This window comes from Ailuropoda melanoleuca, chromosome 16 (genome assembly GCF_002007445.2).
Source record: "Ailuropoda melanoleuca isolate Jingjing chromosome 16, ASM200744v2, whole genome shotgun sequence".
Classification (NCBI taxonomy): domain Eukaryota; kingdom Metazoa; phylum Chordata; class Mammalia; order Carnivora; family Ursidae; genus Ailuropoda; species Ailuropoda melanoleuca.
Window position 1 is genome coordinate 33,645,394 of NC_048233.1, and position 72,089 is coordinate 33,717,482.

A 72,089-nucleotide genomic window follows, 5' to 3' on the forward strand; every position below is an offset into this window, starting at 1 on the left:
TTGATTCAAAAGAATCAAAATCCCATTGGTGTGTTTACTTTCTGGTATTTGACTGTTGATAATTCAGAGGCGTTAGTGGTTAATTGTGAACGTTCACAAAACCCTGAGACCAAACCTGATAATTTGCCAAGTGCTAAGATGGTTTACATTTAGCACCTCCCAAAACACAGTGTTCTTTTCTTTATCTGGCTTTAAAAAGATGTTGGAGAAAGTCTTTTTTGACTTGGGTGATCATATTTAGAACTAAACGAAACAGCAAAAACCTTGACACCACTACTATTAACTTTGCTAGAGTTATTTTTAGATGCCAGATCATTGGGGTCTGTTGTCAATAGCTGGCTGTCTCCTCTGAAGTCCATTGCTAGTTTGTCCCTTTAGTTAATGAGGTCTTATCTTGCAGCTGTAACAGAAAAATGCATTCAAATTAATGTGAGTGGGAACTATGGTGCAGTGGAACAAATCAGCCTCCCCCTTTTTTGGACTAAATTTGCATTAATTCCCTATACCAACATATGCATTTCTCAAATTCTGTTCTGAGGAGCCTTATCAGGGAAACAGTCCAGGTCAATGTTTTTCAATGTGCAGGTCATCGCATCTGAACCACCTGGAGTGTCTGTTAAAATAGACTCCAGAACTGCTGTGGACGCCTGTTCTTTGGGAGTGGCGCTCAGCAACTCGGATTTTTAAGTTCCTTGGTGATTCATACAACCTTTGGGAATAAAGGGTCTAGTAAATTTTCTAACCACTTTCTTGAAGGTTTATAAGCCAAATTAGCACATTACAGGCTCTGAGAAGTCCTGTAGTGGGGAAGACTTTTTAAACTTTTTAACTTTTTAAACCCAGGATTTCCTCAATTTATTTTACAAAATTCTTTTTTGGGGGTGAACATATTATTTGACCAAATATTACTGGGAAAGTTTACCTTAACCAATAGCATAAGAACTTCAGATTGTTGCAGATGCTTGTTAATTTGATACTAAGGAGTTAATGTAGTGTCTTGGTATGAGCAATAGACAGGAAGATCTGAGTGGGAATCCTGGGTTTTGTCCTGTGGGCTCAGTTTGCCTAGCAGTAATGCTTGCTTAGTCCCATGGTGATGGGATGAAAGAATGAGTGAATACCAACCCAGAACCATTGCCAGAAAAATAATCTAAACAGAAAGTCCCCTTGACGTTGTCATCTTTTATGAAGAGCAACACATTGATACTTTTGGCAATGCTCTCTGCCCAGACATTCTACCTCCTCACTCTAACCCCCAGGGAGGAGCTCTGGTTACTATTTTACGAGGGAAGATAGGAGAAAGGACCAAGGAGCTATTTCAGAAATGCCATCAAGTTGAACAATGGGAAAAACAGTAAATACATTTGAACAGGAAATTGGGTGGAAGTGAAACAATTCTTCACCCTGTAGCAGAAGGGGTAAAGGCAACCCCAGTCTTCCGTCCCACCCTTCCTCCTATTAGGCACAAACAACACAGAAACCGGGGAGGTGGAATGAGTAAAGAAATGATAAGTAACAATGGACTTGGGAGCCTTCAGCGGGTCCTTCTCTGAGGTGGGGCTGCCTTTTGCTTGGCTCTACAAATAGAGGGCACAAAGATGGGTCCAGAGTAAAGGAAGTAGGACTAGATTAGCTGTAGGGAGAGATATAAAGAGACCTTGAGGTTTCCTTTCAGATCTCCGGGGTTGCTTCCCTAGGGTAGAGAGGGAGGCAAGGTCCTGGGCTCATTCTGTCCCCTGATCGCACAAGGCATTTCCTACTCCCATGCCTTTGCACATGCTGCCTTTGCTTCAAATGCCCTTGCCTGGTTTTTTCCAACTACGTGCCCACAGAGCTTTGCTGATTCGGCTAGTTTAATCCTGTAATGTTATATTAATGGTATGCTGTTGGATAGGGAACTCTTTGAGGGCAGGCACATTTTCTTCATTATCTTTAATATCTTGCCCTGGGCTCAGCTCCTAGCATAAAACAGCTTTCCAATAAAGGTTTCTTTGTGGTTGCCAAGGAGGTCACATACCTAAGCAGGGTGCCCCTAAATAATTGTCAGATTACTCAACTAGAGTTCCAGGGGTGTAGAATTTTAGAACCGGAGCCCATCTGGTAGACACTCCTCATTTTACAAATACGAAAGTGATAGTCTATATAGGAAGCAAGTGATGGCCTAGGACTCCAGCCCCTAGGTCCCGGTCCAATGCACTTTTGACTACCCTAGGGTTGTTTGTGTAATTAAGGAAAAAAAAAGTCCTGCCATTACCCACTGCTATCATGCTGCTTTCTGAATGATGGTATAAGCCAGCATTTAAATTAATATCTGCATCAGTAAAAAGTGCAGAGTCATTGAGCTAGGAAGTGATTTAAGGAGAATGTTTTACTTCCAAATAAAATTCGTTCCATCTCTTCTTGCACTCCTCGAATTTCTGTATCCCATTGTGCTTCTTTCTGATTCGTGCCTTAGCTTGGAAGCTACAGTTAAAAACTGCTGGGTGAGAAGCTATTCTCCAGGTACTCTCGACTTTATTGGAAAGAGAAGGTCTCATAAATCACATAAGGGAACTGGGGCCTCTGGGATTGCTTAGTTGCCAAGCGAATTCTGATTGATTGCTTCGGAAAATATGTACATTTTCCAGGAGCTTATCTGAAATAAAATAAAGATTCATACTTTCTCAGACTGAGCTCCCTCTCCACCAAATTTCATAGTCTGGTCATTTTAAAAGCAGTTAAAAGAATAGCATGTGCGTATCAGGCGTTTAGTTAAAAACTTGGAGGGCAGAGCACAAATGTTATTCCAAATAGAGAGAAGTCTGGAACAACAAAGTGTCCCTTACTAAACATAAAATCAGAACCAGTTTTTGGGTTCTAGGGCTCACGCTGACTTCATCAAACCTACTCCTAAACAAGGATGAGCGCCATAGAGGGATCGCTGCGAAAACCACGGTACCGGATGCAGTCATCGCTTCCGCGTCAGGACGTGGTGTAAACTCGAGTTTTGGGGGAACTGAAGTTGTGTATGTCTAAAGAAGAGTGAAATTAAATGGCAGGAAAACATTTGGATCTTAATCCTTTTAGGTCCTAGAATCTGTTGAAACTCTCTGCAAGCTGTGAACCTTCTCCCCAGAAAAATGCACATACACACAAAAGCCTTCAGGCTACGTAGGGGCCTTCACAGCCCCCCACACCTGTGGGCGTGTGGGACCCCAGGTTAAGTGCCCCTTATTTAGCTACTCCCCGCAAAATTCCTGGTTTCCTGATGGCAGTGCTGCCTGATTGGCAACTGCAGCTTCCGACCAGGTCGCACACACACTGCCGGGCCAGGTCGAGCCAAAGGAAAGGGTAGAATGAGTGTCGTGAGGCTGATTCAGTTTTACTGAACACAAGTGGCCTTAATCCCCCACAGATTTCCTTACCTTTGTCATGTGGTGAGACTGTCTGGGAGAGATTTAAAACTCTCGGCATTAATTTATACTTTCATTGGTAGTATGTCTGAAAGGAGAATGCAAACTGGTAATTGGCCTAACTTGCTGATTTGGTCTGGTGGTAATCTGGGTTCAGAACCATCTCCTTCCCTGTAGTAAGGAGAACTACCAGATGATTCCAGTTTAATGGGAGCAGGATCTGCCTGGTCCTGAGATGTACCACTCAAGAGGTTTTGCTAGTCTTTGTTCATTACCATCTCGTCTGAATTCATCACTGGTGAACTAAGGAAGACTTCACTTTGCCTTAGTAGCCTAGCAAACTTGATGATGCATTCTTGAAGAGACATGGGAAAGAAGGTGGATAATGACAGTCTACAGCACTTTTTGTTTATCCAGAAATCAATCATCCCCAGGAGGTTGATGTATAATCCCATGCTTAATCTGTCATCCATACTTTATGTAATAATAATAATAATGATAATGATAATCATTTACACTTATATAGGCACTTTCATCTAGGGAATCTCAAAGCTTTACAAACACTAATTAATTCACCTAGTGTCCCTGTGAACTAGGTGAGGCCCATTTTACAGGTGAGGCAATTGAGGCACAGAAAGGACAGGTGGCTTTCTCAAGGCTATTGGGTGGCTGATGAGAGAGCTCAGAAGCATGGAGAGTTCTGTCCGTCCTTCCAGTTTTCAAGAGGCAGCTGCATCTCGTGGGTGAGGGAGTGGGAGGGACCACACGGGAAGGAAGCCCTCACTCTTCCAGGTTTTAGTTACCTAAACCCGAGCAGTGCCCAGAAACGCAGGGTGTTTCCAAAGCAAACACTTTTCCTGCCATACCACACACCAGGCCCAGCCTGTGAAGGGCTGCTTGCTTTTAAGATCTAAGCACTAGAGATGGGGTTAAAATTGGCTGTCGTATGTGTTGGATAGGAAGACGAGGAATGAACTTGGGTAGAGAGTTGTCTTTTTGGTTGATGCTGGTGAGAAGCACTGGCCCACTCTCTGCCGAACTGGAGCACTAACAGCCCGGACTTGTTTCATTCTGTCCCACCGTATGATTTGCCTGGTATGCACATAACAAGGGCATGGTGTTTAAAGAGGGCAATTGCCAGGGACCAAATGGAAAGTAGCTTCTCTCTATAGGCTTTTCAGGTGTACAGAATGCTTGAAATCCACCCCCCTCCCCCCGATTAGTGGTACTAAGTTCTAGGTAGGGCTTCTCAAACTTTGAGATGAATGCCAGTCATCTAGGGATCTTTTTTTTTTAATTTTAGGATTTTATTTATTTATTTATTTATTTGAGAGAGAGAGAGAGAGCGTGCTGGGGGGGGCAGAGGGAGAAGCAGACTCCCCACTGAGCAGGGAGCCCCATGTGGGACTCTACTGAGCCAAAGGCAGATGCTTTACAGACTGAGCCCCCAGGCGCCCTAGGGATCTGTTAAAATGCAGATTCTGGTTAAGGCATTCTGGAGCAGGGGCCCCAGATTATGCTTTCAGGTGATGCCAGTGATAATGGTCCCTATGTTAGTCCTCTGAGCAGCAAGACTCTGTCCTGCACCACACTACATGAGGCTTGGGGTTACAAAAGTGGGTTTGAAAAGTGATTCTGTTACTGATTGAGAGATGGGGCCACCCCAACTTCCTGAGCCTGTTTCTGTACCCTTAAATGGTTATCATTACTCCCTCCATCACAGGGCTGCAGATGAATAAAATAGCCCAATAGAAAGAGTCTGTCACATGCTAGAACTCCACAAATGGTTATTCATTCCCCAAGGCTCCCCAGTTCATCCTGTCTGGCTCTATTCCCAAACAAATACTTCCTAGTTTTCCCTCTGTGTCTGCCATGGTCACCAACTGTATTTGATCTAGCCTGCCCTCTTCATACAACTTGACCTCTATATTCTTTCTCTTCCACATGTAAAAGCTGGCATTAAATGTTACTTTCTTCCCTTCATTCTCAAAAGGCTTTTCTTGAGCTAATTTCTTGTCTCATTAACATTTATAAACGGGTCTCTGCCTTCCCACGTTCTAATTTGATCCAGGCCATCCAATGGAAGTGAGACTACAGGGTATTCATTTAGTAAACATTTATTAAGTACCGACTATGCTAGGTCCTGGTCCTGTCATTGAGAATATAATACAGGACCTAGCACTGAGAATATAATAGACACTTTGTTTTTTCTCTACCGTTTCCGTTGCCTCTTTCACTCTCTGGGCAGCAGCGAAGTCTTCCTTGAATTTCTTCGTCATTCACTGATGGCTTTAGACTTCCTCTCATCTCCTTCGTGTTTCGTTTTCCTCTCTTCCTATTGCCCATACTCATCTCTTGGTTCTTTTCCCTCTGAATCCATCAAGCTGACTAAAATCTCTCCTAAAAAATCTTTATGAAACTCATTTTGTGTGGATGTCTGTGTGTGAAACGGTTTTGAATTTTTGTTTTAAAGCAACATTGAAAGTCATGTATAGTATATAAATAGGAAAAAAAAAGTCTGGAATAACACACACCTCCCTGTTCACACTGGAATTGGTAAGAGGAAACTTTCACTTTTTTCTTCATGTGCTTTTGGCATTTTGGGCAAGAAAAAATTTCTTCCTTGCTGGTAATAGAATCAGCCAGTTCTATTCTGTGACACAGGAAGAAAAATGAGGGGAAAAAAAAAACCAACAACTACACCTATGGATTAATGGATAACCAAAGGAAAGATGAAGAGAAAGGAAAATGAAACTTATAATCTTCAGATCTGCCCACATTCTCACCTGCAGTTTTATGTCTCAATTTCTGGGTCTGTCTTATTCAGGTTTCAAGTCACTGGTGTGGAACTCCATCTTCCTGGGATTACACAGTGTCAGGAATGCTGTTGGCATGAACGCAATACTAATAGTAAAGCAACAGGAGGCATTTTTACAAGAGAGAGCACTACCCAGATGGATTTTGATAAGGTTGGTATGTACCCCGAGAGGTCATAATTAACCACATCAAAGAAGGAGTGGCTTCTTAAGCAAATGGACTCTATCTTGCCATCTGCCAAAAGCATACCAAATGCTCTTACTTTGTTGAGAAACATCTGCACTGCTGGAACCAAGTCTTCATAGCTTTAAACTGATGAACACGATTGGAGAAGTACGTTTATTACTTACAGGTTTGACCTCCCAGACTTCATTTGGCACCTTGCTTCTCTCAAGTCCTCCTAGTGTGGACACATCATCTACAGTTTGCATCAATGAGAACATATTAGTTCATGGCTGAACTGGGAACAGAGAGAAGTTATCTGATAGAAGCAAAGCAGGAAGAATTTAATTTTCTTAGCTCATGGTTAATTTTCATCCTACCACCTGGTATGCTGGGCTGAACAGCTGTTAGAGATCAAGATGATAGGTTAAAGCTCTATCAGAATTTAGCTAGGACTCAACCTGGCTCCTCATTGGAGGCCCCTGGAGAGATTTTTTTTCCCCCAGAGAGCTTGATGTAACCACCCAAACTTTGGGATTAATAAAAACAACAACAAAACAACAGGTATAAACCCCCATGACTCTCGTGGGACTAAAACAGCCTTGTAAGAGATTTTTGGACTGCACAGCTTTTTTTTTTTTTTTAAGATTTTATTTATTTATTTGACAGAGACAGCCAGTGGGAGAGGAAACACAAGCAGGGGGAGTGGGAGAGGAAGAAGCAGGCTCCTAGCGGAGGAGCCTGATGTGGGGCTCGATCCCAGGACCCTGGGATCACACCCCGAGCAGAAGGCAGACGCTCAACGACTGTGCCACCCAGGCACCCCTGCACAGCTTTTAATTAGAGGCCGCACGGCTCTGTAAAGGAAGACCAGACCCTGTGCACCTTTGCTCTGTCCTGTGACTTCTGGTTTCATGTATATGCAGAAAATAATCAGGTATAGAGTCAAATAAATTAGAATAATCCAAGAATGTGTTGAACATTTATAATTGTGTTTCAGGCAGGTACTTTTACTTTATATACATGAAACTGTATGATTGCATTTCTCTGCCAATAAGCCTTCTTTCTTAAATGTTAATGAAGAATTTCACCTTGTATTTCTGCAGTAATTGTTAAATTGTCAAACTTTTACAAAATGCAGAATAAAAATGTCCTTATCCTAGCACTGGAATTTCTGGCATGGGGGGTGGGGTGTGTGTGTCATCTTTGGGTTCTTTGTCTGCCTCTGCTTTTTGGAGGTGCCAGACTTGTTCGTTGCACTTCCATTGTTTTTCTTGGATTTGAGAAAGGTGTTTGAGACTAATCTTGCTGCTTTGTGGGTTTCATTCTATTTCTTTGCTTCCAGTATTACTTGGGGGTATATTTAGCCATGCCGTTCCCTATCTACTACCTTCCAGGGAGTCCTGAGTCTAACATTTTAGAAGTGCAGAGATAAATGAGAAACATGCCCCCATGGAGGATAACTGGATGTCAAAAGATCTGAAAACCATGCCAAGTGATGAACATTTGAAGGAAATGGAGGCAAACATTCTAGAAAAATTATGGTTTGAAATTATATGGCAATAGCTTCCTTAGTACATTTTCTTCCTTAACAAAAATTTTTTCTTAAGGAAAATTCAAATCCTCTAAGGTTGTAATCCTTGCTCTTTGATAAGTAACTTCCTTTAGGGTAAGGATGGTATTCACCATTCATCTATGTTGCTACTCCCTCTCTCATTTTCATGATCTATAGTAGTAATTGATCAAAGCATTCTTTTCTGCTGAATCTGGAGGTGGCCTCAGAATTTTTCTCAACAGTGTTCCAGGGAGTGAATACTAATTGATTAGCGTTGGCATTAATGATGACCCTTATTTGCAATCCCTATCTTATTTTTTTTTTAAGGTTTTAATTATTTATTTGAGAGAGAGAGGGAGGGAGGGGGAGCATGAGCAGGGGGCGGGACAGAGGGAAAAGCAGAATCCCCACTGAGCAGGGAACCCCCCCCCTCGCGATGCAGGGCTCAATCCCAGGCCCTCTGGATCATGACCTGGGCAGAAGGCAGACGCTTAACCGAGCTACCCAGACGCCCCGCAATGCCTACCTTAAAGTTCTCTTGCTAATTACTGCTACTAGGAAGGTAATTCTGTCCTTCAACCACCAAAAGGGCTTCATGATCTTTATTTGAATACACAGGTGCTAATGGTTGAGACAGGATTGGTGTATTTTACTAGGACTGCAGCCAAAGCTAGGTGAATGAGAGGTGGAAACAGCACCATAAAATCAGTCTTGCCCATTCTTCTCAAACCCACCTTTAGCCTCTCGGATACTTCCTTGCATGGCTCCTGGTCTAACTCCAAGATGAAGAAAATAATTTTAATTCCTACTTTCTTGGAATGTTTTTAAGTATCTCTAGGACTCAGAAATTTAGATCCAAGAAAATCAAACTCCAAGAGAGAGTTATAAGTGAATTGCTTGACAGCTCTCTTACTTAACTATGTTCATTCATGATCTCAACAACCTGACATTCCTTTATGAGATTCAGGCATTTCAAGGTTATGAGTGCTGTCTTCAATTATTTGAAGAGGAGAAAGAAAACTCCTTTTATGGAGAAGAGGGATAGGGTTATTGTGTATTTTTTTTTCCTAAGTAAGCTCCATGCCTATTGTGGGGCCCAAAGCAAGGCTTGAACTCATGACTGAGATCAAGCCCTGAGACAAGACTGAGAATCGGATACTTAACTGACTGAGCCACCCAGTCACTCTTATTGTGTATTCTTTCCCAGGGCCAACTGGACCAGTGGGTAGAAATTAGAGGAGGGCAGAATTGGGTTTAGTAGGTTTTATCTTCTATTCATAAAAGTTGCCATGACATGTATAAGCTCTCTGATGTTATAGAGTCCTCCCAATCACTGGGAATATTTAAGTAAAAGCTGGATTGCCCTCTGAGAGAGAGTTCAGTGGATTCATGGATTTCTATTTTGCTGGAAAATGGAACCAAATCTCCCAGAGGGAGCCTTGTTGATAAGTTAGATAGAGCTGTGTGGCCGTGTGTGTGTGTGTTTGTGGTGTGTATTATATTATGTGTTCTTGCATTGAGGTAGTCTATAAATCTTTTGACCTTTTCTATCCTGACACCTGCTGGCCAATGCATGACTGACCACAGGTCATGATGATACACCTGCAACTTCTAAATGGAAAGGTCTTGAGTGGTAACTAAGAGACAAGGAGATGGAAAGTACAGATATAGGTTTATAAGTGAATATAACAAAGCTGCATTAGAATATATAAATGTATACATATATACTCGATAATTATAAGTTTATACATAAATGCAGTCAGTTTTCAAATAATTTTTTAAGAAAGATTTTAAGGTAATCTCCACACCCAACATGGGGCTGGAACTCACGACCCTGAGATCAAGAGTTGCATGCTCTTCTGACTGAGCCAGCCAGGCACCCCATTTTAAAAGAATTTTAAACAGAATTGTGACCTTATAAGTTGGAATGTTATGCAGCCAAAATATGTAGCCAATATTTCTACTATAGAAAATATGTTTCCCCAAATTTCCAAAGTTCCTCAAACACACATTACTTTAGTGATGAATTAGTTTTATATTGCTGTCCTAACAAACCATGACAAATTTAATGGCTTAAAAGACACTACTATTTGCCAGCTCTGTGGGTTAGGAGTCAAACATGAGTTTCACTGGGCTAACACCAAGGTGTTGATAGCGCTGCTTTCCTTCTTGGGCATTCTGGGGGAAGCCCATTTCCTCACCTTTTGCAGCTTGCAGGGGCCCCCCTCCTTCATCCTTAAAGGCAGCAATGTTCTATCTCTGACCATTCTTCCATAGTCCTATCTCCCACTGATTAGCTCTAACTGGAAAAGGTTCTCTGCTTTTAAGGATTCTTATGGTTAAATTGGGTTTACTTGACTAATCGAGGGTAATCTCTCCATCTCAAGATCCTTAACTTTGATCCCATCTGCAAAGTCCCCTTTGCCAGGTAGCATATTCACAGGTTCGAAGGATAGGGCATGGAGATCTTTTTTTGGGGGGGGAGGGGGTTATTATTCTGACTGCCACATGTGGTCAGGATAACAATGCATTGAATTCCCATTGAATTCATACTGTACTTTCCAATAGAAACAATGCCACATGTGAGGTCATGTTCCCAGGCTAGCCATCAGAGTTTCTGTGACCCATAACAGAAGGGGCTTTGCTCTTCCAGATACTACCATTTAAAAGCACCAATGTGACCACTTGATGCAAAACCCATGAATGACAATATCTTGTTAGGCAAATGTTTTGAGTTCCTAATAGGGTATTAGGAACAAACCCCTTCCCCTGTCTTCTCAACCTCTTCTTTTCCCCTTATCCTTATTCTCACCTCTCTCTTCTCCTCATATGTTTGGGAATTGTGAATGAGGACTGCTTCTAAGCCATAGGTGATGACTCCTGTGGTCTGTGGCGAGGGTTCCAGCAGGATGGGGACAGGGAGGTGAGTGACAGTGGAGGAACTAGAGGAGTGTGAGAGAAGGTAGTTGTGGAACCTCCTTCTGGTGAAAATCTCTGGGGGATATGCTGGGAAGATTATGGATGTCTCTTTTAGTTTTCCCAGGAGCCCAAATGAGTGGCTCAACAACTTCTTTTTGGCTGCCATCACTAGTCTCAACAAAGGCTTCTACCCTTACTTGCTCACCGTGGAACAAAATATGCTGTTCACAGAAGCTAAAACCGCCAAAACTCTCTCTCCTGCTCTCTTCTATTTATTGTTACTGTTATGTAGGGATCACACACAGGTGCTAATGGAGGAGGATTGTGCAGAAAGGACAGCCCTGGAAGGTGGGGGATGGAGAAAGGGGTGGCAAAATCTGCAGTGGGGGCTGGCAGTGGCAGGTCTGGGGGAGCAGGAGGTATGTTTTTTCCTCCTCCAGCCCAGGCCTCCACAGTCCCAGATGAGTGGGTCCACACCAACAGAACAAGTCTGTCTCCTCACAACATTCAAAAGATGGTGTGTGTATTTTTTTTTTTTTTCTTCTTCTGAGGCTGCTGTGTGGTTAGGTGAGGAAATGTCTGGAACAGGCTCTTTTTGGAGAAGTTTCCTTCTTTTGGGGTAGTTAAGAGGAACATTGCTCCTGACTAGTCAGGATCTAGGACTTGCTTCTAAATAATGATGATGATGATGATAATTATATAATTAGCTGTCATTTTGGAGTACTTACTATTTTTTAGACATTGCTAAAGGTCTACACGCATCTAGTTAAAGCCTCATCACACTACGATGTAAGCAATACTTTATCATTATGTACCAATGATTTCTTTTTATAAAAACGTTATTTATTTATATGAGAGAGAGTGAGCACAAGTGGGAGGGACAGAGGGAGAGGGAGAGAATCTCAAGCAGACTCCATGCTGAGGGCAGAGCCGACCTGGGGCTCGATCTCATGACCCTGAGATCATAACCTGAGCCAAAACCAATGGTGTTTAATTTAGGTAATATTATTCCTGCCTCATGGAAACGGAAGCACTCAACTATGTGACAGGTCACTTCCCCACTTATTAGTGTCCTAGGATTTTTCAACTTCTGAAACAGTCAAGAAAACAGGAAAATTTATTTTTGTTTTTGTTGTTGTTGTTAAAAAGAAGCTGAAAGGCAAGGAACAAAATATCAACTATAGAAATGAAAGCACAGGGGTGCCTGGGTGGCACAGCGGTTAAGCGTCTGCCTTCGGCTCAGGGTGTGATCCCAGCGTTCTGGGATTGAGCCCCACATCAGGCTCCTCCACTGGGAGCCTGCTTCTTCCTCTCCCACTCCCCCTGCTTGTGTTCCCTCTCTCGCTGGCTGTCTCTATCTCTGTCAGATAAATAAATAAAAATCTTTAAAAAAAAACAATTAAAAAAAAAAAAAGAAATGAAAGCACAAAAGGACAACCCAGGCCAAACTCAAAACACATCAGGGGCACCAGTTTGTTAATTACAGCTTTCCCGGGATTATTACTGCTTTAAAACTATGGAATGAACCATGAGCTGCTCCTCAAGATGACTCACAGCTCCAGGCTGACAGCTGTCATTTTCCCTTAGCAGACAGAGGCACTTCCTTTTTTTGGTTCTCAGATGCTGAGGCTGTTTAGTGAGCTACAGAGAACCAGGTCAACGCGAACACACAGACTGATGAACGACTTACACTATAATGGCACAAAATCAAACCCCAGTTTTGGACTTTGGTCTAATGGCAAAATTTAACATCGAGGTACTGATTGAAGTAAAACCTCCCCGTTTCAAGAGGTTTATTCATTTCTTTAAAAAAAGCCTATTAGTAACTGAATGAGTTTACAGTTCTGAAGAACTGTATGTATGGTCTATAGTAAACAACCTGAACAGCCGTTCTAAATGAGTTCTTTCTATTCAGCTTCTAGAAACTTGTAATTATATTTGAAGCAAGACATGTGATACCAGCAGATATAAAACCATTCAGCCCCAACTGCCACCTGAATTCAGTGAGGGCAGTCCAGCAAGATCCATGGAACACACAAGAAAATCACTGCAATTAATCATCTCTTAACGCTGAGCTGAAGAAAGCTTTTCCTTAAAAACAAATAGCTTTAACTTTTTTCATTAGTCCTGGGCTTTTGAAATAAATTGTGATAGGGTTGCATTTTCAGCAGCAATTGATCTCCTCAGTCTTACATTTTCTATCTTGCTTGGTCATGTTAGGAAATTATACACATAAATACCGTCATAGCATTTCAGTTTGAAAACTGGAGGCCTGAGGAGAAAGTTAAAAAAAAAAAAAAAAAGCATACTAGGATATTCAACAACTCTGAAATCAAATGTGGCGCTACTCCAAGAATTTCTCCCTATCTTGTGCTGTGGAAGCAAGAGGCATATTTGTCCGAGGAAACGGTTAGATATTGGAATAGGAACAATCTGTGAAACAAACTATGGCAAATTTGAAAAAAATACCATTTCCAGATAGATTGGTAAAATTATTAGTAAACTGTCAGATTTTAGTCAATCTGAAAACTACTATCCATTTTCTCATTCTTCCCATCATTTATTATTTCAGAAACTACTGGGTCTCAGTTGGTTCTACGGCTCATGGCAGTGAGCATTAGGGCCCTGAAGTATTTATTCATATTTATAACTGTACATTCATCTTCTAATCCTTTAGCTCAGCATTAGGTCCAACCTAATTTCTCTGGGTCAATTACAATTGAAATTGACCCTCCCCTATAATCCTGGGACACTGGCCTGAGCTGGGGAGCCACGCAGAGGGAAGAAAGCACATGGGTGCGGAGGCAGCACATGGGCGCGGAGGCACTCAAACCCCCAGCATGTGCTGTCCAACTGGGTCATGGCCACACAAATGGACTATTCACTGTTCAAACATGTACCTCATTTGCTTGTTTCCAAAGTTCGCGTATGCCTTCTCCTCTCTTTTCTCCAATTTCAGCCTTTTGAACTTCCATTCTTCTAAGACTGGGTCAAATCATTTTCCTTCTTTAAAGCTTCTTTAATTTACCTGCTTCATTCTCCTCCAGAGGCAAAGCTCTTTTTTTATTTTTATATTTTTACTTTTGGTACACATCTGCAAGTGTGTGGTAGTTTTCCCTCTGTATTTCTACTAGATTGTAAATTTTTGAAAATTACATTGGTTCTTAGTTATCTCGGTAGCCCCTGGGGAATTTTGTTTGCTGTCTTTGGAACACAGGATTTAAATATTTGTTGGTAGAGTTGGGAGGAATTGGCTGAGATATTGGTAATACATCTGGCATATGGATTTTACCTTCACCTTTCTTTTCTCATCAATCCCCATAAAAGGTAAAAAAAAAAAAAAAAAGTCCATATCAAGACTACGTTTACAGTCAGAGTCCTTGAATCAGAGTGGAAAAAACTGAGGCTAGAAAACTTAGCTATGTTAAATTTGTGGCACTAATTTTTCTAGTGGCAGTTTGGGAAGTCACCAACACAGACATAACGTCATTGCAAACCAGGAGGCCAAGCATAGCTGTGGGAAAGAGAGCCCATGTTCAAAGGAAATACCCAAAATAATAGAATGGAGGGTCTAGAAAATCACCACCATGAATGCCTTTTTTGTGGTCTCATTTTCCCCAAGGTTGCTCTGGTATGAAAGTCCTTCTTTAAGGAGATAACATAAAAAGAAATAAGTGGTGGCGAAAAAAAAAAAGTCCACTCTTGTAATGGGCTTGTGTGTTCTTTGGCTATTTCAATGTAATGTTTATCTAATAAATAGCATTTCAGTGTTAAACAGTAGAGCTGTGTCTGCACTCCTGTGCCAAAAGGCTGGACCTCCTTCAGGTCTTGCCATGCTCTTACTGCTGAAAAAAGTTCTGTTTTAATGAAAAGAGATACTATGTGACTGGAGCCAGCACCAGCGATGGCTGTTTAACATTTTCATGCTTCTGGATAGTATATGTCTTCCAACAGAATCACAAGTTCCTGTGAGTGTGTGTGTGTGTGTGTGTGTGTGCGCGCGTGCATGCATAAAACATGTAATTTTAGTAAAAACTGATAGTATTTTAATAAAAATCATGCAAATAATACATGGTTCAGAAATAATTCCATGTGTTACTTCCTATATAAACTGTTTAAAGAGAAAGTCATCTCAGATGTGTGCTGGTGCACCTCTGTAACAACTGAGTGAATATTCTGATGCCAATGTTAAAGGGAAAAAGGAAGGAAAAAAGATAAATGTGTAGCTGTGAAGTTTAAAAAATATGTTAATTACAGGAGAGGAAATGAAATCTCTATTCAATTACCTATCTCAACCTTTAGAAAATCAACACGTTTAGATAGTATCTGAGTCATTTTAAAAACAGGATTTTATTTGTCAGAGAGAGAGAAAGAGAGAGAGCACAAGCAGGGGGAGCAGCAGGGAGAGGGAGAAGCAGGCTCCCCACTGAGCAAGAAGCCAGATGCGGGTCTCAATCCCAGGGCCCTGGGATCATGACCTGAGTGGAAGGTAGATGCTTAACCGACTGAGCCTCCCAGGCATCCCTCTGATTCTTTTTTAAAAAAGCTTTTATTTAAGAGACAGAAAGAGAGAGCACAAGCGGGGTGGGGGGGGGTCAGAGGGAGAAGCAGACTCCCCGCTGAGCAGGGAGCCCAACAGGGGCTCCATCCCAGGAGCCTGGGATCATGACCTGAGCCGAAGGCAGACCCTTAACAGAGCCACCCGGGCACCCCATAAGTCATTTTTGAAAAAGAAGTCCAGATATGCAGTTTCTGAACCTTGCTACTCCCTGGTGGAGAGCAGGGTTTTTTGAGGATAGTTGGATAGTTTTTCGACATGGCAGAGAGAGGAGATGGCTGTGAGATGATAGGTCACATGGAGACAGGGGCTAAAGAGGAATACAATGTAATACATTAGCAACTGCCTCGGCTACAGAGAGAAATATATGATATTATCTTCTTTATTTAATCTGTCTCTGTAAACTCAGAAGGAAATGTTTATGTGGTTCTAAGGCAGTGTCTCTACTCTGACAAAGTGTATGAACCAAGGAGTTTCAGGCTGGAAAATGGGAAAGACTTGGAATGGGATTTGGTTAAAGTGTTGTCATCATCAGTGTGAACTTCTGAGTAAACCCTTACATATTCATTCGTACATTCCATTCATTTAAAAAACTATTAGACACCTTGGGGCGCCTGGGTGGCTCAGTAGTTAAGCATTTGCCTTCGGCTCAGGGTGTGATCCTGGCGTTCTGGGATTGAGCCCCGCATTGGGCTTCTCCGCTGGGAGCCTGCTTCTTCCTCTCCCACTCCCCCTGCTTGTGTTCCCTCTCTCACTGGCTGTCTCTCTCTGTCAAATATAAACAAACAAACAAACAAAAAAACTATTAGACACCTTTTAGGAGCATAGGAAGGGCAGCTACACTGAAATAAACAGGCGCTGTCCCTGAGGAACTTAAACTGGTCAGGTTTTAATTATGGGACTGGTTATGCATCGTCCACAAACCCTGCAGCTAGGGCTTAAATAATTAATTTTATGGGCAGAGGGCTGATTTCTTATTTTTGATCCTGTAACATCCAGGCTCCAGCACTCAGCAGTCTGTTCCATGTACTGTTGGCACTACAGCAAAATTCCATTGCAACCTGAGTATTGGTTCATATGCTCATTGAATAATTCCTAAATCTGTTCAGTAAATACATGCCTACTATGATCCAGACAGTTCTGGACACGAGGCTGAGTGAACAAACACTACAGTTATTTGCTCCCACTGAGATTATATTCTTGCGATGGGATAAGGATGATGGTGGTGCCCCAAGTTATCAGTCCCACAAGGTACGTAAGGGAAATGACTCCTTAAAGGAAAAGTCAGATACTACTGTACTGGAAAAAGAGGCAAGGGTGCTAGGAAAGCAAAAGTGACAGATGTCTACCACAGTCTTCATCTACCACTCAGCTTGACACACCTCATGTCTGTCACCTAGCATCTGAGCACCTGACTCGATTGTTTTCCTCTCTCCTTCCTGGCTCAGCACAGTCCTGAGAAACACTCATGGTAATGTTGCTGTTGCTTTACCCTAACCCCAAGACTCCTCTTTTCAACGGTCTGGCCCAGGGGACAGTCCCTATTCCAGTGTGTATTGGGCACTCAGGCAGGATGTGCAAGTGAGAAGCAGGAGTCAGGGTGTGCAGGTGACAGCAGCAGGATGAGCAGAGATGGGGGAGCGAGGGGCAGGGGGCTGCTCACTGTATGTGATGGAGGACAACTTTACAAATAGGGATGAGAAGAAAGAAATTAAACTCTAGTTAATGGCAGTAACTCCAGTGAAAAGCTAAATTTTTTAGAGCAGGAAAGAATTAAGGGAAATATTTATTTTATCTTATTATTTTTTAAAAGATTTTATTTTTGTGTGCACACAAGAGAGAGCACGTGGGCACACATGGCCGGGATCATGACCTGAGCCGAAGGCAGGCGCTTAACCCACTAAACCACTCAGGTGCCCAGGAAATATTATTTTTTAATGAATGAAAGGTAAAGAATAAAGCGTTATGAAGGACAGGGATGGGTAGAAAGGTCTATAGCAGTGTTTTTCAAAGTGTGGTCCCAGGACCACAGCATCAGCATCACCTGGGCCTTGGTGTCAAACGGTGCACTAGTCAGAAACTCTGAGGATAGAAGCTCTAGGTGAATCTGCTGCACACTCTTTAGGCCTTTTGTTCTAGAAGATGGATCCTACCCAACTGGTGATCCATTTCGTCTTTTAAAATAAGCTGCTGGCACTTATCTTTTAGCAATCTGCAAATGCTTCCTTTCTAGTCTCTTCTTTCTGTTCCTTCTTCCTTATTTTCTGTAATTTTAATTTGTAGTCCATGAGCATTACACAAACTGTCAAGGTATAGGTCAACGAACATGGGTAGAAACAAATAAGAAAAAGATAAAGAAAAACTCGCCGTTTCTCAGTGTACATTAGCAAGGAGAAATCACTTGAATTAATCCAAGCATCAGCCTGTGATCCACAAAAATAGATCAGCTATTTATTTGAGCAGACATGTAAAGGACAAAGACTGCACAGTCTTTTCTGTATGCTATGGTACAGAGACACAGAAATACTGGAAAAATCAAATATTAAGGTTTTCCCATCTGAATTAAAGAATAATATTTTAAAACCATATCCATTTTTAAACAAATAATATGCTAATTTTTTAACCTGGTCAAAGACATACGCAATGTGATGGCAAAAGGCAAAGTTACAGGTCAGGAACAAAGAAACAAATGACAATGGACACCTCTGATATTTATGTGCCCGGCTCTGTTCTAGGTGCTTGATATATATGTACCCAGTCAATCTTCACAGTAGCCCTACATCCTGCTCGCAGATCCTTTTTAAAGATGAGGACGAGCTTGGGAGAGGCACTAGCTTGTCGGAAATCACAGTCTGGACTTGGAGCCAGGCAGCAGAGCCCAAGGACCTGTGCTCTTTAACCACCCCCTTCTTAACCTGTTTCCCAATGCAATCCTACCTTTACCCAGAATTTAGTGAGGTTACTGTAGTTTAAAGCAGATGGAGGACAGTGGAAGAGCGGGAAGGGAAGAAGCAGAGATACTGAAGGAAACACGACACAAGAGTTGTGAGATGGGACAGCTGGACACAAAAAGGCAGAAAAGGAAGGAACAAGGAGCCCTGAAAAGAGAAGCTAGCAATAGGCTGGTGGGATTCATGGGCGAGAAGGAGAAGTGGTGCTTGGCAGTGAGTAACGAGGTCCGGCCCGGCTCTGGATGTGCGAGAATGAATTCAGCTGGTGAAAGTGGGAAGCAACAAGAAGCAGGGGATGGAAGAGGGGCACGGAGATGCTGGTCCTAGGAGGTAGAGCCAAGGAGAGAGGCGTTTAGAAAAAAGGATGTGGGTCAGGAAGGATAAAATAGAAAGAAAAAAACAAAAGGAAAGGAGAAGGTCCGGTCCTTGAGCATTCAAAACACCATCGTGCCCTACGGTCCTCTGCTAACGAGAATAAAAACACTTCGATAAAAAGCTTGGTAGCCTCGTCAGGACACAGACATGAGGGCATTCAGTAATAAAATAAAACACGTTTGGACTCAGCACCAGCGCCTTTTCATTTTGGCCCTCCGTTCCCCAATAGCTCATGAGCGTTCACTACTTAAACGCCGGAGAAAGGGGGAGCAAGCCAGAACGGCATCCCCCCGCGACTCCATACATGTCGCGGCCCTCCGAGTGCGCCCACCCGGAGGAAGGCGCCAGCGATATCAAACTGTTTTTACCTGCCTTCGGAGGCCTAATCAAACATGCCACTGAGCGCACGGCCCAAGGCAGGGCAGAGCGAGCACGTGATGCAGCCGCCGCCTTGCAATTCGGGCTGTGGGGCCCCACACCTGTCTCTCAGCGGCCCACTGCGGCCACTTGGCGGCCTGGGGTTGCATTTACCTGAGAGGCTTGGGTTCCCCAATATCTTAAAAGAATGTGACTTAAGAGTCAAAGGGCTACAGCCAAAGAAAATTTTAAAATATTTTGTTTATTGACCGAAGAAGTGAAAATTCTTACTTGCCCACGGGTTGCCTCCTGAATAAAAACCCCGATACAGGGCCTTCCTTCTCAATTCGGCAGCTCACACTCCGGAGCTCTGGAACCTACCCGATGTTCACCATCCGAGTGTGTACTTAAAAAAGAAAAGTGTCTGCCAAAAATGTATTCTGAGATTCAGAATCAGTAAGTCTAGGTGGGGCCAAGGAATCCTTCCCATTTTCCCCAGAGGTACACACACATCCTCACAAGTAATTCTTTTGGTCTCATGTGTCTGGGACACACTGATGTACCCTAGACACCCGCTAAATTGTGCTGCTTTTCCTCAAACATTTCCCACTTCTTTCCTACCCTGCACTTTACATCATCTATCTATATACGCTGACCTCTAGATCCCCCAACTTGTTTTTTAAGGGAGGGAGGGGTGGAGGGAGAGGGAGAGAGAGAATTTTATGCAGGCTCCACGCCCAGCATGGAGCCCAATATGGGGCTCGTTCTCACGACCCTGAGATCATGACCTGAGCCGAAATCAAGAGTTGGACACTTAAGTGACTGAGCCACCCAGGTGCCCTGATCCCCCAACTTTAAAAAACTTTTTAAGTTTTTAATTTTAATTCCAGTATAATGTACAGTGTTCTATTCATTTCAGAAGTAAATATAGTGATTCAATACTTCGGTACAGTACTCAGTACTCACCATGGTTATGTACTTTTTAATCCCCTTCACCTGTTTCACTAATTCCCCCTACCAGCCTCCCCTCTATAAGAGTCTGTTTCTTGGTTTGTCTTTTTTTCCTTTGTTCATTTGTTTTCTTAAATTCTACATGAGTGAAATCATATGGTATTTTTCTTTGACAAACTTATTTCCCTTAGCATAATACTCTCTAGCTCCAACCATGTCATCGTAAATGGCAAGATTTCACTCTTTTTAATGACTGAATGATATTCCATTGTTTATATATACATTTTTTTTTTTTTAAATTCGGCTCTAGAGTGCCTGAGTGGCTCAGTGGGTTAAGCAACTGCCTTCGGCTCAGGTCATGATCTCAGGGACCTGGGATGGAGCCCCACATCAGGCTCCCTGCTCATGAGGGAGTCTGCTTCTCCCTCTGCCTCTGCTGTTCCCGCTGCTTGTGCTCTCTCTCTCAAATAAAGAAATAAAAAATCTTTAAAATAAAATAAAATTAGGCTCTACATCCAGGGTGGAGCCCAACACAGGGACTGAACTCATGACTGTGAGATAAGACCTGAGCTGAGATCAAGAGTCAGATGCTAAAAGCACTGAGCCACCCTGGTGCCCTTATACCATATCTTCTTTATCCATTCACCATAGATGGACTTTTGGGCTGCTTCCATTATTTGGCTATTGTAAATAATGCTGCAATAAACATTAGTATATGCTCCGAATTAGTGTTTTTGTATTCTTTGGGTAAATATTGGGATATTGTGACTACTGGATCTAGGTCAATTCTATTTTCAGTTTTTTGAGGAACCTCCATACTGCTTTCCAGAGTGGCTGCACCAGTTTGCATTCCCACCAACAGTGTAACAGGGTTCCTTTTTCTCCACACCCTCACCAACACCTGTTGCTTCTTGTGTTTTTCACTTTAGCCATTCTGACAGGTGTGAGGTGATATCTCACTATGGTTTTGATGCCTATTTCCTGATGATGAGTAATGTTGAGCATCTTTTCATGTGTCTGTTGGCTATCTGGAAGTCTTCTTTAGAGAAATGTCTGTTCATGTCTTCTGCCCATTTTTAAATTGGATTATTTGTTTTTTTGGGTGTTGAGTTGTGTAAATTCTTTATTTTGGATACCAAATGCTTTGTCAGATATGTCATTTTCAAATATCTTCTCCCATTCAGTAGGTTGTCTTTTAATTTTGTTATTTCCTTTGCTGTGCAGAAGCTTTTTATTTTGATGTAGTCCCAACAGTTGATTTTTACTTTTGTTTCCCTTGCCTCAGGAGACATATCTAGAAAGATGTTGTCATGGCCAATGTCAAAGAAATTACTGTGTTCTCTGCTAGGATTTTTTATCGTTTCGAGTCTCACATTTAGGTCCTTAATGTATTTTGAGTTTATTTTTGTATATGGTATGAGAAAGTGGATCAGTTTCATTCCTTTGCGTGTGGCTTCCCAGTTTTCCCAGTACCATTTCTTGAAAAGACTGTCTTTCCCATTGCATATTTTTGCCTCCTTTGTCGAAGATTAGTTGACCATATAATTGTGGGTTTATTTCTAGGGTTTCTATTCTGTTTCATTGATCTATGTGTCTGTCAGTCCCATATTGTTTTGATCACTATAGCATTGTAATATAACTTGAAGTCCAGAATTATGATGCCTCCAGTTTTGTTCTTTTTCAAGATTGCTTTGGCTATTCAGGGTCTTTTGTGATTTCCTACAAATTTTAGGATTGTTCGTTCTAGTTCTATGAAAAATGCTGTTGGTGTTTTGGTAGGGATTGCATTAAATCTGTAGATTGCTTTGGATAGTATGGACATTTTAACAATATTTCTTCTTCCAACCCATGAGCATGGAATGTCTTTCCATCTGTTTGTTTTCATTTTTTTTTCTTTCATCAGCGTTTTATAGTTTTCAGAGTACAGGTCTTTTACTTCCTTGGTTAAGTTTATTCCTAGGTATTTTATTATTTTTGATGCAACTGTAAATGGAATTATTTTTTCTTTCTGCTGCTTACTAGGTGAATAGAAATGCAAAGATTTCTGTACATTGATTTTATATCCTATGACTTTACTGAGTTCGTTTATCAGTTCTAGTTTTTTGGTGGTCTTTTGCAGATTTTCCCTATATAGTATCATGCCATCTGCAAATAGTGAAAGTTCTACTTCTTCCTTACCAATTTGGATGCCTTTTATTTCTTTTTGTTGTCGGATTGCTGTGGCTAGGACTTCCGGTGCTATGTTGAATAGAAGTGGTGAGAGTGACATCCCTGGCTTGTTCCTGACTGTAGAGAAAAAGCTCTCAGTTTTTCCCCATTGAGGATGATGTTAACTGTGGGTTTTTCATATACAGCTTTTATTATGTTGAGGTCTGTTCCCGCTAAACCTAGTTTGTGGAGGGTATTTATCATGAATGGACATTGTACTTTGTCAAATGCTTTTTCTGCACCTATTGGAATGATCATATGGTTTTCTTTCTCCTATTGATGTGATCTATCACATTGATTTGTAAATATGGAACCACCCTTGCAACCCAGGAATAAATCCCACTTGATTGTGAATGATTTTTTAAATGTATCGTTGGATTTGGTTTGCTAATATCCTGTTGAGGATTTTTGCGTCTATGTTCTTGAGAGATACTGGTCTGTAGTTCTTTTTTTTTTTTATGGTGTCTTTATCTGGTTTTGGTATCAGGGTAAGACTGGCCTCATAGAATGCATTTGGAAGTTTTCCTTTCTATTCTATTTTTTGGAAAAGTTTGAGAAGAATAGGGTATTAACTCTTCTTTCAATGTTTTCAATTCCCCAACTTTTACTCACCAATACCCTCTCCTCTTATTGAAATCTTAGCCATTTTTCAATGAGTGCGATTTCTTGACCTCCCCAGTTGAAAGTGCTCTTTTCCTTCCTGCTCTCATATGCAAATGGATTTGTGCTTATCTCATGGCACTGCTTACATGCTACCTTGGATTATAGGTGGCATACTCATCCTAACCTTTTTGCTAGACTGTAAGCTTGCTGAACTTAGTAGCCATATCTTAAAATAGCTCCACAGATAGGAAATGTCTGGCACTGTGTCTGGGACATTATATCTCTTCTGCAAGTATTATCCCCCTTTCCTTCTGCTTTTTCTTTTTGGATCCTTTCTGTACATAGCAACATGTTTTTCATATAGTATTACCAAATATATGTTAGATGAATAACAAATAGGAACTCTTGGAGGCTTTTTAAAATTTGTATTACTTTTTGATCTAGATAGAACTGAGAAAAAAGTACCTGGAGGCATTTAGCATGCAGAATGGAGATGTTTTATCTTTCTCTACAGTCAGCTCATAAATCACAGTGCTAGAGTCTTGGCTGTTTAATTTTGGGAATTTTAAAGAAAAAACAAACATTTAACTCAGTATATAAGATGTATACAAAACTCTCCAGAGAACTAAGGATGGACACAAAACAAATGGGGAAAAGTTCTCCTAGCCTCATCAACTGTTTTGTTTCAAAAGAAATGTAATGTCAAATATCTTCTGATATAGTTCTATATCTTCGAATTTCTTCATATTCTTTGTTTTTTCAAAGACTTATTTATTTGAGAGTGCGTGAGAGTGAGCGAGCACGGTGGGGAGGGGCAGAGGGAGAGGAGAGAGAGTTTTAAGCAGATTCAGCACTGAGCACAAAGCCAATCCAATGCAGGGCTCAATCTCACAATCCTGAGATCATGACCTGAGCTGAAACCAAAAGTCGAAAGTTTAACAGACTACGCCACCCAGGTGTCCCCAATTTCTTCACATTTCTATTTGATTTCATTTGTTTAATATATCTTTAGATCAATACAGCTTTACTTCCAAACAAGAATTCCAAGGAGATTAATATTTTTCATCAATTTTTATAGTGATTTCCTTTAGTGGAAACTTCAGTCTATGTGCCAATTATTACTACGTGTCTCAGCTGTCATACAGGAGATTGTTTTGCTGTTTTAGGTGACACATAGACCTTGTGAATCTTTATAACCCTCTTGCTCACTCTCCAGTTCCTGGAGTTTCAACTAAGCTTCCTTCAATTCCATCTTGATGTATAACCATGGCTTCATGAGGTTCCTCCTGTAAAGTATCAACTTAATTGGATAAAGATCACTCATCCATGTGTTATTCTTATAAACATCCCTTATCCAACTGGATGCAATTTCTTCAGAAACCAGGATTCTACCTGGGAAAGAAATCTCTCCCAGATAGACTTGGAGATTGTGTTCTGGTATTATAGTATAAAACTACAATATAGTCATGTTCTGATGTTGACTATGAATCTATGACCTCAGATACCAAGCACAAATTCATGTTAAAAAAAAAAACTTTAAAAGCCCACTCAATTATCCAAATGTTTCTTAACATCCAGATGTTTGGCATTACAAAAGCAAAACATCTGGATAGCAATGAAATGTTTCTGGATATTTTGCTTCCTATAAGCCTATATAAGCATCTTAAAGACAGTATCAAATTTTTTTCTGATAATCCCCTCTATAGTCAAAGTAATGAAGGTCAGAAACATTTTAAATGTGAATTGTTCCCTGCTTTTAAAAAGTGCTCAGTGTTGTTGGCTCTAACGTAGCATGAATGCATAGCTTGTACATTTCTTCTGAATGCACTGCATTCCGATCTCCTAAGTGAGGACTTTAAATAGCAGCTTATCATTATGTCAAAATTCCTTAATGCTTTTACACCAGAAAGAAGGCATATAAGGAAAATAAGAAACTGACCTGCTCTAGACCATCACACTGCTATTTATGTGATAAATGGGACACACAGTGACCTCTAAGAATTGTAATGGGTCAACTATACAAGGCAGCTGGTACATTTAAAAGAAGAGTTCTTNCTGTCAAAATACATAAATAAAATCTTTAAAAAAAAAAAAAAAAAAAAAATAAAAGAAGAGTTCTTTAGGAATTGGTTAAACAAAAAGATTCATTTGGAATTAGTCCTAATGTCTTTCTGTTGCGTAATGTCAGATGTGGAAAAACTTCTATGCATGTGTCCTATGGCATTATATAAAAATAGCATCCCTTAGTGCAACTTGATCACCAGGTAATGCTACTGAAGGTAGAGACAGGTGACAAGTAACTGTAATTTGTGGCTATGCAGCTTTAATAACAACAAAAAAGGCAACCTAGTGAACTCTCTTTAGTTAGCAATCAGGCTCTTTTCATTCTCTTGAATTATAAATGTAGAGAGAAGAAAAGAGGGAAAAGACCCACAAATATTTTACTTCAATTAATTTCAACAGAATGTTGGAATGTATGTGTCAGACTTGACCATGATTAAGCCTGGTGTGTAATTATAGCACAACATCTTTCAGGATCTTGAAGCAATCATTTTCATTTTTCATTCCTACTTGGTGACTAAAAATTACCATTTCAAATTTCAATGAGTAATCCACACCAATTTTGGATATTTAAGAAGTCACAGAGACCTAAAGATAGAATACAATCTACAGAAGTGTTCAGGTAGAGCTGTATGTGGTTCTTGGATAGGATGCTGCAACGTCAGTACTGCTTTTTTCAGAATAATGCAGACACGGAAAACAGAAAACATCTATATGGGTTACCTCTCCTCAGTTAGATCTATAGGACTGAAATAGCACCCAAGGCTGAATATTCTGTGTTGGGACAAAATAATTCTTTTAATGTGTAATATACACAAGTCACGAAAGCTCAGACTTTCTCTTTCACTAGACTGTAAGCTGAGGACAGCGGTCTTATCTTCATGCTTCACCACTGGTCTCCTCTGTGCCTAGAATAGTACCTGGCACAGAGTAGGTGCTCACTAACTATTTGTTGAATGAATGGATGAATTTAATCATTCAATACATATTTCTTGAGAGTCTGCTTGTTTGTAAGATGCTGCTAGATATTAAGGGACGTGCAAAAACTGAATGAACATGCCCAGGTCCATGATAGGTTTGTCTATTAGAGGAAAAAGACATGGACAAATCTAATTCAAGTAATAAGCCAGTGAGGGTTAAATATTACCGGAGTGTGATGCTTGGATAGCGGACTTCAGGGGAAGGAGAGAGCATGCCAAGTGAGGGTAACTACCAATCCCCACGTACTGTTGGCACTCCAGAAACAGTGAAAAAATGGGAGGGAGGAGGAAGGAAAGAATGAACACCTTGCCCTGGTTCCTTTTTAGAAAGGAGAAAGGTGAAAGCCACCTGGGAGGAATGGGGAGAAACGTCAGGGAAGTTAGCTGTGTCTAGACATTCTGGGAAAGAGAAAAGGGACTAGCAAGTTTGCACTCAGTCATGTGAGCGGCCATTTTATGATTGGTTTTTAACTGTTGTAGGAGCTCTAAACTTCCAATTTCTGGGAGGGGCTATATAGCAGAATTGTGAAATACCCCAAGAGAAGCTGTCCTGATAATACCAATCATCAAACCAAAAGGAAGAAATAGATGTTCTTATAAGAGTTCCAGCCCAGTTTTTCCAGGCTCCAGAGACAGAATGTTTGCTTGAGCAATGAAACTTTTGGGTGGTCATCCAAGACAAGCCAGAAAGCCTTTTGAGGTTCTTCAATTGCTACCTATCATTCACCATAATTCTTATAATTGTAGGTTTGTCTGATAGGATCCTTGATCCATTACATTCTTTACACATACATCAATTTTTCTATTTTACAATTGTGCTAAGAATGATTTAAAGTTGTGGTATCATAGAATTTAAATCAGAAAAATAAATTAAAAAAATTTTAACAAAAACTACCTCAGAAATGTGTATACAGCCTCAATACAACGATCTCTGATTCATTTCATTGGGTTTAACACAGTGGGACGTGCTAAAATTTAAGTAAAGTGTGGCTTTTTCTGTGATTAGTAAAAAGCTTTTCCTAAGATTTGCTTAACCCCTCACTGTGTGCAATTGCGGATGGATTCCATTAGAGGGTTGGCTGGATGCTGGCTAATCTGAATCCCCAGCAACGCAGGCTTGAAGGAATTGTTTTGGGCACCGAGACCAATCAGAAGGAGAGACAGCCAACAGCAGAAATGCTACAGTACGGTCACATTCTGTCTGCTTCCGTTTTCATGATACTGTGTGGCTGACAAGGATTCAGGCACGGTCTCGGATGCTTGCTTCATATGCACCAAGTGTTATGCTGCAGACTCTCTGGGCTTAGGCAGAAAGCATACCGGTCTCCAGTTACTCCTGCACAGCTCACTCTGGTTTCCGCTTGATTCTGTAGACCCAGACGGTGCCCCCACCTAAGCTCTGTCTAAGCAACACACACTTGTGGCTCAACACAAAGTCAGCTCACTTTTGTGTAGAAACACTCAAAGTGCTTGCTTTTCCCTGGGGTCAATTCTCTCAGCAGCGAGTCAGAATAAGCACTAAGACAAATGATCAATGTCTGCTTCTTTGAAGAAAGATTACCCTTTTGCTTTGCTTTTAGAGGAATGAGTTCAGGGGCGCCAGAAGAGCCATTTCTATAGCATCACTTATGACGGAGTAAAAGAAAATGGTTTGACAATTTCTTACAATTATTTTTATTCTATTTCATTCATGTATCATAGGACCCAGCCATCCCACTCTTAGGTATTTATTCAAGATAAATGAAAACTTACATTCACACAAAGCTGTGTGCACCTCTATTCATAATCACCAAAAATGGGAGACAATCCAAATGCCTTTTGAATGAGTGAATGGATAAATCTCCACCCAATGGAATACTACTTACCAATAAAAAGGAACTACTGGTACAGGACACAGCTTGGGTGATTATCAAAGGAATTATGCAGAATAGAAGCCAGTCTTAAAAATTTACGTATTGTATGATTCCACTTATAGCACATTCTCCAAATACGTATACATATAACAACAGAGAATGGATCATGATTTGCCAGAGGTTAGAGTGAGGGGAGAGGACTGATTGAGTGATGGACCTATTCTGCATTCTGACTGTGGTGTTTATTATACAGATCTATACAAGTGTTAGAACTCATAGAATAGTACACCAAAAAAGTCAATTTTACTGTTTGTGAATTTAAATGTGTGTGCATGCACACGCACACGCGCACACACACACACACACACACACACACACAGAAACCCAGGGAGGGGACTTGGACTACAGGGGTCAATGGATCCCAATATGACCTACAAGTTCTCTAGCTGCTCCTGGAGCCAGGTTAACAGGTGAGCCACTGTCCTTCTGGATATAGGCAGCAGCCATACAGTGTGACTACTATTTGAAGGGGGTCCAATGACTCCCCACCCACCATCCCTTATCCTGCCATAATTCTTGAAATTGTTAGCACTATGACACTCATCCAGGCTTAAAGCAGCTTCTCTTAATTGTGCTATTCCAATATAAATAGGATAATTAGGAAAAAGAATCCATTAACACTTTAGCAAGAAAGAGGTTTCTTGGATGAAGTAGATTCAGAGAATTCTGGGCAAACAGCACAGAAGACTGTTCTATTTGTAGAAAGGAGAAGGCTGGAACAAGGGAGGCTCTCAAATAAGGGAGACGTAAGAAAATCAGTAGAGGCCACAAAGGCTACTACCACCAGTGAAGACAGTTTTCTAAAAGGGGGCAAGGCAGCCATGTCAACACAACCCATTTTCCATAAACATAAAGACCAGATCTGTCTCAGTCAACATTAAAATTAACACCAGCTAACAGGTCAAGAAACTCTAGCTACTGGAAGCATGGTTATTAAAACTGCCTTTTCAAAACACGTTAATTCCAGAAAGGACTTTCATGCACTTACATAGGATTTGTTTATAAGTGCTGGAGAGAAGATTCTGCCCATTTTTCCATCCAGGATACCCCAGAAACTCTTTCCCCCTGCTCCTTTTCTTACCCCTATGGTTCACATTCGGTGATTATGAAATGACTGAACTAACTTCCTCCAGGGTCTTCAGTGACTTCCTATCCATGAATAGTAAAACCTACACTGTGTCCCATGGCCTTTGAGGCTCTGCATGGCCCGGCCCCTGACTGACTTTCTGATTTGGTGCCCATCACACCCGCACCCCTTGTTTATTCTTCAGTCTGTCTGATTGTTCTGCTGTTTCTTGAATATACCAAACTCACTCCCACCTCCAGGCCTTTGCACATTCTGTTCCAACTGCCTGAACACTGTTCCCACACACCTTATCCTTGCAGTTTCAACTCTAGTGTCACCTCCTCAGACAGACCTTCCCTGACTTCCCATCAAATGGAGCCTCCACACATCAAGGCATGCATACATGACCTCTTGGGTTTTCTTCATTGTACTTGTCATTGTCTGAAATTATTTACCTTTTTGTTTAGAGTGTGGTTTAGGAGTCCACTGATTCTGGAATGAGATGCCTGCTCCGAATCCCAGCATCAACACTTCCTATGGTAACCTTGGGAAAGAGATAGCCTCTCTGTGCCTCAATTTTTCATTTGTCAAATGGTGATACTGAGAGCATCTAGCCTCTGTGTTACGGTTTCAACTGAGTGATTTAACACATGTGAACTCTTTAGAATAGTGTCTGGTGGTTATAAGTGCTGCGTAAGTGTTTACTCAGATTACTAATACAAGAGCTCTAAGCTTTCCAGGCACAGTTGCACATGCCCTGCTGGTCAAGGGGACTCAGCACTGGGTGGACATGTGTCCCTAGCTGCACTATTCTGGGCCTTTCCTCAAAGTCTAATATGGAGGGGAAGAGGGGGTCACGCTCCTTTGACAAGTTCAGGAGCTAAGATCATGTACATCAGGGGTTGCTGAGTTTACAGACTTCCATGTGGAGAAAGCACGCCTGATAATGAAGGCAAAACTAAAGCAAGGAGAGAGATTGAGAATTCTATTAACCGATCCCTGATTCTAGCTGTGCCAGAGGCCAAACTACTATTGGAGGGTTTTAAGTTATATGAGCCAATTAAGACCCCCCCGAAACTGGATAAATTGGGTTTCTCTCCTTTGCAGAAAAAAAAAAAAAAGCCAGCAGGACATAAAAGGCATTGTTTTGGACTATCGGTTCTTTTGGTCACCACCCCACCCCCACTCTCAAGTGCATGGGCGGAGGCACTTGGTTTGGCCAATTGGTCAATTCCATCTTCTTGGCTACCGTAATTGGTCTGGGAGCATAGTCCAGGTCAGAGAGAATTTACGCAGGAATTTTTATAGAAAATATTGGAAATATGAAGCCAGTTTTTCTCTGGAATGGCAATGCTGGAGGGTGCCAGCCTGGAGCTGTTTGGGGCATTTCGTAGAAAGGGCCCTTCTGAAAGCAAAGCCCACAGAGAAAATGTGAACACAGAGAGATCAAGGCTGATGACATCAACGCTCAGAACAGCTGAGGTTAAGAGGTTCAGGAAGCTTAAAAAACACATTAAAGAGAATTGTTAATCAGCTGCAGAACACACATGTTTAGAATCTCACTAAATCATGGTCAATGTAAGCAGACTTTCCCAGTTGGCTTTGTGTTCTGAAAGATTTTAGATGCAGTGTTAGCCAAAAGAGAAGTTATTTTTGCTGTTTGCTTCGTTTTATAGAAGGATTAAGACCGTTCTTATTGAAAATTATGAAAGAAGCAGAATTTCAGAGCTGAAAGGGACCTTAGAGTTTCTCTAGACGGATGATTTCCAAGCTCTGAGCCATATAGTTTTTACAAGTGGTCCCTCAATCCATAGGCCACAAACTTTGTGCTGTACACAAAAGCAAGCACAGATCTGGCACACACATAGTGAAGGGTCATTTTTCAGATTCACATGGATGCTACTATGATGAACTTTGTTACAATTCATTTAAAAACTGGACTGAAAGCATAGTAGCTATTTATCATTGTATCTTCTTAGAATTGAGCAAAAGTACCACCAACCTTTGGTAGTGGGGGAAGGTCTGAATACTTTCTCGAGGTTAAAAAATTTCACATAACTGGAAAGATTTTAAAACATTTATCTGAACCAAAATGTTGATTTGTATTCATCGAAGGGACTAAGCTGACGTGAGTTGTCTGATATTTACAGCGCTCTGTGCTAGTACTCGTGCCACCGTGTGTGGCTATGGAGAGGCAGCTGCCCAAGTGGCATGGTACCTAAGTGGTAAATGGAGACGTGAAGCGCCTTACTGACCATTACCTCTCCCCACCCATAGCCTTACCTTCATTGGGCAGGTCCTGCAGCGGCTGGCCCTCGTATGCTTTCCGTTAGCCTTTAAAATAAAACTGCCGGTTGTTTTACCAGCAACAATGGGTTTATTCGGGAATACCCCAGAAATACAAACCGGGATACAGGTAACTCTGCTAAAGGAGGGAGGGGAGCGCTCTTTTACAGAGGAAAGGGGGACGCTGGGAAAGCTGTTATAAACAATAAGCCCATTGGACTAAACTGGGAGCTGGAAGTGTAGTGGCTTTTCATTGGCTGGGTTGTGACTGTCTCTCATTGGCTGGGCTGTTGCCAAGGTGGGAGCAAAGCCTCTGTCCCTCCTGCTCTGGTAGGAAGGTCCTGTCTTTTCCTGTTGGATTTGTAGTTGAGCACCAGTGGTAGGGCAGGAGAAGTCCCCCTGCCTCACCTTGCGACTCCATCCTCGTGAGGTTTCCTTGATTCATTTTCCCGCTTCCCCCATCACTTGGTACCTCTCCCCCTTGCTCGCTGCGCTTATGTCACATGGGTTTCTTGCAATGTGTTGGAAAGGCTCTGATTTCTCTTAAAACAGGGCCTCGGGCTGTGATTGCCTCTGTCTGTAATGCTGTCTGTCCCCCTTCCTCTCCTTAAGGTAAGGCCTCCTCTTACTCTTTCCTCACCACTGAGCTCCAGGATCAGCCCCTCAGGGGAAGGCTTCGGAGTCCGAGTCCGGGACTGCCTTCCTGCGGAGCGTCTCTCTCAGTGTGTAGCTCTGCTCTGGTGCTGCAGGCTGACCCCGTCTGCCTGCCGCTACTGGCGTGGACGTGCGCGGAGAGCAGGGCCTGTGTCTGGGCATCTTCGTCTTCCCAGTGCCTGGTACCTAATCGCGTTCGTTGCACAAATGACGAAGGCTGCTCGGGTGTCTTCATTTGGCACTATCTCTGCTCCTCTATCTCCATCACGCCATTTTTTAATTTAAAAAAAAAATTTTTTTTTTTTACATTCTTTTGCTTCATTTCTACTTTCTCTGTCCCTGTAACCAGGCTTGGAACTCTTCAAGGGCAGAAACTGTGTTGCATTTATCTTTTTATCACCCATGTATGATCTATTTTTGTCCAAAATGTGAATAGAAAGCACACCTGCAAGATTGTGACATAACCAGAAAACTATGTCCTATATACAGCCTTGTTCTAAAAATGGCCCAGCACATGCTCTGGTATAATCTGACTCAGATGCTTCATACCGTAGCATTTCAGGAATAGGCCTGTCTTTATACACTAGTTAAAACCCAGGAATTGAACTCGTACATTTAAGCAACTGCTAAGATGACTCCATTACTCCCGGGTTTAGCAAGAAGCAAAGCCTCCTTAAACCAGGTGCATTCTATTGCTTCACAAAGACTGTCTTCTCTACTTAACCTTCAGTGAAAGCTAAAGGAACAAGGACATGTGGCCTGGAAGACCACACAAGAATAATGCCGCGGGGCGCATGGGTGGCACAGCGGTTAAACGTCTGCCTTCGGCTCAGGGCGTGATCCCGGCGTTATGGGATCGAGCCCCACATCAGGCTCGTCTGCTATGAGCCTGCTTCTTCCTCTCCCACTCCCCCTGCTTGTGTTCCCTCTCTCGCTGGCTGTCTCTATCTCTGTCGAATAAATAAATAAAATCTTTAAAAAAAAAAAAAAGAATAATGCCGCATTTACTGCAATGCATAAGCGTAAACTTACGGAGTTACACACCCTGCCTTTGAACCCTAGCTTTGCTACCAACTAGCTGCGCGCCTTAGCGAGCCACCATACCCTTCTTAGCTTTATTTTCTTCATGGCGAAGTGCAGAGAACAATAATACCTACCCCATAGGAAACCTAGTTAAAACCACGAAAGTAAAGCGCTTGCCCAAGGCCAGACAGAAGGTTCAAGATCATGCTTTGCTTCCTTCCTGGGGAGGAGGGGGGGTGGGTGGGTGGAGCTGATTTAGCCTGAGTGGGAGGAACATCCTGGATTGGGGAAACTCTGCCTCTTCTTTTTCTGCAGACAGGGCGGTAAATTGGAAAGGATTAAAAAATATCCTGGGGGAATAGAGAATAACTGCCCAAAGCCATTATTAACCATTTGTTCTTTTTTGGGGTGAGAGTGGGGGAGGCGGGGGCGTTGGAATATGGGACAAGCAACTGGCATTTGGGTGCAGCAGTCAGTTTGTCTAATAAGAATAAAGTCTCAAGAAACCTTGGGGAAGGAAGACAGAACAGATCCATTTAAATCTAGTTCGCTGCAGATCCTCCCATGAAACACGAAGTGCCCGGAGCTTCCTGACGGCTGCAGACTGTTGCTGTTTTTATTGTGATTTTAAGTGGGGGTCGGGTTTGCACGATGCCTCTCACATGCTCGTTTCCTCTGAAACCTGATGTTGAATTATTGCCTTTTTAAATTGTGAGCATTCAGATTAGACCGTGGAATGAAAGAGTATTATAAAGTATGACGCAGAGGTAAAGAATAATGATTAAAACTTTCGTTTTCCATCAGCTCCTTCTGATCCACTCTCCAGATTCCACGAGGGTCTTATTCCTAAAACACAGGCTGGTCACATCTTTCCCTGGCTTGTAGTCCCTCCGGTCTCAATACTTAGAGCAGTCATTGTCATTTTCTTTAAATTCTTCAGTTTTTGTTAAATGGATAAAAAGCCAAATGGTAGGGAAAAGCACTAAATCCTTTCTGTACCCCTTCCGTCCTCAGTTTTGTTCCTCACAGAAAACCACTTGAAACTCTTTTAGCTTGGGGCTCCTGGGTGGCTCGGTTGGTTAAGCGTCTGCCTTCAGCTCAGGTCATGATCCCAGAGTCCTGGAATCGAGTCCTACATCAGGTTCCTTGCTCAGTGGGGAGCCTGCTTCTCCCTCTGCCTGCCCCTCCCCCTGGTTGTGCTCTCTCTCTCTCTCTCTCCGACAAATAAATAAATAAAATCTTAAAAAAAAAATAAACTCTTAGCTCTTCAATTTCTTTTAGTAATCGGGTTCTGTATAAATAATATAATAATAATCATAATCAGATTCTATAGTTATAATGGTATTTGGTTTATCAATTTTTGTCTGTACTTGTTAACTTTCAGCACATTCGAGTGTGTGCACCCACACACATACACACACCCACACACACACCCCCACACCCCCACACCCCTGTGGTCATTTTTTCGTAGTCATTTGAGCATCGGTTGCTTATACCCTGTTCTCTTACTCCTTAATACTTTAGTGTGTAATTCTTAGGAACAAGGATGTTCTCTTATGTAATTCTAATGCATTATCTAATCTGTATTCCATTTGCCATACATATCAATTGTCTCAATAATGTCTTTTACAGAATCTTTTTTTCTCCAGTACAGTACTCAGTATAAGACCATGTATTACATTTTCTTGGGTCGTGTTTCTTTAGTCTGTTAATTTGGAATTGTTCCCCTGCTTTTCTTTGTCTTTTATGACATTGGCATTTTTTAAAAGGCCATTAGTTTTATAAAGTGTTTCTCAATGTGAGTTTTATGATACTTTGTCATGATTAGATTCGGTTGGACAAGTCCTGCATGAATACTAAAAATGGATGCGGTGTCCTTCTCAGGGCATCCCATCCAGGAGCATTTGACATTAATTTTGGTCATCTGGTCATGATATTGTCTAGGTTCTTCACTGACTGCAAAGTTACTATGTTTCTCTTGTAAGTAATAAGCAGTCCCTGGGAAGACACTTTGAGAACTGATACTAATCTGGCACTGTACCAAATTTTCTCCTATAAATTAAGCATCTATTGATGATTTTTGCTCAAACTAGTCTTTACTATGATGGTTACAAAAATGGCTATTTTCCCCATCTACCCCACTCTTCACTTTTATTAGCTGACATTCTACTATAAGGATGAGTTTCTTTCTTCCCACCCTCCTCTTCTACCTTCCCCTCCTTCTTCTCCCCCCCCACCTGCTCTAAGAGCAAATCTATTTGAAAGACTGTTGTTCACTTTCAGTGGTGCCAATTCAGAGATGAAGTTGATGGAAGTCAGTCTCCTCTAGACTATGCCATCTGAACACGCACACATATACACCCTCTATACCCCCCACATACATACCACACATATACATACAAACCACACACACACACCATACACACGCATACACACACACATACACACACACACAGCTTAAAAGGGATAACTTAAAAGGGAAATAATAACACAAGACGCCCCTTTAATCTCCCATTGCAGATAAGCGGAATGTAGCCTTTAGATCTATATTTGTGATATGTATATGACTTACTTGTTCAATACATTAGTGACTCAAATTTGAAACAAAATTTATGTGATGCTTTCAACTTCCATTTCTGTCAGGAGCAGCCTGAGATTGCAAGATGAAGTATTGCGGGCACCCCAAATCCAACCAAATCCCAAACCCAGCTATGATGTCAAGCTTCTTAGCTTTTTGGATTGGGATTTTTTTTTTTATTCCACACAATCAAAATAAAATACAGAAAATAATTTGAGTGCCAAGGCTGCTATCTGATTGCAACTATTATCCATAGACCCCAGGTTCAAATTTTGCACTTATATGTTTGTGTTTGTATTTATATTTACACTTCATCAAAACAGCTCCATTGTTCTCACTGAGAAAACTGAATTCGAAAGTGTAATATGCATCACCATTTTATGCATCAAAGCCTTATTGAGTCTTCTTATAATTCTAATTAAAATAGAAAGATTTGAAAAACCCATACTGTCTGAATCACTAACTGAAGCCCAGGCTCCTTGCAATGACACCACACACAAGGCCCTTTATGACTTGATTTCTTTTTGACATCCCAACCTCACGTCCTTATGCTCCGTCCAGCTGTCAAAGTAGTTGCAACTCCTTGAATCTGCTGTGGTTTTCTTGCTCTTCTGTCTTTGCTTGGTGGTCCCTGTCTGGAATGTCCTTTCTCAACTTGCTTGCCTGAGGAAACGGTGCTCATGCTTCAAGCGTCAGCTCAGGAGTAATGTTCTGGAGGGACCGGCAGAGAGAGAGGGACTATGCATCCCCTTCTGCCTCATCCAGCCCCATGGGCACCCACGTTATCCCGGGGCATGCTCATTCTCAGAACTTGTTCCTTTTCTGTGCTTATTTGTCAGCAGCCATTGAAGGGTTGAGACATTTCATCCTTCTTTCTTCCCCATGCCTGCGATGGTAGTATGCATGCAGTAAATATAATTATTTGACAAACTGTATAATGATATGTTGTCTTCCTAAAGTCTGTTCAAATGGCTGCCCTCATACTGAGAAACACATTGACTGCTAAAGAAATCCAAGTGTCAAGAGGTTTGGGTGGGGCTACTCTTTAGTTATTTGTAAATTTCCCTCACTGTTGAAACCCTCAGGACCCTCGAGTACAAGGGTGAGGTCTATAGGACTCTAAAAATTACTGAAAAGATGTAACTATGTCATAACCACCTTATAGCAAGTTTGGAGCTTACCAAAGAGGAAAAATATGCCTTTGCTTTTATTGCTCAAACAGTACAACAGTTTACTTAACCGTTTCCACATTGCTGGCTGTATCCAAATTATGTAATTATCCCCTTAATTTTGGGACATTTAAATAGTTTCCAATTTTCATTACTATAAATAATATTGTTGAAAGCATCTTCCTCCATATATTTAAACATTATTTCTTAGGATTAATTATTCAAATTGCAAAATCTGGGCCACATAGTACAAATACTTTAATGGATCACCATATTTAATACCTTCAAGAAATGGTTTTGCCAATATGCCATGCTGCCAGAAGTATATGAATATACCCTTTTCAGCTTATTCTTGCCATTCTTTTTTTGATTTTGTTGAAAAATATCTCATGGTTGTTTTGAAATCTTAATCTTTTTATTTCTAATGGTATATACGTACATTCATTGTCTAAGTATTATTCTTGGTGGGAAACTTACTGAGACATAAAATTTAAAAGCCTACTTTTAAACTTAGATTGCTTTTATGGTTCAAAATACTAGAATTTGATTGCTTTCCAACTCATAATTATCAAATTCCGGATATGCAGAGCTCTAGCAACATTTTCTCATAAATGTAGTATTCCTACCTCGTTTCTGTCCCTGCAGCTTGTTATAGTAAAAGGTATGGTGAATCACATGCCGTCCAGCCTATGTTGGCCAAGAAAATAGCTCCATCTCTGCAGTTGTCTGGCACATCTCGACTAAATATATGGTGAAGCTTAGAAGTGTTTCAAGGTTCTTGTTCCAAAATGTAGGAAAAAAACTGAGTTGCTTGCATATGCAAGCATAAAATAACTCACTTGGCATTAGTGCCTTTAGGTTCTTTGACTGAAGTGTGTATAAGGGAATAAAAAGGGTTCTCATTTAAATGCAATTAAAGACTTGATATTTTTTCATCTTTGTTCCCTGGAAAAGATTTATAGTATGGTAAATGGTGTTGTAGAGTAAATTCTAAATTGGCTCTCAGGCATTGTAGCTACATGATGCCAACTTCTGCAAATGAACTGTAAATTTTGTTTTCAAACAGTTGCATGGATGGCTGGTCAAATTGATCCACCTGCCTTAATGGACCATTGTGTAACAGGGTGGAAAAAAGAGGAAACTTGATTAAGGCACCATTTTGATCAGAGACTGAAATCAAATGATGTGAGTGCTAAGGTCATTCCGATGTCCTCCAGTGACTCCGACCTGTGTCACTTTGTCTCAGAGTACTGTGGGGAGCTCGGCTAACCTCACCTCAATCATGTTCATGGCAAACAAAATTATTTTTCATGGTATCAACATTTGACGTGTTTTGAGATAAGGTTCAGTTTTTCCCAAAGGAATGTTATAAATGCAATCCATTTATTTTGATAATTTTGATAATTCTCCATATGACTTTTGAATAGGGAAAAATAAGTGGTTTTTTTTTAAGGGTGAGGAACAAATGACAATTCTCAACAAATACGAAATTTGTCATGAGAAACATGCACTTTAATTTTACAGCTGTTTATCTCTGACCACGTCTAGCTCTTTCTCAGCTTCTCGATACCTTCCTCCATGAACCTACTGGGCTCACCCACCCAATCCCAGAACTTATACAACCCTTGGGGCAACACAAGGTCCTATCACTTCTAGCAAGAGGAGTTTGGGAAACACCTTCTGCTGTAAGTGTTGTTCCTCAACAGTTGTTTCGTACCATCTTTCAGGGGCAAGTAGATGAGCTGGGTAGATGGAGCCAAATCGTTACGTGAGTTTCGAGCCAAATCGACCCACCTGCCTTAACGGATCATTATATAACAGAATTAAAAACAACAACAATAAAACACCCCATTTTGCCTTTAAGCTCTAGAGCTGCAGTGGCTGGCAGCCAGATCTTTCCCATCCAGTGATGATGGCCATGTGGCAGCTTCCAGAACCCATTCTCATCTCCGGAGGAACTTGGAATTTAGGTGAGGGTGTGGCGGTTTGGACAGGGAATCTGCCTGTTTGGTCTCCTTCTGCTGAACTCTTTATCTTGGTCTTTTAGTTGTTTTCTTTCTTTTCTTTTACTTCCAGTATGGTTAACGTTACAGTGTAATGCTAGTTTGGGGTGTATGTTAGAGTGATTCCACACTGCCATACATCACCCGGTGCTCATGACAGCAAGTGCCCTCCTTTATTTCCTGTCTTGTTTTTGTCCCTCTTTGACATCGCCTCCCTGCACAGGCCTCAAATATGCATAATTAGTGTGTCCTTCCTCCTCATTTCCTACATCCCCTGAATTTCTTCTGAAGAGGAGGAACCCAGCCTTATATTCTGCCATGTTGTCTTATTCCTAATAGTCAAGTGTCTTGGAGCTGTACATCTTTTCCCACCACCCCGGCTTCTTAGTCATCTGATTTTTGTGCTTAAAGATTTATTAAGCCCCGAGGCTTCCTTAGCTCAGTGTCCTTGAGACGGATGTGTACCCAGAATTATAGCAGAGCTCTGTGACTCTCCCCACCAGGCCCATACCCCTGCCGTGATGGCTTCTCTGCTCTTGCTGCTGCTGTTCCAGCAGTCTGTGGCCTCGCCGTTTTCCCCACGTGGGGCAGCCAGGGCTGTGCTGGCATTCGGTTAGCCTGCTCCCGGGAGTACTTATGAAGTTTGTCTCAGTTGTTTGGATTCTGGGGCAAGGTCTACCCTCTCTGCCATCTATGTTTAGGTAAACGACAATATCGAAAGTGGCACAAGAATGATATAAAAATGCACACTTGTAAAATAAAGCCTATATAAACATGAATGGTGCCATTGACTTTTTTAAATAGGAACACAATTTTCTGGCAATACAGAATAGAACCATAAATTTAGTTTTTGATGATTCATTACTTAATAGGAAATATTCCATTTCAATATTTGTAAACAAAGTAAAACTGCAATTTATTAATTTATTCATCCATTTAGTCAGCATGTGTAATTTGAGCATCTTATATGAGTCAGATTTTGCACTAAATAATGGAGGTACAAAGATGAATAAAACATCTACCCACAGGGATATAACAGTGTAAGGGGAGAGACAGATACAAAAGCAGGTCATTTGAAAACACCAACAGGGTAGACAGAGAGGATTAGGGAGTAGGAATAAATGAATAATGGCACAAGTGAATGAATCTACCTACCCATTTCTTTTAATATAATAGAAAGCAAGTAATTCAGTTGCAACTTTATACTTCCTAGATGAGGCGGCTTGAAAATACATCTGCAATTAAAAAAAAAAAGATTCCTCTTATCGAGAGCTGGGGTTGATGCTCTTTCTCTTGAAACTGAGCAGGATTTTTGATGATTTTGCCCTCTAGAATGTGGTGGCAGTAATGCTTGAGGACTTCTGAAGGGAAGACACAGAGGGTGATGCATACCCTGCCTGGCTTGCTGGAGTAGTCAGGCTGGAGCCCCAGGCGTCATCTGTGAGGGAACCCAAGCTAGCTCCTGTAAAGACACTTCATGGAGAAGTGCTGGGGCTACACGAGGAAGGAGAGAGACACTAGCCACCGACGCCCCATCCCCCTCATTTCTCCAGCCCCTCCTCTGCTCCAGCTCCAGCTATTTGACGGCAGCCACATGAGACACCCCAAGGCAGGATTACCCGGGGAAGCCCTTTCCAGGCTCCTGACCCACAGAAACCATAAATGATAAAAAAAAATGTTCGTTGTTTTCAGACATAAAGTATTGGGAGATTTGTTGCACATGAGTAGATTAATGGAACAGGTTTTTAAAACTTGTAGTGAGGTTCCGCGATAACAAAACCTTAAAACATGTGGCATTAGCTTTGGGTCTGGGCCGCAGGCAGATGCTACAAGAGCTTTGCAGAAATCGTTAGCAGAAGCTCGATAGGCTTCAGGGAATCTGTTGTAGCGTTTAAAGGAAAGCGGGGAATACTGTATTGAAAACCGGAGGAAAGAAGACCTTTGTTAGGTGGTGATGGGAGGTTTAGCGCCATTGTCACCTATAGTGACGTGGAAAAGGGAAAATATACCAAATGAACTGATGGACCTGGCTAAGAAAATTTGCAGGTAAAATGTTGGAAAAATGTTGAAAAGTCTTTTAGATTTGTGTATTTAGATTAACAGAGAGACAAGCCAAAAATGCAACTGTTCAGTTTTCCTTAAAAATTTAGAGGAAATACTAAGATGCCATGACTCTCTCTGTTTAAAAATAAAACTGTTTCTAGCCTAACCAGATGGCAAAAAACTCTCAAATCAAGTAATAATTTCAGGGCAAAAGTCAAAGCCATGACGGTCCTGTAATATCTTTTGTTAAGATCTCAGAAAGATGTCAGGTGGTGTCTCACAGATCCTTTCACAGAGACAAAACGTCTTTTAAGGATTTTAAGGGCACATCTCACAGGCCCTCTCTGCAACAGTAGAACTTTTATGAATCTTATTGGAATTTTCCTATAGCAACCTCTCAGAAGCCCAAGGTAGAGAAGGCTTTCCTTAGAGAGATTTGTATAGCTTCTGATTAATGGAGTGGATTATACATTACTATACAAAAATCCCACAAAAATTTTAAAGGAATTGTATCGGCTTGAACTAAAAATGACAAAGACAAAATTGAAAGAGGACTTTGTTCCATTGAACTAATGTGGGTAGGAAGGGAGCTGAGAAAACTACTCAGTGGCAAACAGGCTAGTTTTTTCGGAAGAGTAAAAATGACTTAGGGGGTAAAACTGAGAGCAAGGGACCAAGGCCAAGAACCACAAACAATCATTCTCTGCAAGTAGGACTGGGCCTTAAGCAAGAAACTGGCAACAAGTTCCCCTATGGACTTCAGGATCGCCATGGGCCAGAGACAGCTATGTGCTCCTCGTTTCCCGCCTTATGAATGGGAGTGCCAGCAATGGTCACCCTATGCCTGCCCCATCATTGTATGCTAGGCATGTGGGCCAGACAACTTGTCACTCTAGTCCATAAGTCTTCTAACAGAGAGAAACTGTACCCAAGGAACTGTACCCAAAGAGTTGTATCCAAGGAATGCCATCCACTCTTGGATTTGATTTAGATGATCAGATCCTGAACTTCAAGTCTGATACTTTAATGTCACGAAACTAGAGGGGTCTTGGGAAGGGGTAAATATATTTTGCTTGTGTAATTTGTGCCAGAAAGTAAGCTGCAACGGTTTAAATCTATGGCTGCAAATATTTTGACGCTCCTCCTGTCAGTTTCTTCTTGAAACTGGGTGGGCTTTTGAAAGTGTTTTAACTGGTAGGATAGGGCAGAGGAATGCTATGTTAATTTCCAAGGCTAAATGATAAATAGTAATGCGACTTCTGCCCTGTTTGCTGGAACACTTGCAATGGAACACTGTGCTGGCAGTTAGGCAGTCTGTCTGTCCTAAGGCTGTGAGGAAACCCAACTGGTCCACCTGTAGAAATGGCATAAAGGACCCAGGAGCAGTGTCTCTATCTCTATCTGTATCTCTATCTATGTATCTACCTATCTATCTGCTATGTCTTTCTCTCTCCATCTATCTATCATCATCTACACATGTATAAAGGGATGACTAGTTAATCCTCCATTGCTCTAGACCTTCCACTCTTCCTGCTCCAGTCACCTTCTGACTGGATGAGAAGTCCCAAGCCAGAGCTGCACAACAGAGCCCTTCCCAAATTTTGACTCATAGGAACTAAGTTTTGGTGTGATTTGTTATACATAGATAACGAGCAAACTGGCCACATGTACTTGAACAGCATATAACTTATGTTTCCAAATGGGGAAATGGACATGAACTTATTCATTCATTTATTCTTTGCTTTATATTGCATGCCTTGCAAGGATAATGATTGGATCAATGAATAGCCCCGTTTTAAGGTGAGAAAACTGAGCCACAGAGGGATTAAGCAACTTATTCAAAGGCACAGGGCAAGTGAGGTCACAACTGAATTTGAAACATTCCAAAAGCTATTTGTTAAGTTTTGTTCATTCAACAAATATTTTATTGTGTGTCAAGTATGTATTAGGCAATGGGGCTATAATGGTGAACGAGAAAATGAACGCTCCTGTTCTAATCGTCCTGAGATCCCTCTAATGAGAAACCGACAGTAAACAAGAATAATTCTACATTTTGATAAATGCAGAGAAGAGATGTAGGAGAATGCGCCGATAGATTGCAATGGGGAATTCTCGCTTTAGAGGTGTTCAGGAAAGTTCTTTCTGAGGGGGAGACATTTGAGCTAGAACTCAAGTTTGAGAAGTAGGCAGTTATGTGAGGAGGGAGCACTTAGCATTTTTTGGAGAGGATGCGTGTGAAGTTTCCCACACAGTACCTTGGTACGTGGCCTCACTTTGTAGGGCCTCCCATAAGAAGGACTGGCAGTGAGAAGGCTTTGTGTGGGTTCTTTGAGACTAAGTGTCTCTTTACATTTTGCAAACCTTGGCATCTTTCTTGCCTCACCCGAGCCTGGCCCTGCATGTGAACTTAACACATTTTAGATTTGCAATGCATTACTGCTTATCAGGTTTAAGACTCATTTAAAGAAATAAAAGAATCAACATAGACACAGACACATATGCCTAGGAAAAAGTCAAAGGATTGATAAAAATTAAGGTGTTTGAAAGTAGTATGGCTACTGGAAATTATATGATGAGTAGTGGGAGCACTGGCTCCTATATTCAGGGAGAGTCCAGACTCGGGTTACGTGGTGGCGTGAGCCGTCTCATTAAGCTTGTCATGTTGTAGTACCTGTTGGGTGATGAACTAATCAGCTGCAAGAGTGCAGAAGGCAGTGCTATCTTCTGAGAGAAAGAGAGAAAAATCAGCATTCAGTCAATGATCTCAGCGAGGAACGGTGGGTGCTCCTCCAGCAGGGGACTTCTGGAAAAATTCAATATTCACAAATTCCTCCTCTGTAACATAAATATTTGTTTTGGTCGAATTCTTAGAAACTGCCTTTCTCAGTGATTAGAAGAGCATGTGTTACTGCACTCGGACTCAGAATGTTCCACGGCCAAGTCGAACCGGGAATTCTCCTTCGTTAGTAGGGTCATTTTCCCCTTGCAGGTTCTAAATCATTCCTGGGACACTGAAGACATTGGCTGAGGTGAAGCCATGTGCCTTGCAGACATGCGGGGGGAGGGGTGGTGCTGAGCAACGGACCTGAAACAAATTCTGACCTTTGGGAAGAGCCAATGTGTGTCCCTCACTTCGCTCTTTATCATCCAAGCATGCTTTCAGTATAAGCGGTTTGGCTTTTCTTACTATTGCTCATTTCTCTCTTGCTTTCTTTCAGGGATTGTTTTTCTAGAAGAGACAGTGGTTCAAGGTCATTTCTAATTCCCCGTATTTATTACTCTTGGGTTATTAAAGTCTTTTTATTATGCAAAGAACTTCCCTTCTTTTCACACACTTCCTATTACAGACGTCCCTGCAGCCTCATCCAGCCCGACTCAGAGGAGAGTGAGGAAAGCATGCATTCTACTCATCTGTAAAGCTCGGGTTTACTGAGTAACTACTCAAGTCAGGCATTGTCTCTTGGATGCTGGGGATCTATCATTTCCAGAGGCCCTGGAAGAACTCACCGTGTAGTGTAATTACCTACTTACGTAAGTGCGTACAGCAAAAAGGTGTTATTCACACTAGTTTATAAATATCAAAAAAGCACAGAGTGTGTTTTTGGGGTGGGTTGCTCGGAAGTGGGGTGATGTTCAGCATTCTTTTGAAGGATAATTTGGAGTTTCCTAAGTGGAATAGTAGGGCATTTCAGATAAGATTTATTCGCTCATTAATTGGTTCACTTGTTTCTTCATTCATTTATTCATTGATTCATCAAACACCTATTGTAGGCCAGAAATATTCTAGGTAATAGTGATACAAAGTGAGTAAAAGTGGTCTCTGCTCACAACGAATATGGAAACAAATGCCTGAGATGTGTTTTGGTGCGCTGATAGAAGTCCATACGTGGCTTTTTGGGAAAGGCTTCAGGAAAATTCCATAAAGGTGGTAATATTAGAACAGAATGTTAATAGACATGTGACTATTTATCAGGCTGATAGGAAAAAGGGTGAAGGTAAAGGAGAAGATTCCAGGCAGAGCAAACACAAAGGCAGAGAACCTTGAAATAGCCTTGCATATTTTGTGTAACTGCAAGGGATATGGCCTGATTGGAGCCTCGGGTATTTATTCTGTGGCACAGGGATGGAAAAGTCTGAAGAGGCAGTGGGTGGGGGCACTTCCAGGGGGCCACACACTAGCAGGAAGGGGGGTTTCGGTGAGGTCATTTGGGGACTACAAGTGATTTGGCTAGTCTGAAGGAGGGGAAGGAGAAGAAACCAGACAGGATGAAAGGGTCATGCCAGGGAGGGCCTGGAGCGCTGGCTTAAAGCAAACAGAGCCTTGGGGCGCCTGGGTGGCTCAGTTGGTTGAGTGTCCCACTCTTGATTTTACCTCAGGTCATGGTCTCGGGGGTTGTGGGATCCAGCCCCATGGCCTGCTCTGTGCTCAGCAGGGAGTCTCCTTGGGATTATCTCTCTTCCTTTTCTTCTGCCCCTTCCCTGGTTCCCTGCCACCCCCCCACCCCCACCTCGCCCCACTTGTGCCCTCTCTCTCTCTAAAATAAGTAAATAAATCTTAAAAAAAAAAAAGCAAGTAGAGCCTTTCCTGTCAGTGCTGGGGAGACATGGATGGATTTAAAAAAACAATTGTTTAAAATTTTTATTTGTAAAAATTTACAGACTGGAAAATTTGCTCTTCTTGGTGTACAGTTTTATGGGTTTTGACAAATGCACACAGTCATATACCAACCATCACAGACAAGTGTAGAATAGTTCCAGCACCCTACAAGGATCCCTCAGGCTGCCCCCTTGGAGTCAACTCTCCTCCCATCCTAGGCAATCACTGATCTGTTTTCGGTTCCTCTAAGTTTGCCTTTTCCAGAACATCATATCTATGGAATCATATAATATATAATCTTCTGAGTCTGGCTTCTTTCACTTAGTAATATGCACTTAAAATTCCTCTGGGTTTTTGTTTTTGTTTTTTGTGTCTTTTCATGGCTTGGTAGCTCATTTCTGTTTACCACTGAATAACACCCCATTGTCTGGATGTATCACAGTTTACTTATCCATTCACCTACTAAAGGACATTTTGGTTGCTTCCAAGTTTTGGCAATTATGAATAAAACTGCTATAAACATGAGGTTCACTTCTTTTCATTCAAGGTTGCATTTTAGGAAGATTGGTCCAGCAACAATGTGGAGAATGTACTGAAGGGACAAGAAAAAATTGAGTTGAAGGTTTCTCAATTAGTTTATCTCTTATTATTCTAGGATGTGTTGTTACACAACCAGTAGGTACACAGAAAAAGCATTAACACAGTGATGGCTAGCATACGTGAAGCGATTCAATTGATTTGACCAATCTGAGTAACAAAGTATTTTAAAAATATACCCATCAGCTTATTAGATATTTGACTCAGTGATTTGTAGTCACAGCTTATTTTGACTTGATATTTATCCCCTTCTTTATCATTTAGTGGATATAAGAAATTTAGGAAAAAAGAGTGTTTTCTTTTACATTCCATAATTGTGTATCTGAGTGAAATGAGTAGTCGTGTGCTTTGCTAATACTCAGGATGCTCTCATGATATTAAGGGAAGATGGATTTACTTTGATTAATGGATTTAAAAAAATCTTGTTTTAAGAAACTCTAGGTGTTGGCTTATGAAAGGTCAAATCCCAGAGACCAGTAGTCTGTAGCCAGCAAAGATAATACATAAGAAAATGGAGCTTTTTCTTTTGCCCATTTTAAGGCCTTGTTTTCAGTGAATAAATAAAATCTATGTGTTTTTTTGAATTTCATTTAAATTGATTTAGAAAGTATCAAATGGAAGTTTATACAGGACTTTAAGCTATGGAATCTGATGACTCAGATTCAAATCCTAGTTCCACTAACTGTGTGACATTGGGAAAGGTACTTAAATGATAAGCTCTCACTTCCTTCTTTATAAAGTGGGAATGAAAAATGATAGTACTTACATCCAGGGTCCTGGTGAAAGCTAATTGAAATGGTACCTTAAAATGCTTAACCAAGACTGATACGTAGTATGTGTTTGATAAATATGGGCTATTATAAACATTAACAAAATCAAGAGCCTACTTGAAGGCATTGTGCTGAAACGTAACAATGAAATAATACATGGCTCCTTCGTCAGGGAGTTTGCGATTTGCAATCTATCTGGAGCTGCAGATACGTTCAGAACCACCACGTAAAACTCAACCAGAATGAAGCACAAGTTGCATTGTTTTTTATAAGGTAAGATGAGGTCAGAATGATTACAGATCCCTGGGTGGAGGACAGGACGCTTCAGCCAAGGGCAGGATTTGATCTGGACCTTAGCAGAGGACGATGACGGGTGTCATAGTTTGAGAAGCAAAGGAGCATGACTCACATATGGGTTTAGAAAGGTTTGGAGAAGGGTCCTCTGGAGCTTAAGAGTAGAGAGGCTAGGGAATGCTGGAGAAAGACGTGATGGGAAAAGCAAGTAGAGAGAAGTTTATAAAGGGCCCAGGGTGCCAAGGGGAGAGGTTGGACTTGGTTTTACTTATTCGCAATATTTTACAACTTTTCATATTGGTGCTCTGAAAAGCCAGCCTAGAAGAGAACTCATGCAAAGTTTTATTTCCCTTCCTTTGGAAAAGGAAAACAAACCACCCTTGTAAATCATTAATGGCCCATTTTAAAAAGGAGATTACAGTCCTGAGAGTTACTATTTTTCTATTCAGCAGAGAAATAAAAAGAAACATATTGAATTATGTGAAAATATGAATTGGTCTCTGTGCTCCAGTACCTATCTGGGACAGATTTATAAATACCGAAATGATATAAATGACCAATGTTCGACTCCTTTAATGAACTTTTCATGGGAAGGATCCTGAAATAAAATGTTTTAGGGCAAAATAGTTGTAGTCTGGAAATCTGAAGGTTATTATTGTGGTCTTCTGTGTTCACTTATGTCTAAGGGTACTTGAAGATTTTTAGTTTTTTGCCTACTTGGCCAATTCTGAGAACATTTGAGGAATTGAGAATTTATTTCCTCATTTATTAGGCCCTGAATGCATTTTAAAGGTAACACTGAGATCTTAAGTCATTTGATTGCTCTCATTGTGCAGTTCGTTGATGTAGAACTGACATTGAGAGAATTAATTTCCAAGTAAGGTTTAGTCGATTCTAAGATGACACAAGGCGGTCTTCCTCGAAAGTTTAACGCAATGTCTCCTAGCATAATACTGCGGAGTAATGTCAGGAAGAGATGAGAAGAAATGGTTTCAAATTCTAGATCAGGCAAGCAATACTCTAACTTGCAGTCTGGTTAAAAAAAAAAAAACATTGTCCAAAGAATTGAAGACCAGTTCTTCTAGTGTTACAAAGGTATCAAGTTATCCTAGAGGAATTTACCTGTAACACAACTGGGAATTATTTAAATTGTCTATGGCATGTTCAACTTGTTATTGAAAAGAAAATAGAAATGAAACCTCCTTCCCTCACAAGCTTTTTTGTGCAGTTTGGAAGCACTCACAATTTTATCTTCAGCATTGACTGAGTCCCTTCCCCATTTGAGATTTAGCATTGGCTTCCAGAGTTTTCTACCATGGCATTTTCCAGGACTTACCCTCCAAAGAGATTTTCCTGCTTCATCAAAACTCACCTTGCTAGTGCCCTGTTCCCTTAGTTCTCTGATAAATGACTGGTGGTTCTGTTAAAATAATTTTAGGGTCTACTGATCATTGATTTGTTCATTCATTTGGTTTTTATTGATTGCTATGTATGTATTTATCATCATCTATTGGATAAACACAGTTTTACTTACTTGAAAGGAAGTGTGAAAATGATACAGATTTTAGAGTCCAAGGTTCTGAGTTCAAATTCTGAGTCTACCCATCACCTGCCAAGCGTCTCTGCTGAACTCAAATAACTTCTCTGAACTTCAGTTCTTTCCTCTGTAGAGTGGCGTGAGAATAATTTCCATCACGTGGGATTATCATGAATACCATGAAGGGGAGTTGCAAACTGTAAAGTGCTATTTGTTATTACTTTTTTAAAAATGAGTAACTCTTGCTTAGGAAACATTTAATCACCACAGGACACTCCTTTTACAGTGTAAGTTTCAGGCAGGTAGGCAGGCAGATGTAGGATATTCTTTGGGATGTGTGGCAGATTGTATGTTCTAAAGATGGCTGCAGTAATATCTCCCGTCCCGTGTGCTTGTCTTGCAATGTGATCTTGGCACTCCTCCCCTTGAGAGGTGGGATCTATGTTTTTTCCCCTTGGACCTGGGCAGTGATGTGACTGCCTCAACTGAGAGAGTGTGGTAGGAGTGACACTATGTGACTTCTGAGGCTAGATCACATAATGCCATGCACTGCTGTCTTGCCGTCTTGGGGCACTCATGCTTAGAACCCAGCCCCAAGGGGGCCTATAGGGAGAGGCCATGTTAGGGGTACCGGTGGACAGCTCAGCTGAGGTCCCACCTGACAGTCAGCAACAACCACCAGTGAGTGAAGATGCCTCCAGATGATTTCAGCCTCTGGCCTCTGGGTCTCCTCAAGGAGTAGAAATATGCCATCTATGCTGTGCCCTGTCCTAATTCCTGATCTACCAGAACCCATGAGCATAGTAAAATGATTGTTTCATGCCATCAGGTTTTAGGGTAGTTTGTTACACAGCAATAGCCAAGCAGCACAAGATGGGAGGGTTTATCTACTCTAAACCTATTCTTAATTCTTAAAAATGTTGTAAAGAAAAGTGAAACTGTGTTATTTCATTATTCTGATAGCTTTACATTGTGATGGAAAGCTGTAGCTATTGCTCACTGGAACTCCAGAGTAGAACAGAGACCTAAAAATATTGGAGTTCCTACTTTTTCTCAAGTAGGATCAAATATAATGATGGTGAGTTATAATCACCCCAGCATCATCTCCCTTTTGAGTTGCAGGGCTGGCTGTATTTCTGTTTGTTTCTACTTCTCAAGCAATGAGAAATGAGCCTCTTCATCCTCCTGAATGTCTGCAGAGTGGAATCCTATGGGAATTGTTTTTAGTGCTACTCTCCCTGGCATCCCAACTTTCAGAATGAGGGGGAGGCGGAGCAGATGCTCTTCCAGGGAGGAGAATAGAGGAAGTCTCTCTCCTTTCTGAGGCTTTGTAAGATAGTTTGGACAACTGGCATTTCTGGGACCTAGACGCTTCGGCTCTATCTCCTCATCTGTTCAAGGGCATTGCAAGCTCTTTCTCTTTAAACCTCTGGGTCTTTGCTCAGATGATTTATTCTACCAAGAATGTCTCCCTTCACTCTCTAACCTTCAAAGTCTAGCAGGAATTCTATCTTCCTCATGAAAACCTTCGTAGCACTTTGATGGCACTTTTCTCATTAGAATTCTTAACACCGCCAATGCCGGTTTCCCTGAGTAGGTTTCGAAGCCATTCTTGGCAGGGTCACCATCTTGTTCTCCTTCATGACCCCTACTGTGGTTTCTCAGGAAATACTTGCTGAATTCCACAGGGCAGTCTGAGGTAGTGCCAAAATTGTGCAATCGGAGTCAAGACATTTGGCTCCCAGTCTCAGGTCTGAGTCAGGTCTGCCAATAAGTAGATCCTGAAAATGGTGTTGTGACTCCAGAAGCTTCTTTACTTTTCTGGGCCTCAGTTTCCTCCTGTAGAAAACGAAAAGTAGAGTAGGTCAGTGATTCTCAACGGGGTGTGCTTTTTCAATACCACTGGTGCCCAGAGGGTCTGACACAGCCTTGGTTGTGTATCCGGCTGGATACACAATTTATGAGATGCCTTCTGGTTCCAGAAATATGTGTGGGTTGTTGGATATTGCTGTGGCCTGTGGAGTTAGGTGGAAGGAAGTGAGTAGATTGGAATTACAGGTTAGTACTTCAAAGACACAGCAAAACAGAGTTGAGGCAATTCTGAATAATAATAGCTAACATTTGTTAAGCCAGGCACTGTGCTGAGGGCCTGAAATGTATTCTTACTTAATTCTCACAATACTCTCATGAGGCAGGTACTATTATTACCCTCACTTTACAGCTAAAGACACTGAGGCTTGGAGAGGTTCAAATAATGGACCAAGTCGCTGACCTAGGTTACTAAGCTCTGGGACGGAGGTCAAACCCGGGCTCTCTGACTTCAAGATCTCCATTCATAAACACCCACTGGCTGTTTCTATGCTTAGTTTTTGCTTTTGTGTGTGTGGGGGGTGGGATGGGAGGTCATGTTGTAGGGAGCTAGTCATACGGTTATTACAAAACATTGACTTTACTAGTCTTTGCAATTCCTCTTATTACTGGTGCTTAGCAAGTGGTATGGGCACTCGTAAACATAATTTTTAGGAAGACAGGTCATGGGGAGATGATTAGCACATTTAATTTTTGAAGATTGCAGCATACCTCTCCAAATTCATACAACCATGGCGTCACTTTGTCCTTTCATACATACTGGAACAGATTTTGTTCTGGAAAAAAGAACTTACCTTCTGAAGGAAATGCCCAGAGTTAAAGGAAGATCTGGTGTTACGAGATCACCAACAACCAGGAAATGTAGCCAATCTTCTGGAAACTCATCCAGTGTTCTCATTAGAGGTGAGGGAAATGATGCTCTGTAATTGCAGAGATACAACAATGATATTCTCCTTCCATCTGCAAAGTGTTTCACCCCACAGAGTGATTGAGCAATTAGCATTTACTGTACCCCAGGCATTGTTCATGTTTCTATACAAGAACAACTCCCAGATTTACCCTTTTACCCACAGTTTCCCTATCATTGCATCTTTTCTAGCTGTACTCTAAGGCCTCTGCTGTTAAATGGCTCTTGGCTCCCGCTGAGCATGACTGATTTCCCCTTCAGGCTTCTTTAGCACCCAATTTCCTAGTCTTTGTTGGCAGAACTCCTGTGATCAGCACTCCTGCCTGGGGTCATAGGAGAGGAAGGCAAGGCAAGGCAATTGGAAAAGATGCTGGAAGGGTAGGTGGAGAGATGGACACAGGGCATTGGTCAAAGCCTCTGGTCAAAGCCTCTGGCCATGAAACTCCTGATACGGGAGCCCTGGCACAGGAAGTCAGGGTCAGGACATTGTAGTCCCGGCCAAGACAAGGCTCGAAGATGTAGGCAAGCAAGTCATTCACATCTCAGGGCTTCAGTCTCTCTGAGTCTCACTTCTGAGGGTGGCCTACCTGGTGGCCAATGTTCCTAGATATTATACTGAGGGTGACAAAGTGCCTCACAAAATGAGTACATTTCCCGGCTTTCTTGGCAGGAGGCGTAGCTACCTGTGTCTAGCCTGGACATCTTTTTTTTTTTTTTTTTAAGATTTTATTTACTTATTTGACAGAGACAGCCAGCGAGAGAGGGAACACAGGCAGGGGGAGTGGGAGAGGAAGAAGCAGGATACCAGAGAAGGAGTCTGATGAGGGGCTCAATCCCAGAACGCTGGGATCACGCCCTGAGCCGAAGGCAGACGCTTAACGACTGCACCACCCAGGCGCCCCTAGCCTGGACATCTAAGTGGAGTTTCACGTGGGACTCCTGAGAAGACTACTAAAAAATGGGAGGTAACTGAGTGGGAGGAGCTCCCTGTTTTGCCTTTCCCCCTTTCTTTCCCGTGCAGATGCTGGAATTTCAATAGCTGACTTGCCTTTTTGATTAAGTCGAAGCCAACTGATTTGGGACTTTAATCTGTAAAACCTCTTCACCTTTATCGTAGAATGTGACCTAATTGCAATAGTGTGACCCATTGTATTCAAGGTACTGCCCACACTACAGGGAGGGGATTATTCTAGGCAAGTACACCAGGGGCAAGAAGCTGGGGACCATCTTAGAGTAAGACAGTGGACCACAAAGATGAAGAAAGTCTGATTTTTTGTTTTTAAAGATTTTATTTATTCATTCATGAGAGATGGGAGGAGGCACAGGCAGAGGGAGAAGCAGGCTCCCCGTGGGGCAGGGAGCCCGATGCAGGACCCTGGGATCATAACCTGAGTGGAAGGCAGACGCTTAACTGACTGAGCCACCCAGGTGCCCAAGAAAGTTTGATTTTTAATGACCAGGGAGCTTCCCTACCATCAGTGATCTGGACTTCTGTAAGATGAACTTTTAGATGAGGGACATATCCTTGGTTTTTTGAAGTCATTGTATTCAGTCCTTTTATTAGCAGCCAAAAGCCACTCTCAATGATTCAGGGGTGAGTAGGAGCAGACATTTCTAAGATTTAGCCTTGTCCATTCTCTGGGGACATTCTCCCTGACACGTGCACATTGGCCGATGCCATGCCATCTGCAGCTCTGCTCACCCCAGGCCTAAACACCTTCACCTCATAATTCTCCAGCAGCAATTTTCTGTTTGTTGAAGAGAAGAAGCCATGGAATTTGAAGTCGGAAGAACTATTTCTCAGGTTGGGCTTCTTTATTAGCTTTGTAACCTTGAACAAATTACTTCATATAGTTGAACTTGAATGTCTTAATTTTAAAATGAGGATAGGAGTCATGCCTGCTTTGCCATCTGTATAGGGTTGAGGTGAGGAATGAATGAGGGAAACGTGTGAAGGTGTTTCTTGAGGTATAAGTCTGTGAGCAAAAGTGAATGATGTGGCCTTATATCATTTATTCATCTGTTTCTCCTACATTTACTCAGTACCTATTTGCTAAGCATCAAACTAGTGCTGTGGACTCAAAGACTTGGAAGAGAGAGTTCCTACCCTCATAGGACTCTGAATTTTGTGGGGGAGACAGACAAACATTAGAGTATGAGACGTGCTATGATAGAGGAATGTGTGGGTTAGTTGGAAAGCCTCGAACCTAGAGCAAGGGGTCAGGAAAACCTTTCTAGAGCCTGTGGCAAATAAAAGATAATTAGGTGGGGCACCTGGGTGGCACAGTTGGTTAAGCATCCGACTCTTTTTTTTTTATATTTTATTTATTTATTTGACAGAGAGAGAGAGGCAGTGAGAGAGGGAACACAAGCAGGGGAAGAGGGAGAAGGAGAAGCAGGCTTCCCACCGAGCAGGGAGCCCGATGTGGGGCTCGATCCCAGAACGCTGGGATCATGACCTGAGCTGAAGGCAGACGCTTAATGACTGAACCACCCAGGCGCCCAGCATCCAACTCTTGATTTCGGCTCAGGTCAGGATCTCAGGGTCCTGGGATCGAGCCTCACGTTGGGCTCTGGGATCAGTGTGGAGTCTGCTTCTCTACCTCTCTCTGCCCCTCTTGACCTGCTCATATCCACACTCTCTCTTTAAAATAAATGTAAATATTAAGGAAAGATAATCAGGTGAAAAATACCGATAACAGCAACTACCACCATGTGTACGGTATTTGTGTGTGTCAGGAGCTTTTGCAAGAGTGTCGTATATATATTGTAAATAACCCTATAACAAAGGTACTCTTCTTCTAGCTTCTATTTTGCAGATAAGGAAACTAAGGCACAGGGTTATTAAACAATTCCCCTACAGGAACCCAGCTCATAAGTGCTGGAGCGGTGCCCAATCCGGACTTTCTCACTCCAGCACCTGGTGCTGTAACTGTCGTGTACTTGACAAGGTGGGGTGGGCCCTGTAGACAGATGTGGCCGAGAGCCTGTTAATAGTTCACCAGGGATTGAAAGAAGCAGCAAAGGGTGAAGCTGGGGGAGAAGGGGAGGTAAGAGTACAGGCACAGAGAGCTAGGTCAGGACAGATATGGACAGCTTTGGCAATCTAACACAAAGCTTTTGTACTGTTTTCAAAAGAAAGCCACTAAGAGTTTTAGCCAGGCTTGCTTTTTATAATGATCACCGTTGGCACAGATGGATAACGGGTCGGAGGGGGCAATCCTGGACAGAGGGAGAGTGGAAAGGAGATGCTTGCAGCTGGGTTTAGGGTAATGGCGGTGTGACTAGAGACAAAGGCATGCATATGTGACATGTTTTAAGCAGGCTAGATTGGATGATGACTGACAGAAAAGGAGGAATCGAGAATGATTTCTAGCGTCTGGTTTAACCTGATGGCAAGTAGGGCCCTTTGCAGAGATAGGTAATACAGGAGCGAGTTTGGAGGAAAGATGAAGAAATTTTAGTTTATAGAGTGCGAGGTGCTTTTCCTGCAAATAAGCAGTGGAATGTACAGTCCTAACTCTCTGAGGAGATACCCATGGGGTGGAGAGGTAGACTTGGGGATCATTCACATATAGATTATAACAGAAGTCATGGGGATGGATGAAATTAGCAAGGAAAAGCATGTGGTGTGGGAAGAGATAGGACCAAGGACAGGATCGTGGGGAGAACCCATACTAGAATTGTGAACTAGAGGAGAGTGAGGCATGCAGAGAGACAGAAGGAAATCAGCAGGGAGTGGAGTTGGAGATGTGAAGGCAATAAGTGGATGGTTTCATGCAGAAAGGAAAGCTGACATACGTTATATGATGAGAAAGGACAAATAAATGAGGGACTGAAAGGTATCTACTAGATTTGACCACAAAAAGATAAGTGCAACTTACAATAGCCAAGACATGGGAGAAACCTTAGTGTCCATCCATGGATGGGTGGATAAAGAAAATATGGTGTATACATACGCTGGAATATGATTCACCCATTAAAAAGAAGGAAATCTTGCCATTTGGGACAGCATGGATGGACATTGAGGGCACTGTGCTAAGTGAAAAGTCAGACAGAAAAAGACATATACTGTATAATCTCATTTATATGTAGAATCTAGAAAACAAGAGAAAACAAAACAACAAAACCAAGCTCATAGGGACAGAGAATAGATCGGTGGCTGGCAGAGGTAGGGGGCTGGGGGAATGGGTGAAAAAGGTGAAAAGGTACACACTTCCAGTCATAAAATAAAGAAGTCATGGTGATATAATGAATGGCATGGTGATTATAGTTGGTAATACTCTATTGCATATTTGAGAATCACTAAGAGAATAGATCTTAAAAGTTCTCATCACAAGAAAAAAATTGTAATGACTTATGGGAACAGATGTTAAGTAGACTTACCGTGGTGATCTTTTCACAATATAGACACATATTGAATCATTATGTTGTACACCTGAGACCAATATCATGTTATATGTCAATTATATCTCAAAAATAAAAGAGATGACAGCAATTTCAGTGGCTGCTCTGGGTGGAAGTCAGGTGGCAGAGTATTGAGAAATTAATGGGAGGTGTGAAGGTAGAGATAGTATGCAAAAAATGAAAGCAAAATGAAAAATGAGCTTTTCTAGAACCTTGATTGTGACAGCAAGAGAAAGTCCGTTGAATAGATAGAGGGGTTATGGGATCCCTCAAGATTTTTTTCTTTCCTTTTTCCTGTAAACTGAGAACATTTGAGTGAATTTTTCCATGTTAGGGAAGGTAGCCACTAGGAAGGGACAGATTAAAATAAAGAAGAGGGGTGCCTGCGTGGCACAGCAGTTAAGCGTCTGCCTTTGGCTCAGGGCATGATCCCAGCGTTATGGGATCGAGCCCCACATCAGGCTCTTCCGCTATGAGCCTGCTTCTTCCTCTCCCACTCCCCAGCTTGTGTTCCCTCTCTCGCTGGCTGTCTCTATCTCTGTCGAATAAATAAATAAAATCTTAAAAAAATAAAATAAAAAATAAAGAAGGGTGATAATGGAGTGAGGTTTCTTGGGGAGGCCAAAGGAGTGGGGTTCAGAGATTGAGTGAGAGTTTCAGTCTTGATCTAGGGGTGTAAGTACAGTGCAGAAGAACCAGGATATCTTCTTTCCTCTCTCTTTGCTTCAAATGGTGCTCCAGGAGAAGCCACGTCTTCTCTGCTAGAAGCCACAGATCCCACCGAGTGGCTCTGGCTGCTGGCTTTGGTGACACCACCTCCACTCCTTCCCCTCCTACTTCTTGATGCTGCTAATTGCTGGGTTCACTGTTTCCTATGTACTTTTCATTTCTCACAAAGCCTTTTCAGCTGGTTCCAATATTAAATTCCTAACATCAAACTACCCTGTGTGGGCTGTTTTCCTAGTTGGACCCTGACTGACACATGTATTTATTGTAGAAATTTGGCCAAAGGAGAATTTTGTAGACAATACAACAAAGAATATAAGGCCATCACTAACCCCACTATCCAAAGATAACTGTGGTTAATATTTTGGTGTATATCTTTTTAGATTATTTTCATATTTTCCCCCTCACAACTTTGGAGTTATAACTTACTCTTTGCTTTGTAATCTCTTTTTCTCATTTAATCTACCAAAAATATTTGTCTAAATCATTAGGTATTCTTGTATAATATGATCTTTAAACAGTTATTTGTATGACTTCAAATGGATGTTTTAATATAATTTACTTAGCCAGTCTACCATTGTTGTTTGTTTAGATTGTTTCTGGTATTTTGCCATTGTAATAGTTCTCTATGACAAGTTTTGGAGTATATTCCTGATTATTTTCTTTAGGATTAAAAATGTAACTACTATGAGAGAGGGTTTTTCTTGGTTCATCTCCTGACGAACTCTCAGTGCCTGGAGCAGTGCCTGCCTCATAGTGGGCATCCTGGGTGAGACTGAAGTGGGAGGACTGTGTTAAGGGACACGTCCAGTCTAAAGACCTTGTACATATTGACTGGCCTCTTTTTTGAGGGCCAGGGATGATTCATCACAAGAAGGCAGTCGGCTCAGAACTGGCCAGCTGCCTGATGAATTGTACAGGATGGAGCCTTCAGGCTACCACAGCTGCTGGGGGTCATTCAGCTGGTGGAATTTGCCTTGTTGCAACTGTGAGCCAGCTGGACCGAGAGTGAAGGCCAGGGCCGCGTGGATTCCTGTGAAGTCCATTTCTGCTCCCCCAGGACATCCGCTGGCTGCTCTACTGAGGCTGTTGTAACAGCTCAGTGCCGAATCTCAGGCCTGGCTCAGCTGGACAGGGCGCAGGCGTGGGGCCTCTGGTCTCGGATCTTCCTGAACGAGTTCTCAGGACTGCTCAACTCTGAACTTTTGAAAACCGAGATTTTCTTAATTTGGGGCTTTCAACGAAACTCACAAACAATACACATACACCATTTTGAGGGTGAAACCTGGTCTCAAGGAAGGGCTTGGGTAAAAGAAGTCACTTTCTTTACTGAAATATCAGCTGACAAGTTTAGATGAAGGTGTTTTGTTTTGGGGTGTGTGTGTGTGTGTTTTCAGAAAGCGAGGGGGCTAGAACCTTAGGTCTCAATGTTTATCTTTGGTTTGCCTAAACCCCAATAAATGACTGTGTGTCCTGAGCTGAATAGCAATAACATGCCTATAAAATAAAAACCACAAAGACGAAGTGGAATGTGGAGAACAAGCAGAATCTCTGCCAGGGATTAAGCTGCTGCATGATGATGTATCTGGACATTTCCAATCCTGAACACCCTGGTCACCGTCCACAGATTCCAGATGATTGAAAGTATGACTTGAATTCCATAATTATTTATTGATCACATATAATGTGTTCAGTGTCAGAAGCTAGCTAGAGGGAGTTTCACCAGAAGAAGGGGCAGAGGCACGAATTCACAATTCAGTGAGCGATACAGGGCTTGGTTAGGAGCCCAACCTCGGTCAGGGTTGGGCTGCCTCGCTTCTAACCCTGGCTCTACCACTTACTCTCTGTGTCCCTTGGCTTCAGTTCCCTGGTCTGTAGAAAGCCTGTGAGATCCTGCGGAGTTGATAGGAGAATTAGATGAGTCACCATTCGTAATGTATTTGGAACGCTACCTTAGGATGTGGGACATCTACTTTGCCGCTCCGTGGTTTCTCTCCAATGTCAAGGTCCTCCTAGGTGCGGTGGGGGTAACCAGAGGCATCGTTATTCAGTCTGTTAGTGGAGTGTGTCCCCTGCATCTGCAGGGACTTCCTAGCTTCCACCTCTTTGTGACTTCCCGACCTTGCTCTTGGAAGACATGGTCTTTCATCAGTCCCCAGCCTGTCCCTTAGTTGGGGGTTGGTTCAGCAAAGCAAAGGAATGATAAGATATGGTCTCCTCCTGATATGCTGGGCCTGTGAGGGGCTAAGACATCTGGCCCAGGAAGAGATGCTCTAGGGAAGAATGCTGTCATGAGTGTGGGGTTCTGAGTCCACATCCTTGGAATTAGTGTTGCTTAGCAACGGGACAGCTTTCTAGTGTGAGGACTATGGACTCCCAGAAATTGTAACCTTTCATTCAAAGTCAGGATTTTTTGGGTATTATGTGGAGAGATAGTCATTTAGCTTCTGCTCTAACATTTTATTTACTTGTTCATTCAGTCACTCATTGAGCTACAGAGACTTTATTAATGTCTCATCAGACAGCATGATAAATCTATCCAAACAATTACCAGCTGGTGGTTCTTATTCTGGTTTTGTAAAAAGTCCGATCTCTTATTTTATGTATTCAATGACATATTTATCTTCCTAAATCTTTTTTCTTTTCGGATTCATTTGGTCCAGATTCCCGTCATTCCATATATATGGCACGATTTCCCCATTTTCTGCCATTCTGATTGCTTCTCTTGGGAAGAATCTCAGGCTTGAATCTTCTTTTTAAAATGCAGCACAAAGATTAAGTTGCAACTCACTACATGTAGCATGAGACTCCTTGATGCTCTACCTCTACGAATGTAGCCTAAGACTATTTTAGCTTCTAAAGGAACATTTTCAAAGGAGCCATTATCCACCCAGGTTTCTTCCACCCCGTAGTTACACATTTGGCTTTGTGAACATACATGCAACAATTTCCATGAATTTATTTTAAATAACTTCAGCTTACCTTTTCTCTGATGTGATTTTGGAATTCACCAATTAGAGGTATTTGTGCCATCTGTAATTTTGATAAGCATGAGATTATATAAGAAAAGGGAAAGAGAGTACGCCCCAGTGTCTGATTACAATAATAACCAATTCTCTCTGGCTTTTGTGTTGGACCAGCTGACTATTCCTACAGTCAGAGCCTTGAATCACTAGCCAAGTTTGAAGTTCTTTACTCGTCAGCAGACTGACATGGGGAGAGTCGTGGAACCTCTCTGAACATTAGTTTCATCAACTGTAAACGGGAGAGAGATTTCCCTACTAGAGTTGAAGTGAGGGATAAAGAAGACCTACCATGTAAAAGGTTAATCACAGTGCCAAACAAATGGTAAGCACTTGATAACTGTCAGTTATTTGACGTTATTTCATCTCTCCATCACATCCACCAGATGCCGCATAGACTGAAATTCATTATCACAGTTACCATATTTTCCTAGCTTGGATCTTCTGGAGCCTCTCTCATTTCTGAAGACTTTTAAAGGATTAATTGGCAATGATTTTGAAATGAGCCCAGAGACTTGTTTGAGGTAGCAACTGGGAGCAATTATGACTTCCTGTAGAGCACTAGATTGGCCTAGCGACAAATACAAATAATATCATTGATTTGGGTACAGGGGAGAGGGAAAGACTAATCTGATTCCGCAAGAGCCGAGTTAAACCTGGAAGTCGGATGATAGTTTCTAAATTAGAGATGCAGAAATTCAAGACTCTCCAGGATAATTTGTATTAGATTACCTCACAGAACACTCAGCAGGACTCAGGGCTTGCTATTCAGAGTGCGGCGGCTGATTGTTGCCTTCGCCTTGGACATCGTTTATCCAATTGTATCATAATGATTAAGGGCTTCTGGGGTCAGACTGCCCTGGCTCCACCGTTTATCACCTTGGGTAGGGTCGCGGATGAAATCTGACACGGAATCTCAGTTTGTTCATCATTTCAATGTTGTCAAGAACAGAAGGCATTTTTAGGATTCTAGCAGAAAGGGCGTCTAAAGTGCTTATTATGGTTCCTGGTCCACAGTGAAGTACTCAGTAAATGGTAGCTATGATTTTAATTATGCTGAGAGAAAATTTCACAAAGGAACTGCCCGCAAAACACTGCTCATTTGTAACTGAAAATTTTAATTGGAGCCTTGTCTAGAATCCTGGTTTTTTTTTTTTTTTCTGGTCAAAGGCATAACACCGTGACTGAATGACAGAAAGAGAGTGCTTCCTATCAGCGGCCCACCGAGTTCCCTTTCCCTAGAATTCAGCTTATTAGCTGCATGGCTAACTCCTAGAGCCAGGAAAACATGTCCCATACATGACACTGTTGTCAAGCACAGGAGACAGATGTTTCTTGGCTTCCCCTCTCTGGGACTTAATAGCTCCTGAAGGTTAACCCTTATTGACTCATTAAGCCGTGTCTGCCTGGGGGTCAGTGGTGGCGACGCCTGTGTTAACCTCGGCCGGCAGCCGTCGCCAGGGCTTTACAAAGGGAGATGTCACGTTTGAGAGAAAGACAGGTGATACAACACACACGCCATCCTCAGATGGCCATGGTTCCCTAGAGACGAGGAAAAAAGAGGTGTTTTCTTAAAGGATTAGAAAAGAATACCCTTTCCTTTTTTTTCCCTGTGTGGTTTATTGGTAGGACATCTCCAAATTCGATGCCTTGTTCTCCGTCTCTAATCTCTGTATTCGTTCAAGAGCGCTGCTTAGATCCGGCATGAAGGCTGGCGAGTGTCCTAGAGGCTGTGTTGCAGTGGCCACCGCTGAGGCGGTAATAAAACCCACAGGGAAAGGAGGGAAAAAAACGATGTTATTCTCTCTTTCAATGAAGCATTGGAAATAACCCGTTTTATTTTCTCCTTCTTCTCTCTGGTGTCCCATGGATGCAATGATGGGAATGGAAATTATTCCATTCGATGTTCCCAACTGAATTGTTCCTAACCTATTTTGATGTGCTTTGCTTTTTTTGCTTGCTGAGTCTGGAGTACTTAGTTCATAGGCTAGTTACTCTTCTGCTAGCTCCCAGGTGCAGGTAGGCCTTCCTCTTTTTGACTCCCTGGGACCCCAGGCTGTTTCTGAGCTGGGCGCTCATGTTTGGGGAGAAAGTGTGCTGTCATCAGCAGCAGAGAATGTGTCCTGAGGGATTGGAAAATGGTCCCTAGACAGGTTGCTGTGGTATCTTTTTTTTTTTTTTTAAAGATTTTATTTATTTATTCTACAGAGAGACAGCCAGCGAGAGAGGGAACACAAGCAGGGGGAGTGGGAAAGGAAGAAGCAGGCTCATAGCGGAGGAGCCTGATGTGGGGCTCGATCCCACAACGCCGGGATCACGCCCTGAGCTGAAGGCAGACGCTTAACCGCTGTGCCACCCAGGTGCCCCGCTGTGGTATCTTCTTAGTGAACTAATGCTGGCTTCTGGTGAACATCCTTTAGTAGGGGTCAGAAATCACCTCTGTAATAATCTATTCTAGAATGTTTTAAGCTGAAGCTTTATGATAATGTGTTTGCATTTATAATTATCACCTCAAATAATTTCTCTGGAACTGTAGACTTCAATTTATTGCAAGGGAATAGGTGCTCACTCCCTTGGGCTTCTAGTTTGTTTTATGTGGTTCACTCTATGCTTTCTAATTTCAGAAAGAATGTTTTCTTTGGTGGCCAAATAAGTAGGTTTCCTCTTAGTGTTGTGGGGAATGGTCAAAAGGTCAGGGATATGGATGGGGTTAGATCTGTGCTCCCAACATGGTATGTCTGGTTAGTGGCTACCGTATTGAACAGTGAGGATACAGAACATTTCCATCATCACAGAAAACTCTACTGGGCAGCTCTGGGTTAGATGGTCAAAAGAATAGGAGGCCCCTCTGCTGGCTTGGAGGGCTCCATCAGAAGTCAAGAGAGTACTGTAGAATTTGTTACGTTCTTATAACCGCCTCCAACACATATCTTCTTTACCTCCTCTGCCAGCTTGGGCCCACCAGGACTACTCTCAGTATGTCAATCATCCATGAAGCCCAGGACTGCCTGGGGGATCTTCATCCCTACACTCTAATTCCCTGTGACTCGCCTTCTTCTCCTTAAAGGATATCACTGGCCTCTTAGAACTTAAGGTCAATTGTCAGCATCATCCCCCATACCCTCAAGGCTTCTCTGAATTTTGTCTTCACCTCCTTGATCTCCCCAAGATACTGCTTCCCTTACAGCCCTCTCAAGAAATTGCTGCTTTCTCTCCCTTTCTTATCTCACTGTTGGACCTGGAGGTGAGGTAGGCGAATTCTTTGGCTCCTCATTTCCACCTCTAGACCACACTCTCTCTCTTTCGTAACTAAAATCACTCAGCTAGGAATCTCATGTCATCAACTTGATTCACCCAGTCGTCCCCACTGTCTTGTTGCAGGCAATTAGCACAACTAGCATCACTCAGCCTGATTTCTCGAAGATGTTAGCTTTGGATCACTGCCATTCCCTCATCATTCTTTCTTTCTTAATTGTTGGCAATTTAAATGTACACGTAGAGGAATTCTCGACTTCTTCTCCTCCAATTATCTCGTCTGCTGTCCTATCTCAGCACCTCCCTCTCATCATCAGTCATAGTGTGGGAGACCTTGCTCCTATCCTAACTTAAACCTTGCCAAAATCTCAATTTCAAACATTCACCTCTCTGACCACCATTTTCATCTTTATGCCACACTTCCTGTTGCACCTTGACTTCACTAGGGCCTTCAATCTAGTGTTTCCTCTGGTCATACACCAAAGGCAGACCCTTTGGGTGAATGAATGAAAAAGAGTTGTCGCCTCTGTGTGATGAAGCCCCATGCCAGGACTCATGGCCTGGGACACAGGGTAGATTTCAGTCCCCACTCATTCCTTTGAGCTGGGCACAATCTTGGCAAGTGTACATGAAAGCCCTGTTTTGATCCATTCCATCTGTCACATTTTAACTGTTCCTTTCCAGCATCCCCAGGATCTAGTTTCTGTCTTTATCTAGTGTCAGTTCCAAGACCAATCATTATTATCATTTTGCACAAAGCCTCAACTTCCCTGACTTTCTCTTTCTTCATTGTACTCTCTTGGCTAAACTCTAACCCTGGTTAAATCCAACTAATGATTTTTGAGCTCCAGGGCTCTAGCTTTGCTACGAACATGGCCAAGGGAAACCACTTAACCGTGCTGCCTGTTCTCACTTCAAATTCATGAGCACCAACCTTAAGTTGGCCACAATCCTACCCATCAATAGTACGGTATTTTCTTACCGAATTTTCTGTCACCTTAGATAATTCCTTCATTTCTTCTTCCTTCTCTTCAAAATGTTAACACCTCCTCCCTCACTGAGTTTCAGCTGATGACCTCGCTTTCCACTTCACTGAGGCAACTGAAGCCATCAGAAGGGCGCTTCTACAAATTCTTCCAGCACACCCACCCTCCCGCCTCTACTGTGTCCGTACCCTGTTCCTTCTCTTCAGCTTGGCCTTGGGATCCACTTGGGTCCTGATCTCATTGCTCTTGCCTACTCAAGGACATTGCTGCAGGAAGTCTCCCTGCTTTCTTGTTTCTCACCAAATAATGCCTTTCTATTGGCTCATTTCTAGCAGAATATAGACATTATTTCCTTCATCTTAAACACAGCCTTCCATAGACCCCATTTCCCTCGTCAGTCACTTTTCCATTTTTCTATTTCTTTTCACAGGAAATATCTTTGGATGTGTTGTCCGTACTTGAGAGCTCCAGGGTTTTGATCAGGCTTTCGCCTCCCTGCTCCACCAGCACGGCCTTTGTTAGGGTCACCGGTGTCACCCACATGGCTCAGCCCTGCAATCAATGATCATCCTTCCTCTCCTTGGCTTATTAGAGGCATTTAATGTAGCAGGCTGGTGTCTCTTTCTTGAAATATTTTTTAACTTATGTTTCAGGACACTCACTCTTCCAGTTTCCTCTTACCTACTTTTCTCCACAGTGACTTCTTCACCGGTTCTTCCTCATCTCTCCCCTCTAAATATCGGAATGCCCCAGGGTCAGTCCTTGATCCTCTTCTCTTTTCTACTGCTCCCTACTGATCTTTTTTTTTTTTTAATAATTTTTATTTTGTTATATTAGTCACCATACAGTACATCCCCAGTTTTTGATGCAATGTTCCATGACTCATTATTTGTGTATAACACCCAGTGCACCATTCAATATGTACCCTCCTTAATACCCATCACCGGCCTATCCCAACCCCCCACCCTCCTCCCCTCTGAAGCCCTCAGTTTGTTTCCCAGAGTATACAGTCTCTCATGGTTCATTCCCCCTTCTGTTTACCCCCCTTCATTCTTCCCTTCTCCCTACCTGATCTTAGTTTGTCTCATGGCCTCAAATAACATTTTTATGTTGATGATTTCTAAATTTATGTTTTTAAGCCCAAACTCTCCCCAGAAGTTCTGACTTATATTTCAAATTCCAGTTGTCTGCTTAGCATCTCCACTTGGATATCGAATAGGCATTACGAGTTGAACAAGATCAAACTGAACAGCTGATATACATCTCTTCCCCCTGCTGCCCCCATGTCTTCCCTATCTCTATAATGGCAATCCTATTCTTTTTGTTGGAGTCATGGGTTTATCTTTTGTCTCCCGACATCCACAAATCCTATTGGCTCTGCCTTTAAAATATATCCGGAAGCGAATCACTCCTCACTTCCTAGATGAGCCACTCCAGCTGCTACCACCCTACCACCTTGGATGGGCCTCCATCATCTCTTATCAAATATTTGTAATAGCCTCCTATCTGCTCTCCTTGCCTTCATCCTTGCTCTGTTTTAGTCTATTTTCCACACAGCAGCCGAAGTGATCAGTGTGTCATTTCCCTACTTACAATCCTGCAATGGCTTCCCAGCCCACTTGGAGTAAAAGCCAATGTCCTATCCATACCTACTGTATGATCTGGTTCTCTGTAACTTCTATGTCCAGCTACTCTCTGGCCTCCTCTCCTACCATTTTTCCTCTCTCATTCCGTTACAGCCACACTGCTTCCTTGAATTCACCAGACAGCCTACTGCCTCAGGACCTTTGCACCTGCTATTCCTATGCCCCAAATTCTCTTTATCCAGATAGCCACATGGCTCATGCCCTTGCTTTCTTCAGATCTTCAAGTCTCAGTAAAGCCTTTTATAGGTATCCTAACTAAAACTTCATTCTCCTATATATACTTTCTGTCTCTTCCCTGCTTCTTTTTCTTCTCTGTTTTTTCTCCTTACTACTATTTATTGCTATCTAACGTAACATATATTTTATGTTATATTATATTGCCTTAAAAAAAAATCTGGCTCTCCCATAAGAACTGAAGTTCCACAAGAGCAGGACTTTTTATTTGCTTGTGTTTGTTTTGCTTGCTGCTGTATCTTTAGCACCTAGAAAAGTTCCAGTCCCCCAGCGAGGGTTAACACATCTTTGTTGAATAACTAAGTGAAGGTAAAGAAGATTTTTCAGGGCTGCCTCTTTGTGCAAAGATGACCTACTGCTTAAGAGCATGGACTGAAAATCTTGTCTGTTCAGCCTTGGGTTGAATACTGAATCTGTCATAAAATCGGATAATAAGAGATCTTCCTGCATAGGGTTGGGAGGATTAAGTGAAATAATATATGTGGGGAAATAGACGTGGATGAGGTACATAGACATGAACTATGTGGCGCAAAGACATGGTAAGTCTTTGTTCTCATCACTCTAGTTATTACCTGCTAACATTATGTCATCTTCCTTTCTTCCCATTCTACTTTCCTCATAGGTTGTTTACAGCATAATAGAACCCCATCTGTAGGAATCCCAACCCTGCTGCTCATTAGCTGTGTGATTAAGACAATTTATTTAATCTTTCTGAACCCCCATTGCCTCACCTTCAGACTGGAGACAATAATACTACTTTGCAGAGTGATGGTGCAGATGAAATGATGTGTCGGGAGGGGTTTGGTATCTTTCTCTGACACATAATAAATGCTCGATAAGGGATGGCTCTTAATTGTGTCATGGGGGGAGGGATATGGAGGGGGCATTCTGGCAGGGCAAGCGTGAGCCAGTCTGTGGGGTCAGCGTGACTGTTCACATTCAAGTTCTTCTAAAACTGAAGTTTCTCTGAGAGCAGCCTGTGCAACCACAATCATTAATTCAGCTCTTGTTTTCTCACCAAGATCTCTCCAAGTTTTTTAGCAGGGATTGTCATTTTTAGAGTTTCTTGAGACATCTTTCTTTTTATAGTTTCTGTCTTCCATAAACTCTTTTCTCTGAGTTTTAAACATCCTATGTAGAGCCTACGAGAATATACATATGCATATTCCTTCTTCATTTGTTTTTATTCAATTTCAAGAAACACTGTTATTCTCTTCCAAGGTTCCAGTCACTTCCATATCACCAATCAGTTCTTCCTTGCTGATTGGAATCATATAGAAGGTAGCAAATCCACTTGCTTCCCCTCTACCTTTTAAGTATCAAGCAATGAGATTGACATTATTTATAGGTTATAGGGCAACTGCACACAGTGGCCTAAACTGACCTGTTTTAAATTAATGTCCCCTCAAGCCAGACTTAATGAGCTTTAGTACAATCCTGAGAATACCCCCTCCCCACATCCCAGTAAGCTGATTATTCAATACCACCCACTTTCACGCTCATACATTCTTAGGTATTGTTGCCCAAACTCACCTTCTGTCCTGATTTCGGAAGGCACTCCGTGAATGGAAGAATCCCTTAGGGGACAGAAGTGAGAGTTAAAGCCTACACTAAATACATGAGCTCATCTTTTTAGAATCCTGCAGAACAGAGAGTGGAATTTTGCCAACACTTCACATTGACCAGGCAAACTTTCAACATTGTCTATTTCCTTTCTCTTACATGGATTGAATATCTTTAGGATAATCTACTACAAGATGACAGAGGAGAAAGACCACCCTCATCCTGGTCATGGGTCAGATTTTAAGTAAGTGTGCAAAATGAAGTAAAATGGTTAGACACAGAAAGAAATTTTTGAATATGATTTTTAAAATGATTTTTCTCCTAAGTGTTGAGGTTGGGTGGTAACATAATCTTTGGAGCTAGCAAGGGACTTTCCAGTTGTGAAACAGAACACTGTTAGATATTTTGTGCCATAGTATGATCAAGTTTTGGAAGGAAGTGAACATGATTACTAATTAGCTTGGTCTTATTTAATTAATGAGATAAAACCCTATTCTTCAGTATTTCGTTGCATGGAGTGGTACCCTACTTCCTGCAGAAATGAAGTAAGTACTAATTGAATTCACAGTTTTTCTTCTAATGAAGTAAGAAGTTGTTCACTTCTCCCCCTCAAATCTCTCCTCTTTTCTTTATGTGATTCTTAAATACTCATCCTGATTCCACTTCTCCTATGTCCACCCAGTTCTTGAAAAGAAGCTAAGATAAAAAGAAATGGGATTTTTGAAGTTGTTTTGTCATATCACTTATGTTTTTAAAGAACATTCTTTAGTGATAGAACGAGGTGATAGAAAAAAACAACTTTGGAAATCAACTCATTTCTCCAGAAACTTCTTTTAGCAGTGCCTAATGGGTGGGTCATGCCATGGAACGTCAGATTTCTGATATCTGGACACATTTTTTCCAGAGATGTTGAGGAAATCAACAGTATTGGTAACTCACTGCTCAGGCAAATGGCTTGATACACAGGGGAAACTTCTTTAGTTATAGTTTTCTGGCACCAGGAAGGGAATGGCCTTTTCTTCCCTTCATATAAAGCTCAAGGGTGAACTATCACCCCAGAGCCCACTAGACTTCTCCACTCTTTGCACTCCCAAAGTGCTCGTGAGTTCCTGTCTCAACAGAACCCTAAAACTGTCTTGCATTACTCTCTCAGGGCTTACTGTCTTATTTCCTCAACTAGATTGTCTCAGCTCACCTTGTGGGAAGAGATGAGTTCTTAAACATTGTTTCTGGAGGTGGATACTTTAACCAAAATTTCTCAAAGTGTAGTCCTCAACATACTATGTCAGAAATATCTAGAAACATCTAAGTGAGTGCAGATTCTTAGGCCCCATCCATTTTTACTAACCTAGTATTGGCTGAAGCCAGAACCAAGAACATGGATTTTAATGGTCTCCCAGGGGATGCTTATGCAGTGGTGTTTGAGAACCATAGCCTCATAGGTGTGAAGCAGCTGCTTGATGACTGGCCTGGACAACTTCCCACTGATACCCTTCAATTACCCTTAGAACAGGTCCTATGGGGCCACAGGCTCTAGCAAGGCTGGGCCTAAGTGTAGAACTCACACTTGTATTCATATAACAAAAGGTAGCATGAGCTTACCCTTCTGGGTATGGATCGATGACGAGACATTAGGGAGATAGAAACAGTCTCTGGCTCTGTGAGTCGCGCAGTCCCGTCACATAACTTAAGGAAGATGGAAATAGTCCTTTCATCAACATCTTCTCTTCAGTTTTCTTCTTTAGTCCTCAGATATTTTACGAGTATCTTCTTTTAGCCAGACTCTGCTCTACAATGAACAAGACAGATCACAACCCCTCCTCTCTCACAGAGTTTACAGTACAGGAAGGAGAAAAAGCAAATTAACAAGTAAACCAAAACCCCCAAGTTAATCACAGAGCGTGGCAAATGCAATGAAGGAAATCAAGTAACGTGTGGAGAGACTGACTTCAGAGGGTGAGGGCAGGCCCCTCTGTGGGGTGGCAGTGGGGCTGGGAATGGGTGGAGGAAGGTCTTGGGTCATGCATAGGAACTGGGGCAGATTGATGAGTCGTTTGCAGCCCATGGGCCTCCGACGAAAGACTGAAGATGACGACGATCGCCATGAACATCAACTATTGTTTAGGAGCGTTGCCCATGTGTCTCCTCTGCGTTAAACATTTTATGTGCTCTGCTGCATTCGATCTCGGCAGGAAACCCGGGAGGGGGATGTTACGACTCCCACTTTCAGATGGGGAAGGCGAGGAAGCTCAGAGAGATTAATCGACTTGTTCAGGTCGCACAGCCAGTAAGCGGCGGAGCGGGCAATCAGACTCAGCTCTGTGTGATGGCAGAGTCTCCACTCCGTGGCGCTACACATTTCCCTCTTGGTGGTGTGAGGCTGCTGCCCCGCTGGCAGAGGAAGCTCGATGAAATGGAAACTGCACAGGCTTGTTGTGATGGCAATGATGGCTAATATTAGAGAGTATAATAGTAATGATTGAACTCTGTTGAGCGCCCGCTCTCTGCAAAGCACTAGGCAGAGCACTTGCATTCATTAGCTCATGGGATCCTCAAAATCGTCCCACGACATACAGATGAGAAAGCTGGGGTTTAGGGAGGTTAAACGACTTGACCACAGCCACTCAGCTGGTAAGTGGTAAAACCTGATTCACGCTTATGAGGTCTGATTCTGAATCCTCTCTCTGCTTCCCTGATGAAAAGAGCCAGTGTCTGTGCAAGGGCCTTAGACATACTTAAATACACTAAAGCTCAGAATAATCAACCTCCCTCCCCCACCATAGCTCTTTTTCTTCTGGGCTAGTTACTGACGCCTGTGACCTTCTCTTCTTGCCTTTTGGGACACTTGCCTACCGACTTGCTATACTTTTCCTCCCCTCAGCTGATTTATGAGAGTTGACAGTTATTGGCAAGTACCTGGGCATGTCACAGGAGAATTTGCCACTTTTTTCTATCTTTAGAATGCTGCCAACCCATCATTAAATCACCTTCAATCGTTAGCAAACCAGAATGGCTTTGTCTGTCATCATCTTTCCATGGGTACTGAAACCAGGACACAGAGAAGCTAACCTCTGATGGCAGGAGACGGCGGGAGAAGGCGGGAGAAGGTGGGAGAATGCCTGTCTGGTACCGAGACTGCAGCATCCTGGGGGGGCAAGGTCTTAGCAAGGACTCTGGAAAACTGGGATGGAAAGGCAGGTGGAGCCTCCCAGGGACTGAGATTCCCCTGGGAAGGGAAGAGGCCCCTCAGAATGGGAGATGGTGGCAAACCAAAGACAGCATCACAGTCTGGCCATGTGTGGTCCTTTCCGCTAGCTCTCGTTGAATCAACTTTGGCTCTACCACAACAGCACCAGTCTTTGTTACATGTCTCCGAATCACGGCAATGATGACAGTGAACACTACCATTATGACTCATTGTTGTTGAGTTGCTTTTCAATTTTGGTTAAAATCTGAGCCTTGTCCCATTCCTGGCACATCTACTACTTTCACTTTTGGACCCATTCTGCTTGGGCTACTCTGTGGCTTGGATGGGATTTCGTGTTGGGGGATGAACTGGCCCCATTCCCTTCACTCTTTGGATTGATTTGGGCTGGGATTAGTGGGATATGGCTTCATTCCTTGTGATTGGGGTTGAGCTAAATTGGGTTTGGGATAAAAACTAGGGCTCATTCACTATCCACCAACCCCAAAATTTCATGTCCCTACTAGTGTGGTTTTGACACCTGCTGACTGGTCATACTTTTTGAAATGCTATTATCTTCTCAAACTTAAATCTGGGATTTTATATAGTCAAAGAGAGGCTTTTAGCTTCACTTTAATCTTGGACTTTGGTATGAAAAAAATATTTTGGCATCAGCGTTCCATTTTCTTTTCTATCCAGGCTAATCACATATAATAATGAGCTATCCATATTACATGCATTAAAGCCATTAATGGGTTTATTGTCCAAAAGGATCAAAACTGGGTTTGTGTCATATTTTACAAAATAGTCTTATTTGTAAGAAGTTTTTGAAAAAGCTGGGAATACATAGGTGGCATCTCATCGCACGTTGGAGGCTGGAAGGGCAGTAAACCAGGAATGTGCTGGCCTGAGCGCTGGTTCTTGCTTTGGCACCAAGTAGGTGCGCGACGGTGGGCAAATGCCCTTGGGTCTTTGTGCCTCGGCTTCCTCATTGGCAAAGTAAGGTCGGAGGTGAAGCGGGCAGGATGGTGGCTGCACTAGCTGACTCCTGTGCCCCCCTCCAACCATCATTATTTATTAAAAACTGTCATTATTGAAGTGGAGTTGATGAACAGTGTTACAGGAGCTTCAGGTATACAACATAGTAATTTGACAATTCATGATTTTTTTTTTTAAATGAACGTGACCCTTGACTTTTACTAACTGTCCCTTTGTGTCTCTACCAGGGGCAGCAACTTGATTTGAACGTGTTTATATTTCAGTAATCTAATGTATGGTTTCCCTCCTCATTTTAAAATGGTAATGGCAATCTTTGTAGTGAATTCGGATTCCACCACAGCATCTCAAGCTGTGATTGCTGTTGTGTGATACTTGGATGAAAGGTGTCCACTGATTCTTTTAAACTGTAGGATGTGTCTCCTCTCTGGGTTTCCAAATTGCAACTTGGAACATAATCTTTTCTTATTAGTGCAGGCTTTGTTGAAGCTTTAGACAGCAGCTATCTAAAATCAACCCGCTTTAAGCATTGGCTCTTTTTTTTTTTTTAAACATTTTGGCAAGCTTCAGTGTACTCGTATAACCGTAATCCGCGAGGGGACAACTTGCCCTGTTAATAGAAGAGCTAAAGACCAGGCTAACAGGTTTGCTGCCGTGCTAATATGGAATAATCTGAGCTAACTATAATTAACTTGTATGCTCCTGTCACAGGTTGACTCACCAGAACATTCGCACCCTGCAGGACTGATATTCCTCTTTGAGAGGCAAGCAGATGCTTCCAACAACTGTCGAGAGCCCCAGTGCTGCCGCCTGGGTTGTGGAGCATTTATCTTTGGCAGGAGCACCATCTATTTTAGGAAGGCATTTTGACACT

The 72,089-nt window shown here is 42.1% G+C and overlaps 1 long non-coding RNA gene across 1 annotated transcript; it reads right to left on the minus strand.

Annotated features, from left to right (window-relative positions):
* Window positions 1-326: 326 nt before the first annotated feature.
* Window positions 327-31,256, minus strand: LOC109490020. Its single transcript, XR_002143213.1, has 4 exons — window positions 31,152-31,256; window positions 6,560-6,627; window positions 6,179-6,276; window positions 327-400 (listed from the first exon to the last, which is right to left on the minus strand). It is a non-coding gene; the product is annotated as an uncharacterized LOC109490020 (long non-coding RNA).
* Between the last annotated feature and the right edge of the window lie 40,833 nt (window positions 31,257-72,089).